The sequence below is a fragment of the Capra hircus genome, chromosome 12 (genome assembly GCF_001704415.2).
Source record: "Capra hircus breed San Clemente chromosome 12, ASM170441v1, whole genome shotgun sequence".
Lineage (NCBI taxonomy): Eukaryota > Metazoa > Chordata > Mammalia > Artiodactyla > Bovidae > Capra > Capra hircus.
Genome location: NC_030819.1, coordinates 3,923,647 through 3,988,491, shown reverse-complemented (window position 1 = coordinate 3,988,491; position 64,845 = coordinate 3,923,647). Strand labels below are relative to the sequence as shown.

Genomic DNA, 64,845 nt, shown 5'->3' with positions numbered 1-64,845 from the left:
ACGGCCCCTCGCACACCCCCTAGCCACCCCCTCTCCAGGGCTTGTCGGTGACGCTTCGCACACCTGATTTCTGCGCCAAACGCTGGCCGGGGCGCCCGATCCCAGTGCGCGGGGGCCGGGAAAGGCAGAGCGCGTCTGCCGGGGACCCGGCGGGGTGGCCGAGCCCCAAGGCGCTGGCCCCACGAAGGCAGCGCTTCTCCCCGCGCGCGCCGCCGGACCGTCTCCTTGATCGGGACACGCTCACACCTCCCCAAGGTGACCGCGAATTTCGAGGGTGACGGGGACAGAGAAGCGGAGGGGCGGCGGGAATTCTCTTCGAGTCCCGGCGGAGCGCGGGCCCCCGGAGCAGCCGGGACGCGCGGCGCCGCCGCTTCCGCGGACCCACAGTGCCCACTAGCGGCCGGTCTGTGCGCTCCGCGGCCAGAGCGGGATCCTCGAGGGGCCGGTACTCCGCGCGCGCGCCCCGCCGCGCAGAGGGGCCGCGGGCGAGATCTGAGGAGTGAGGAACAGCGGCGGGAGCGCGGCGGGGACGAGGCGCTGTGCACATGATGCACATGATTGCCAACAATTCGGTTTGAAAAATTTATGTTGTATACCTACCTACAGCATGCTTAAAAAAATTCCTTTCCACACCAGGTTTCCCTTAATGTTTTAAACGCAAAGAACCGGTCACTACTATTGCTACGAATTGTAAATTTTAAAGACGGATTATCCACTAAATTTAAAACAGAATTACTTATGTGGTAAATATATATATATATATCTCGTTTAGATAGTTTGAGCCCTTTCCCTCTTCTTTGTAATAACTTTGGAAGGGTTTTATGGTGCCTTCAGTATTCGGTTTTTGGACATTAAGAATGTACGTTTCAACTGGGAATGTTAAAACTTTATGTGAAGGCTGAAAATACCAAGGCAGGGGAGGTACCCAATACATTCATATTATTCCAAACAACTCTTTACAAGAAAAAAACAACTGTATTTTCTGCATTTGCTAGTTTTCAATGAAGACTCCAACTTGCGAAAAGTATTTTAAAGTTTCAAAGACAGTAAACCAATTGGAAGTCATCCTGACTCCCAGAGGACTGAAAAACTGGGAGCGAACAGGCAGTATATTTCACAAAAGCAAGTTTTTTTTTTAAATAAGCTTACAAACATTTAAGGGATTCATTTGAAACAATATAAAGCTAGCTTATAACCCTTTAAAAGTACTAAAATCGAGTGTCTCAGTAGCTGTTTCACATTTAGCAAACTTAGGTTGTGAAATTTAAGTTGTGACCTCTTAGCACCTACATCCTCTCTCCAAGTAAACCAGAGGAAATAAAGGAAATTTGCACTGTCTGAAAATAACCCTGGCTTCCATTTTTAGTCAATCAGATATTCTCACATCCAGAGCATTTTACCTTGGGGAAAATGTAAATGTACATGTTTAAATGGCTTCCTTTTAACATTTTAATAAATATTTTTCATTTTTTAATTTTACAATACTGTATTGGTTTTGCCATACATCAACATGAATCCACCACAGGTATACATGAGTTCCCAGTCCTGAACCCCCGTCCCACATCCCTCCCCATACCATCTCTCTGGGTCATCCCAGTGCACCAGCCCCAAGTATCCTGTATCCTGCATCGAACCTAGACTGGCGATTCGTTTCTTACATGGTATTATACGTTTCAATGCCTAAATGGCTTCCTTTTAAATTAAAAAAATAAAGTGTGTTCTTGACCAAAAAGTAAAATTACACAAAAAGATTCCTATTACGTAACTTTCGTGTGAATATGTATTAACTTACTTTCAGTACAAATAACTGTAGAAACTATGTGAAAAGTACCAGCAGTAGCAACACCACTGCTCTTTAATTACAATAATTAAAAGCGTTACCCCAAGTCACTTTATCTATTGTATATATATCTACAAGGAAAAACCACCAGTCCCATCTGCCTGTATGGGTCAGTTTAATAGCTCTTTGTATTTGGACTTCATTTTACAGTTGTGAGAGAAACTTGGTTATTTTTGAAAACCTGTAATTCTACTGGCACATATTTAGCCCTACATCTAAAAATGAGATTTCAGCAAAAATTACAACTACTTCCAGTGTTAAGAAAGAAATTTTTAAAAATCTAATCAAACTTTGAGGGATTTCAGAGACGTAACCAGGTATAAAAGTTGACGGATATAAATTGGAATAAACATAGAATGAAGTGGTCAATATAGAAGTTCAATAGTTGTAGTTTTAAAAATAAGAGGGCAATGAATTTTGTCCAAGTAAATGTGCCTTACTAGTAGTCATGTTCCTACCCCTTTGGGGTTCATACTCAAGCTTTGGTCTTTGGAACTTACTTTTCTTACATATTCCTTGTACCAGTATTCCAAGACTTACTTTGAAAGACATCTTTAACTTTCAAGAAACTAAAGAAATATCTAAGTTTAACATTACAGAAAAACTGCTGATGTTTGATTCCTGTTGATTAAATGTTGTCAAAAGCCATGAATTTTCTAACACAGCTGGAAGCCCCTACTGCACTACGTGCAGTTCATGTCATACAAGTTACTCAAGTTGTAAGAGCTCTTCCCCCGAGTGACACTTTGCTTGGTCTATTCCCAGGTTAAGACCTTTCAAAACAAAACTCTTAGATCACTTTCGCCACACATTCCTGCCCCATCAGCTTATAAAATTCACATTATTACACACTGCAGCATGCTAAGTTAGTGTCTACTCATTAATTTGGTAGGAAAAAATTACTAGTCATTACATAGGGTTCTCAGTCAAGAGAGTAATTTTTCCCTTTGGGAAGTTTCATGACAACTCATACCTTATAGACCCTAACGTATTTAAGGAACCAAATTCTATTCCTTTCTACTACAGATGGCTTCCAAGGTGACTTTCCAGTGGTAAAGAATCCACCTGCCAAAGCAGGATATGCAAGAGAAATGAGTTTGATCGCTGGGTCAGGAAGATCCCCTGGAGAAGGAAATGGCAGCCCACTCCAGTATTCTTGCCTGGGAAATTCCATGGACAGACGAGCCTGGCAGGCTACAGTCCATGAGGTCACCAAGAGTTGGACACAACTGGGCAAACACGTAGTAATCTAATAAATCTCTAGCTCAAACTATCACTGCTTTTATATTAATGCAAAAGCACTGTATGTGGAAAGAATGCAGGTATGGCTCCAACCACCTGCGGAACCTGGCCCAAGACTCCACTTTAGATCAAACCCGTCAACCCTAAAGGAAATCAATCCTGAATATTCATTGGAAGGACTGATGCTGAAGCTTCAATATTTTGGCCACCTGATCCAAAGAGCTGACTTCGCTGGTAGACTCTGATGCTGAGACCCTGAAGGCAAAAGGGGGCAGTAGAGGATGAGATGGTTAGATGGCATCACCAACTCAATGGCATGAATTTGAGCAAACTCCGGGAGATAGTGGAGGACGTAAGTGACTGGTAGGTTATGGTTCGTGGGGTTGGGAAGAGTTGGACACGACTTAGTGACTGAACATGCTGAGATTCCCACTTTGTGCACTGATAAGATACAGACATCCTGTGTAATATAATAAATTCTGCTCTCAACATGTAAGGGGTATTACTGACCAGCAGTCTCCATCAAACCATTTTTGCTCCTTTATCCCACTTTGCAGGAAGAGATTTCACAGTACCTAGAACCAACTGGAATTATATATTCCTTTGATTATATATTCCTTTAATTGTTCATGCTGTCATTAATTTAATCCATTGTGAAAGACTGGAAAATGAGGAAGGCAACAATCATTACCCATATGTATACAAAGAACCCACTTTATTCTAACCCTAATAAACCAGGCTTAGTGATCAGCAGTTAACAGCAATCTTACAAGGTTATTGACGATGCTGCACACAGACACACACACACACACACAAACCTTCGCTTGAGTGGTAGTGAAAACTACCTGAACACTGATTTTACTTTTATTCTGAAACTTACTGGCTTCAGACATGGAAAGATAAATAAAAAGTGAAAACTTTTCCAGCATCCCCTGGTCAACCACCGGAGGCTCAGGAAAGGGACAATCTTGTAAAACAACGTCCCATGAAGTTCAATCACACACACACCAACTTTTAAGTCCTATTGGGTTGTCTGTATCCCCCTTTCCATTGCTTCCTAGCTGCAAGTCACTCATTCTAGTAATTATTCTAGTAATTATACACAGTAAATGGATCAGGCAATGTGATTTAACCATCTGAAAACCAATTATGGCTACCTGATAAAAAACATACAGCATGAAACACACAGTATAAAACAGATTACTGCTCCACTGGCAACTCTGTGCCACTGGACCACCGACTATTAAAAAGAAAATAGCAACACTCGAAACACAAGGGCAAACAAGAACATTTATGAACGACAAAGGTGATGGTGAAGAATCAACGCCTCCACAAGTGGCAATCCAACCAATCAGAGTGGGCCTACTGCGCGGCGGTGGGCCTACTGCGTGGCCTCCACACCCCCCCCCCCGAGCCTGTCACCGTCGCTGGTTCTGGCCCTTTCACGAGTCAAGCCATACTTTGCTGCCTGAGCGTTCACAAGCCTCCTGGATTGAGTCTCAGAAACTGATACTCTGTTGTAGAATTTCTCAGGCCAACAGACAAAACAGATGGATGGCTCTGGGTGTATGGGAGCAGAAAGCAGGGAAAACCGATGACAGAAGCTCTGGCTTTATTAACATCTTCGGAGAAACTTTAGTTAAGAACTCTGATATAAAACAAAGCCTTGGGAACAATATATACACCTCAACTGGCCAGGATTCTAGGCTTATTCTACCTCAGACAGAAAATTTTAAAAGTAGTACTAATTATCTTTTGCAAATTTTTTTTTTTGGTAAACTAAATTATTTGCAAATTCTTAAAGTACTGGTGGCTACACAGAAAAGCTACGGACATTACTAGTAAAACTGACTCAGAAATTAACTGATAGGGAGAGCCTAATTTGCTGTCTTCACAAGAGAAACTGAAGCAGTGTATCTTTAACTACAAACCCCTTCCCCTCTTTGCAAGCATTGAAGAGTCCTCACACATAGCTAATTTAAAGGTTTAGTTTATACAACTGATTTCATTCTGCAAACTCCACAATATAAATGGCAATAACTACATATTTTAAATACTGTAATAAAAATAAACAAAGTCATCAGTTAATTCTGTAATGCAATAAGAACATATAACTTTAAAAAGCAAATTGTGAAGAAAAGCATACTTAATAAATTAAAGAACATCTGAACTGCTAATAGTTTGGGAAAGAATTTGAACTTTTATAGTATGCATACAAAAGCAGCAGAAATGAAGAAAACAAATGACTACATATTGCTGTTGCATAGAGAAGACTGGGTGTACTTTATTAACAATTCCATCCTCTTTCCTGCAGCCTGGAGCAGGAACAATTTCATTATTGGACGGGAGTCTCCAACAGCAAAGGGATACTGCAATACGTTACTAAGCAACTCACTGCGATTTCACACCATATGAGGCAGGAAGAAATTTTTTAAAAATTAAAAAAGGCACGCATAAGCTGATTTCATATATTCTAAAGTCCAGGCTACTCTCTTAGATACAATGTTTAGAACACTTGTATAGCAAAACAATTTTTAAATAAACATTTCCAAAAACTTGAATACACAACTTAGGAACAATGGATCTGCACCCCCCCCCCCAAAAAGTTACATTAAAAAAAAGTGTTAAAAATCATAAAATAATTAGAGCTAACCTAATTTAGAGATTAAAAAAGGGATTCATAAGCAACCTAAATTCTTTAGGTAAATAAAGTGAATGTTTTACTAGAGTAGAAGGTACCATGTTCACTAAAAGTCAGTTCTCACTACAGTTCATGCCTATTTAAAATTCTGTCTTTAAAGATATTTAAACCTAGTTTATTGTTCCTTATCACAATTAGACTCAGGAAGAGCTCAAACTAAAGCATGCACACACAAAATAATCTAGCATTTAGTCATCTCATTAACTTATGTCTTCACTTTTAAAAGACTGGTCAAACTGTCTCAGAAATACTGGAAGGTTTCTCTACTTGGATGACGTATCTATGCATCTCAGGCAGCTTTTTAATATCCATCTCCTTTTCCTGAATAAATGTTCTAATGCCAGTTGACTTAAACATATGTAAAGATAAACGAGGCAGATTCTAGTATATAGAAGTCATTTATAAGATACCACATGCAAAAACAAAACTTTTAAGCTGAAATGTGTTTTCCCCAAAATAAATGTGCATGTACCCTCCACTGAGGGTGATCTGACCACCTTAGCCTTTTGTAAAAGAACAGAGCTAAGTTCTTTCTGATGGCCCACTGTGAAAATAATTTAAGATACTGTAAACTTTTAGAGGCATTTTTCTAGTCTTTATTAAGTATAATTTGTGGTCATAATACTTATTATCCTAAAATAGAGGTGTAGGATTGAGAATTTAAATCTTTTTCTGGGTGCTTAATCTTTCTTAAAGGTAATACTGCTGCCATAATTTGTGTCGGCATAAATTAGGTATTTGTAAAAATAGCCATTAAATACTAATTCTCAAGTATATTTAAAGTACATATAAATCCTATGTTAAAGGTATAAGCTAGAAGAAATATATAGCATAGTCCTAGGATTTCTAGATTGTTGACATCAAAAAGTAAACCACCCTCTTTAAGACTTAACAGAACTTTAAAAAAAATTGCTTCAACATATGAATTTAAGACTTTACTTTATTCAGCAAAATCATTTATTTACACAGTGGGGAATGCTGGTTTGATTCTGTCAATGAAATAGAAACCAGGTGAACAGAGACAATACTGAATTGTGTATGTATCCTGTGCCAGAGGTGACCAACTGCTTCCTTACCTGTGTCAGGAACACCAAGAGCAACGGTATCGCGAGACACTGGCTAACAATACACCACAAAGGCCCAGTGACACCCTGGGGCTTCCAGTGCAACCACCAACTTTTTCTTTTTTTATAAATATATAAAAAAACAAAAAGTCAGCAAAACCAGCATTATGATGTAGTAAACAGAGTGTAACTCTAAAGTCAGTGGGTCAGTAAAAACCTTATCAGACCATCCATAGTTTACAAAGTGATCTGTTCTTCCTCAGACCACTAACAGAGTCCAACAGGTGAAAAATAGATCGCTTTTTAGAAGGTAACAATGATCTGATAAGGATCTGACTTAATGGAGGTTAGAGGGGGTTGGGGGGTAAGGGGGTTGAGGGGTGGGTGGGCTGGGGGAAAAAAAGGAACTGTAGAGCATAGCCCCTATTAAAACAAGCTAACTTTCCAGATTTTCCAAATTAAAAAAACAAAAATAAAACAAAACAAAAAAAACCACTTCAACATGAAGCTACCATACAAAGTTTTTCCATATTTCTTCGTAAAAAGTTCAGAGTTTGCAGTCTAATCCTGGGTTTTTAACGAGAAGGACAGTTTTGGCCTGGACTTCCCCTTGCCCAGGATAATTTTTTGTTCTTCTTTTTGTTGACGCTGTCGCTCTTGTTCTAGTTTCATCCTTTCCTCATGAATCTTTCTTTGTTCTTCAACAATTCTCAACTGTTCTTCAGCCTGTAAGTTAAAAGTAAAAAATTAGTAACAAATTTTTTTATTTGTAACTTCTGACAAATTAACCAAAAGGGTATACAAAAGTTTATGTTTAAAAAAATCTTGCCTAAGATGACATAGAAGGTATTAGGGAAAAATATTGAGGAAGTCGAAAACAACTCCTTGTAAATTATTCTAACATTTTCCAATATTGTTTTTTATGAAAAATATATGAACAAATTGTCAGGAAAGCACATGAACATTTTGAAGATGAAAAGAAGTTTCTATAATCATGCCTTGAGCTCAGTATACATTTTGTCCTATTACCTATTTTTATCTATCATTTTAGCAACCAGACTAACAAACTGTCAATTACGAATAGAGGCATGAATTCTAAAGAGTATTCTATCTACCAACTTGTTTAACTAAATTTGTAATCAGAAAGGCATACAAAAATCCTCAATGGTGCTACATTATACTGTCATATTGACAACCAAAAAATAATAAACTTTTTTCTGGAGAGAAAAATAATGAAACCTTCCTGACTTGGCTGACTATTAAAACGCTAATTTCAATCAGTTCAGTCACTCAGTCATGTCTGACTCTTTGCAACCCCATGGACTGCAGCATGCAAGGCTTCCCTGTCCTTCAACAACTTCCCAAGCTTGCTCAAACTCCTGTCCATTGAGGCGGTGATGGGCTTCCCTGGCTAATTTCAATAGACACCAATAAAATTAATTCCTGCAATGCCTTCAATTCCTTCAGTCTCAAGCAACCAACTTCCTGTGTTCTCTACAGAAGATTTCCTCTCTGCACTAAGAAAATTCAGGCCATTCTCACCAGCTCCTTCCTCTTCAAGTCGCTCTTCTCTCCAAAGATACCACATCCACTTCCTTAAACTCTCAACTAGGTCCAATTCCACTCCACTCTCCCCCAGGGGACATCAAGCAGTGTGTGGTGGTGACTTGAGTCATCATGACTGGGGTGTGGCTGCTGGCATCTCATGGGGAGAGAACAGACTGCCAAACACCCAACAAGGCCTAGGACAGCCCCCGCAACAAACAACTCATTCCAAAGTTGAACAGTGCCAAGGTTTAGACCGCCTGTGCCAACCCTTGACTTCTGAATCTCAGTTATCACTGAGTTGGCCTTTTCTCCCTATTTGACCTCGATCGTAAAATATTCACTGCATCATCTGAATGCCTTTCTATTTCCAAAGTCAAAAATTCATTGCTTTCATCTCCATTATGCTCCTGAAATTGCTTTCTAGATGGTCAGGGCATGGCACATGCAGCTGAGTCAAGGTGTAGTAAAGACTCTCAGGGTGCGTGCCTGTGCTTCGGAAACTTTCACCAATACAGACATCCCTAAAGTTCTAACTCGGCCTTAAGGAAAGCATATTAGAAAGAACCCTGGGAATTGAAGGGTTTTATATCACACACCTCAACAACCCACTTGAGAAATTTATGAAAAGCACTTTGGCACTATCTACCCCAAACTACATTTTCATAGCACTTTTATATCCAGCAATTTCATTTTCTACTAGTTTTATTCTATAAATATACTTGCATACATGCAAAATTGAACAAATTTATTGTAACATGGTTTGTAGAAGACTGGAAAAACCCTGTAAAAGAAAATACTGTGTAACTGTTAAATCCAGAATTATGTGATATTACCTAATCAAAAAAATTAAACAAGATTTAAAAAGCAACTTCCTTCATAGACAGAAAAAACTATTCCAACCGTATTGAAATTAACTTCAGATCTGAGTGAAGAAAAAGAAAAGGTTCATTTTCATTAAGTCTACAAATACGGGAGATGACAGTGTCCTTGCAGCAGGGGAGCATAATTAAGCTGGGATGACACTAACCACTGAAGTGCTACGCCCAGTGCCAGCGAAGCACAGGGCCCGCTGCCGGCACCCGACAATGGAACAATTCTCGAAACCTGAAGCACACCTTTCCTGCCTCTGTGCACACACACTCGTAGTTTGTTCTATTACGGCTTTAAACTGAGCATATTTGGGGACAAAAAAAAAAAGATGCATTTTCACTAAACTTATCATGGTAATCATTTCATAAGTCAAATGTTTAGGCTATACACTAACCTATACAGTGCTGTATGTCAATTATCTCTCAACAAAACTGTAAGAAAAAAATAAAAGAGTAACAAAACAGACATTTTCAAATAAAATGGTGCAGAAATAAGTGTCTTTGTGTAAAGAACATGTATTCCAAAATGTGGCCTGAAATAAGTTTTTTAACAATTTTAGTATATTAGGGAAGGCTCCCTATTTGTAAAACATTCCAAGATTTTGTAAAACACAGAAGAATTTGACATTCATAAAAGTTGGCTTTTAAGATTCAGTACTTCAATAATCTTGGGGAAATCTTAATTATTTTTGACCCTTATATATAAAGAATGACTCTAATAGCAATGATAATAACTATGAAGTGACTAGAGTAAGTATATCGTAGGGTAATTACAAGATGAAATAAGATAATTATGAGAGCACACTGTGAAGTACAACACTTAAAATGCTAGAAAATACCCTTTCAGCCAAACAGAAAAATGAGGCCTAAGTAGAGTGACCAAAGAAGATAAAAACCATTATTTTAGCTCTAAAATAAGAAAACTATGTTGAACTGATAAAATTACAAAGTCCTTTTCAACTGCAAGTTAATGAGTATGTTGGTAAATTGATAAACCTTGACAATAAAGTAAATTTTATATTAAAAAAGGCTAGCTGAGAAAAACCAATCTTTTCTCATTTTAACTCAGTGGCTTTCAAGAGACGGAAACCTGCCTGTGCGTCAGCGTGTGTGGTGGGGCTCCGCAGCTGCCTGGAAAGGTGTTTCGCTAAGGCCTTGCAGCCCTCTCAGCTAACTGACCTGCTCTGTCTCTCATGACCCCGTTTGCAGGCAAGTATGCATTACTCCTCTCCCCTCTTGGTTTTCCTTCTCAACTTCCTTCTCTTCCCTTTCCTCTTCTTCCTCCCTCTGCACACCCTCCTCACTCACCAAGTTCAGCTATCCTCTCTTTACTATTTCTATTTCCACCTTATCAAGTGCCCACCTTTTCATTGACCTCAGTGGCTTTCTTGTTTCTATAGCCTCTGTCCTTCACACCACACTGCACGATGTCAATACATTTAATGTTCAGTTTTTAAAAAATTGTTGCCCAGAATACATCAACATAATTAAATCAGTTTTCTACCTTATCATCTGGCAACAAGCCTCTTAATGCCTGAAAACCCTAACTTGCCCACCATTCCATCCCAAATTAAGATATTTAAATTGACCTATAAATTTGATGCATACCATGTTTTCCCATCTCTTAAATTGTATAAACATGTCATTACTAGTCAACTGACATACACTCAGCTCTATTACAAATGTTCTGTTCTCTTTCCAACTGTTAGTTTCCAGTAGCCACTGTAACATATTACCACAAACTGGATAGCTTAAAACAACAGAAGTGTATCCAGCAGGCAGTTATCACTGCAGCAGAATCAAGGTGCTGACATTCTAGGGCCACATTCCTTCCTCCAGGATCTTCCCGTCTCTGTTCTGACTCCATACCGCCGTCTCATCTGTTATGGAGTCTGAAAGCCTCTGCCACGGTGTCTTCTCTCTCAGCCCCTGTTGGCAGTGTTTCTGCTGATCTCCCAGGCACATCTGGCCATGAGCCAACAGGCTCTTCCACAGGTCCTTCTGGGATAACCTCATCTACTCCTGGCTTCTGCTAGAATGGCTGAGGTAACCTGTGAGTCACACGCCTAATCTTTTCAGCATTAGCAAGGAGATGTCCAGTCATACCCATGGCATTCTTTCTAGCACAAACATCAAGTTCTCATCTATTTTACTTCCTGGTTCTTTGCTCAATTTCTCTCTTCTTGCATTTTTCATAAATTATGAGAAGAAACAAGGCTACACTTCACTTAGAATTGAAGGTCATCACGATGTAAGCTGTACCTCTTGCTGTAGGATACAATCCAGCTAGGTTTCTCCCACTATATAATAAGGAATTCCCTGCCTCCAGTTTCCATTAATATGTTACTTGTTTTCTTCCCACCCCTAACCAGAAGTGCCCAGAGGCACTTTAGAAAGTCCATATTCCTACCTAGAGTCTGTCAAAAGCAGTCCAGGCACTTTGTCATATGCCTCTAAATTCTTCCAGCCTCTATCCACTGTCCAATTCCAAAAATAGGCCCACATGGTTAGGTTAACAAGTTAGCACAAAGTAGGTAGGCTTAAAACAACACAAAGTTCATCTGAGGGCTGGAAATCCAAAATCAGCATCGCTGGGCCCATACCAAGGTGTCGGCAGGCTCTGCTCCCTCAGGAAGGTCTAGGGGAGCCCACTGTGAGCTTCTTCCCGCTCCTGGGGGCTGCGAGGAGGACTTCTTGCATTCTGACCACATCACTCCTGTCTTCAAGGCTAGTATCTTTCAGCCTCGCTCTTCCTGCCATGTCCTGTGTGTTCTGTGGTAACACCTCTTCCAGTTCCCTCTTGAAAGGATACATGTGAAGGCGCTCAGTTCAGTTCAGTCGCTCAGTTGTGTCTGACTCTGTGACACCATGGACTGCAGCACGCCAGGCCTCCGTGTCCATCACCAACTCTCAAGAGTTTACTCAAACTCACATCCACAGAGTTGGTGATGAGTTGGTGAATGCCTGAAGGCATTCAGGGCATAGTAATAATCCAGGATAGAATTTCTACCCCAAGACCTGAACTTGTATCTGTAAAACTCTTTATCTGTCATATAAGGTAACATTCCCAAGTTTGGGGGATTAGAACATGGTATCTTTTTTTAGGGGGCTGGAGGTTATTTTTCAGTCTACTATACTAACATGAAAAAGTGCTTTTGGTTCAAGATGGCAGAGTACAAGGACATGCACTCATCTCCTGTGAGAGCAACAAAACGTTTAACTAGCTGCAGAACAGCCATTGGAACCCACCAAGAAAAGACACCCCACACCCAAAGACGCCACAGTGAGATGGTAGGAGGGGCACAATCATGATAAAATCAAACCCCATACTTGCCAGGTGGGTGATCCACAGACTGGAGAACAATGATACCAAAAAAGATCTCCCACTGTTGTGAAGGTTCTGAACACCACGTCAGGCTTCCCAGCCTGGGATCCAACAAAGGGACTGGGGATCCCCAGGGAATCTGGCTTTGAGAGCCAACAGGATCTGATCATAGGCCTCCCAGGAGACTGAGGGAAACAGGGACTCCAGTCTTGGAGAGCACAAACAAAATTTTGCACACATGAAGACCTAGAGAAGAAGAGCAGTGATCCCACAGGAGACCGAACCAAAACTACCTGCTAGTGTTGGAGGGCCTCCTGTGGAGGCGTGGGTCACCAGGGGCTCACTGCAGGGACAGAGGCACTGGAGGGTCCCCTGTAGCGTAAACCCCCTGGGAGTTTGCCACTAACCCTACCATAGAGCCTTGGAGCCCCCAGGGTTGAGTAACCTCAGACAAAACTACCACCAGGGATGGAGTGAGACAAGACCACACCCCCCCACACCAGCAGCAGATAATCAGATTAAAGCTTTCCTCAGCAAGGCCCTGCCCACCAGAGCAAGACCCATTTTTTCCCACCACCCGTTCCTCCCATCAGGAAGCTTACACAAGCCCCTTAGCTTCTCCCTTCAGAAGGCAGCAAGCAGCAGCCAAAAGAAGCAGTCTCATAGCAGCTAAACAAAAACCGTTATTACAGAAAGTTAATCATGATGACAGAGCAGAAAGTTATGTCCCAGATGAAAGGACAAGATAAAATCCCAGAAAAACAACTAATGAAGTGGTGACAGGCAACCTTTCAGAAAAAGAATTCAGAATGATGATAGTGAAGATGATCCAGGATCTCAGAAAAAGCATAGAGGCAAAGATTGAGAAGATGCAAGAAATGTTTACCAAAGACCTACAGGAACTAAAGAACAGAGATAAATAATACACTAGAAAGAATTAACAGCAGAATAACTGAGGCTGAAGAACGGATAAAGGGAGGAGAGAATGGTGGAAATCCCTGCTGCCGAACAGAATATAGAAAAAAGAATGAAAACAAATGAAGACAGACTACGAGACCTCTGCACAACCTGAGGACAATTAAACGCACCAATATTTGCATCCCAGAAAGAGACAGAAAAGAAAGGACTTGAGAAAATATTTGAAGAGATAATAGCTAAAAACTTCCTGAACATGGGAAAGGAAATAGTCAACCAAGTCCAGGAAGCACAGAGAGTCCCAGGAAAGATAAACTCAAGGAGGTGTCTCACACCGAGACACATAGTGATCAAACTGACAAAAATTAAAGACAGAGATAAAATATTATAAGCAACAAGGGAAAAACAACAAAAAACATACAAGGGAACTCCCATCAGGCTATCAGCTGATTTCTAAACAGAAACTCTATAACCAGAAGGAATGGCATGATATATTTAAAGTGATGAAAGGGAAGAACCTACAACCAAAAATACTCAACCCTGCAAGACTCTCATTCAGATTTGATGCAGAAATTGAAAGCTTTCCAGACAAGCAAAAAAAAGTTAAGAGAATTCAGCACCACCGAACCAGATTTACAACAAATGCTAAAGGAACTTCTCCAGGAAGGAAATACAAGAGAAAACCCACAGAAAATAAACCTCAAACAATTAAGAAAATGGTAATAGGATCACATATATCAATAACTACCTTAAATGTAAACAGATTAAAAGCACCAACCAAAAGACACTGACTGACGTGGGGGGGGGGGGGGATGAAGACGTGCATGCATGCACTTCCACTCACCACGTCACTCTGCCTGACACCCCCAAATTGTATGTAATTATTTTATACTGTTAAGTTAAGCATGTTCCCATTATGGCTTGTAATTATTTGGGGGCGGGGTTGCCTGGCTATTAATTGTGAAAATTGAGAAAACATTTTTACTATTGTGATTATGTAACTATTACTCAATATCATTGTTATCATGATTGGTCAACAGGAAAATAATAGAACTTTGTATCATCAAAACTAGGATCTAATAGAAAAACCTGTAAACACGTTTTAAAATCCACATGCATAATAGAATTATCTTGAAATTTTTTTTGAAAAATACAAATGCTCAGGTATTGCCTTTTTCTCCAGAGCTCCAGCTATGTCTCTAATGATCAGCCATGTTTAAACAACTGGACTATATGATGATCTTTTACTTTCATCTAGTTTGTTTCATTTTTTCTATTTCATATTTAGCATTCCTATTTAGTTTGTTCTCCAATTTCTCCATCTCTTGTGTTCTTTTTCAAGCCTTTATCAAGTATAGTCAAAAAGCTTTTGTATACATACATAGTATGCATAATATATATTTTAGAAAACTTTTTTGACTTTTTGCCTAAAATATTATGACACTGTTATTCCAATTGTCTTAGTATGAATAGAAAGCTAGATTTCTAATTAAAAATAGATATGCAACAAGCAACGAAGATTTACTGTATAACATAGGGAACTATAGTCAAAATCTTATAATAACCTGTAATGGAAAATAATTTCAAAAATAATATATGTGTGTAACTGAAGTACCTTGCTGTATATTTGAAACACTGAAAGTCAACTATACTTCAACAACATATATATACATACTTTAAAAAAAGCGCTTTCTTGCATCTTTCTAAAAACTCTTTTTTACAGTCTCTCCTAACTGCAAAGTAAGATCTAGTTTACTTTAAACTAAGAATATGGATACATTCCATATATAGTAAACAATGGTACTTTTTTTTAAATCTCTCAAACTGGTGAGATACCAACTGTCATGTAGCACAACGAATATGGGAAATCTCCCTATTCGATAAGGGAAAAAGGGGAGAACTATTCAACATTAAAGAGAGGAAATATACTATATATCTACAATTTCAGGGAACTGTCTGAGGGTCATTTTTCCTACTGACATAACCACCTAGAACACTTTATTCCATGCTAACACTGAGTAAGTAAGATTCATATACATTTCAGGACAGTATCTGGCTCTTCCCAGACACATCACTAAAAAACTGTCTTCGCACCGTTTTTAAGTATTAACACTGAAGGAAATTAAAATTCTCCATCTCATCATGCTAACAGCCTTGCAAATAGTTGATGCTACTTGTGCACTGCCAATACTAACCCAAGAACTTGACCCAATGTGCCAAAAAGCCAAGCCAAGACAATTCACATTTTGATTAAACTTCATTTGACTTTATAAATCAAGTGTGTATGTCAGCTAATACGGGGAGGGGCGGTCAGGATGGGGAACACGTGTACACCTGTGACAGATTCACATTGATGTATGGCAAAACCAATACAATACTGTAAAGTAATTAGCCTCCAATTAAAATAAATAAATTAAATAATATAAAATAAAATTATTTTCTTGTCTCCTTATGAACAGAAGCAAAAATTACTCTTGGTCTAGACCACTTAACATGATTATCACATGAGAGTCCAGTGCTTAGCTCATGTGTTCCTTATTACAGACATTACTGGGATCTATCTCTGTAGTTTCGTCAGGAGGACCTACTTAAAAGTTAGTCTAAGTGTGGCGTAAGTTTACTTTCTTTACTAGTTACTTCTAAGTGATCACAATGGTGACATGTATTACTTCTAGAAACTGGAGAAAAGTATAAAATCACTTACAAGCCTACCAATCAGAGATATCTATTCTCAGTACTTTGGCATATTTTTCTATTTAATGTGCAAATGTACATTTTAAATTAGGAAAATCATAGTATGTATGTAAGTTTTGTATTTAGCTACTTTCTCTGTATTACATAGGTTCTATCCCTAGGTCGGGAAGATCCCTGGAGAAGGGAATGGCAACCTACTCCAGTGTTCTTGCTGGAGAAGCCTATGGACAGAGGAGCCTGGTGGGATCCAGTCCATGGGGTCATAAAGAGTCGGAAAGGACTGAGCAACTGAACTGAAAATGGTCATGCCCATTTCCACTCCCAGGACACCACTCTGCACAAAGGGTCCCTGTGACCACATCCCTGCCAGCACTGGGCACTGACAGGAGGAAAAGATCTTCCAGTGTGGCATATAGCATCAGAGAAAAAGCAAAGAGAGGGCCATTTCTTTCCTTCCTTCCTAAGGAGGGGTTTTCTTTTCAGGAATCTATTACAGCTACTCTCCCATTACTTATCACACAGCTTGCTACACACAAAGTGGCTTTACTACTACAACTGCTACTGCTCTTCCTGTTATTCCAAGAGATCCCCGAACTCCTGCTGTTTCTCCAGTTCTATTTCCCTCCAGGCCTTTGCACTACATATCATTTCCTCACACTCTCGTCCTCATTCTAATTGTCCATCAGGGTCCAGATCAGGGGTCTCTCTTCCAAGAAGGTTCTCAGGGCAATTATGTCAGTTGTCTCACATAATTCATACTCCTTACCAAGCAGTTCCATGTTATTAGTTGACTTTCCTTGTAACTGTCCTTGTCTCCACAATTAATACATTAAAGTCTTTAAGAGACGTGACTCTTTATCTCCATATTACTCTTTATACATTATATCTATCATTTTAACAAGATTTTCAATATATTCCATGTAGAACTCCCTAGTAATGTCTACTCTCTGTGGCCCCATGGACTGTAGCCTGCCAGCCTCCTCTATCCTGGATTTCCCAGGCAAGACTACTGAGTGAATTGCCATTTCCTTCTCCAGGGATCCTCCTGACCCAGCGACTGAACCTGAGTCTCCTGCGTTAGCAGGTGAGTTCCTTACCACTGAGCCACCAGGGAAGCCCAGTTCTTAGTGAATATGTATAGAGATTAAAGAACTGTACTCAAAAGTCAAGAGGAAGAGGAGAGAAAACAAAAATTAAAGAAACTGCAATATATGTTTTGCAAAATATACATTTTGTCTCTTCCTACACAAAGGATACTCTATTTTCCCTGCAAGGAAATGTTCACCAAGAGAAACAAATAAAAATTAATCTTTTCCAATATGAACAGTAACTTATACTTGCACCTTTACTGAACCCAATCAAGAAGCAAATGGACTGATTATGTCCAAATTCTTACCAACTTTCAAATTCTAGCTTCTTTCCCTGCACGATCAATACCTTTCTTTTCACCCAAGTGTCACTGGCAACATGCAGTTAACAGTAGGGTCACTGCACCATCTATTAGTACTGCCCCGGAGCAGCGCTGCTCTAAGTATGGTCCAGGGACCAATGACCACGCAAACTGTCACTGACCCACAAAAGAGAAGCCAGTAAGCATTTCAGTAACTCCTACAGCACTCTGATCTCAGTTTTCTAATAATGCATCTTAACTGTGTTTTGCAAAAGTAGCGGTCTGAGGCAAACCAGGATTAGAAGACAAAAAAAGCTGCTCTGGAGTATTTTTGCTCATCTTTTCCCAGTAATGACAAACAGAAGGCTCTAAATTTACGGTTCATGTCGATAAACACTCCTAGAGGAACACCGGAGGCAGAGGTGTCCCTAGGCACCCAGCCAGCCCCGGTCAGGAGGGATCAGGACTTCAGCAGCATACACCCAGTTCAAGAGTCACTATCCAGTATTTCAGGCCATCCACAACCTAAAACCCTTTACTATCCAATCTCTTACTCCATGTTCTAAAAGGAATCCCATCTCACCTGCTGGGTGATTTGGCTTCAGTGTTTCAACCCAAACTATACTGCTCCTGTCTTCTGCAAATATCCATGCCTTACAAACCAGACTGCATGTACCATTCAAAGCTCAACTTGCAAAACTAAAATTAACAGGCACACTTCCAACTTACACTGTCTATATGTACTGAGATTTCCTTATGTGGAATTATTTTTTTAAAAAATTATCACATACTTGTTCATCAGCATACAGTGATACATCTTACTATGATTTCTCATCCACTTCACATTCATGGAGCCTTTCCTACCTAAGCAGATTTTAATGTCATTTCCTTGGTAAAGCAGAAGTGAGTCTTCCCTTGACTTGTGGCTTTCACTTTAACCGGGACAGTGATATTAAGTAAGAGTCCTTATGTCAAGCTCAAAAGTTGTTCAGAGTATTTCAAGTTTGGCTCTTATGTGGGGTACATTATCTTGTAAAAGATCATGCTCTAAAACCAACTGCTGGTGGTTTACCTTTCACATTCTTATTCATTATAAACAAGTATTCAGTCTTCCCTCATTCTCCCCACCCAGCCATAAGGATCCAGCTCTAACTGCCTTGTTCCACTCTTCGACCCCATGAACTACAGCATGCCAGGCTTCCTTGTCCTTCCCTATCTCTGAGTTTGCTCAAACTCAAATTGCTTAAACACTCCCAGATCTTTTTCTGTGCCTTTAGAAACAGTCACAGAATTTGTTTTTTTTCTAAACCACTTAAACGGAACCTACATCTTGCCACCCCCCCCCGCCCCACCCCGGTCTACAGTGTAACTTACTAGCAACTGTTTTCCCATGGCTATATTATTCACAACCATTTCTAACTACGCAAAACTTGTCTACAATCGAAAGTCCTTCTTGGGCCATGTTTTCATTCCTGGGCAGGAACCACTACTAACGCTCATTTACCGTTAAGTACATGTCCTTCCATCTTTGACTTATATTCTTAACTTTGAAGTGGAATTCCTATATGCCATTTGGAAGTTTTCCCCTATAACGTCTGACGATCCCTTTTTGTTTTTAATTTATTTATATCTATACTCCTTTAATCCTAGCTTTCTTTTTCATCATACTGAGTATGCTTCAAAATATATTCACACTTTTAAGTGGGAAAATCCTACTCCAAAAAAAACTTTATCTACTTTTAAATGCTAGTATATGCTACAAACACAAAAAACTGGAATACTAAAATATAGAATGGGAAGGAAAAACAGAAGTGATATGTATTAGCTTTTCTACTGAAAAAATTTACTTTGGCATTCTTATGTTGACTTTACTGAAATGTAAAAATTGTATCTCCTTTCATATGCCTATTTCATAATGCCATTATATAAGTCTCTGTTCCTTGTTAGATTATAAACTTTGAAAAACACAAAACACTTTCTAACCTGGTACACTTTATCAAATACTATCTACTTATTCTGTTTAGTAATTGATAACAGCAACTTATGCCAAGTGAAATATTGTATATTAGTGGGTGTAAATACCTTCAGACTTTTGGTTTTGTGTTTTAGGTAGAGAAAAAAATTAGGGACAGTTCAATTTCCCCTAGAAATTGTTCTAAACCACTGTGAATTCTGCAATTTTCTCCAGATTAACCAGAACTTCTGGCTTGTCCCAAAGAGATTCCTCTAGAGACAGTAGCCAAAATCTAGTGAACTATTCCTATTCCTGCCTCAAATTCCTTAAGAGTCCTGAGAACTCTGAACTACTTTTCACGTATGCTTCATACATACCAGTTTGGCTTGTGCTTCGGCAATTTTTCGGTTATTCTCTTCTAGTATTCGCTCTAGCTCCTCACGTTTTGCACGTTCTTCCTCCTAAAGGGGAGGACATGTTAAGATGTTAGAAAGATAAAATGTTTTTTTTTTAAATTGATAAATACTTACTAATCTTCCTCTGAACTTTTTTGATCTGACTTAACAGGGCAGCTGTATAGCTACCTTCTGTCTGACAAATGATAAACTGTGCAGCCACTAACATTTGTTTCTAGCACTAAATTTCAATCATCCCTCCCAGTCCAAACAGCAACCGACTACACCCTCCCTAATGACAGTTTCCTGGCAGTTACTACTAATACTTTAACATCACACAAATCAACAAGGACAACTACAAAACTGGATAGTATTTACCAAATTAAAAAATAATATATAAAAGATAAATAAAGTGAATATTTGTCTCACCAATTATGTATACCTACGTATTCTTTACCTATACTCCTTTAATCAGCATTAAAAGTTGAATATTTACTGTCTTGTCCAGTGTCCTGCAGAGTGTGCTCCTCGGCTGCCATACGCGCCAGCTTCCTCTTTAAAATGATTTGTACTGTTAGCTTGGCAAAACCTGCATCAGCAGCTCAACCATTTATAAAGAAACAACATACAAGGAAGGCTGAGCTGAGGAATGCAGATGTTTATGGTAAGAAGGAACAAAAAATGTAATTCATCATTCCTAAGGCAAACAATTAATAAGAAAAATACATTTACTGTTAGTGAAAAATACAAATGGTAATCCATACTTCATGGAACTAAGGGCTTCTTCCATGGGGAAAATGGACTTAACATTCAGAATTGTTGACAATTTCTAAAGGCAGCTTAACTTGTCATCTACAATCTGAACTGAAAATCAGGAATCCAGGGGGTGCATGGTCAGGAAATAAAATTCTGTAATTTATTTTTTCTTGGAGAATTTAATGAGATTTTATAATGCAAACTATATGAAGACTGCTTGATGGTTTGGGCAGTGTTGCGATCACAGCATACATATTCAAATGATTTTAATATTTGGGAAGACTGTCAGGAGGGTTGTGTCCGTGTAAAAAAAAATTTTTGTTAATATGAAACAAAAAGCAAACGAAGAGAAAAAAATCTTCCTATGATTAATAACTCGCTACAAGACAGCACCATTACTCCAAAAGCATCTTCATCATGAAAAGCACTAATCAAAATTTCATATACTCAATTGCAGAGGCTGTGACATCCACTAAATGTAGACATGTGTATCTAGTTAAAGACAGCACGAGGGAAAATGCATTTGAAAAACTACACTTACTGGAAAACAGAGATTTAATATAAGGTCAACTTGTCCACAATAATGCCAAGATTAAAAATGACAATCAATCACATTATTTTGAATAAAACATTGAAGTTCAACAAAATAGAACTACGGGTTTTCCTATGGCACACATCAATGGAATTCAGTTATTATGCAACTATGTTGAGGGACACTCAGTGCTGTAAAGTAATTTGCCTCGAGTGTTTCAGTGACTTTCAGCAAGTTTTAGGATCCTGGAGTAATCAGTGCAAACAAGCCATAAAGCTTCAGTAGCAAATTACTGTCTCACAGAAAGACATTTTCAACTTCTGCTCCAGCTGCTGATAAAACAAATCGTGTGTTTAGCTTGACTCCAGACAAGGACAACCTGTTCCTTCATAACTCTCTAGAGGAAAAAAGGAGTTGTTAGTAGATACTAAAAAAGTGGATGAATAATCTGGACATTTTTCCTAAAAAGATCCTTGAAACACATTAGGAAAATGGAGGGCCTTATGATCAGAATGCTAGAATTAGTCCATTGTGTTGAAGCAGGATTTGGGGTAGGGGGCAAGGAATAAAAGAAGGAAAAAAAGAAGAGCAAGAAAACCTATTTATCAAAAGCAGGTGCTGTCACTCACGTTAGGCCCTGCTCTTTTTAATCTGACTGAAGGCAAGAAGCCTCTCACAGTCTAGGCAGTAAGAGTGAGGAACAGAAAAGAAGAACACACACCCACAGGTGGATTATTACCCTTTCCCTTTCCCACTCCCTGTCCCCCCCACCCTCCCAAAGAAGAGTGTAAGTCCTGCAGCCATGGCAAAAGTTTCAAACACTTCTCAAATATGTAAGCCAGTTTCATTCAATCAAAAAGTATCCTTGGATAGTTTTATGGAAATAACTTTTAAGTATCAGTCAGCACATCTGAATAGGCTAAAAAATTAACTTTCACAGCAATGTTAAGTTTAGACGAGAAAGGAATGAGTCTGTATTCCATCTCTTTCTGAACTGAGCAGGAGGCACACCCGACACTGAAAGTTTTGCCATGGACTGTCTCTACTTTCCCAACGACCGAGCGTTACCTCTCTGGCTTTTTGTGCTGCAAGCTCAGCTTGTCTCTGTCGCTCGAGTTCTTCGAGCAACTGCTTTTCCATGATGCGCTTGGCTTCCTCCACCCTCCGGAGAACTTCTCGCTCAATTTCATCCTTCCTTTTCTCCAGTTCTTCCTCTACCCTTTTGGCCACCAGTTCTTCCACTCTTCGTGCTGTTTCTTCCTCGATGAGTTTTTCTTCTATTTCCTGTTGCCGACTAGCAAACAAAGTGGGAAAAGTGATTTTGATAATATAATAAACCAAGAGTTGAAAGAGACCTAGTTCTAAGTCTGTAAAACAGAGTCCAATTATATATTTCTATGATTTTACAACTCATTCTCATGTAACATACAAGGAAAAGGTAGATATCAAGAGGTTAAATGATACCAAAATTCAAATAAATATAAGATCATGGTTTTTTCTTCTGTCACTTTCTAAAGTAAATACAAAAAGACTAGTATATACAAAGAGCTTAATGCCTTAGCTTTAGGAACCGCAGAGTAAATCTGAAACAGAAAATCTACTTTCACTATCAGCTTTATAATCAAAGGACAAGCTATTAAACATATGATTTGCTCATCTGCCTATCCATTTAATCTAAGCAGTGAGTTACACAAAAGTTAGGAGAAACTTATGTAGCAAGCAATTCAGACCAACTAAATTGATTCCTCCTCCCTCACTACAAGCAAGGTCAGAATAAATACAGATTCAGAGATTCACAGTGCGAAAGCAATAGTACTTCAGCTTTTAGACAGAACACACACTTATTTAGCTTCACAACTTTTACCCTTTAATGAACCTGTTCTTTCTTTTGTTAATTGACTGTCAATTCAACGCTCTACCAAATATGGAAAGTGCTAGTTACTCAGTTGTGTCTCTTTGCGACCACATGGACTGTAGCCCACCAGGCTCCTCTGTTCACAGAATTCTCCAGGTAAGAATACTGGAGTGGGTTGCCATTTCCATCTCCAGATATGGGGAAGTGGATGAAATGCATTTTTATCATCACTTCTACTAAAAAGTTCAATGAAGCATGATATTGCTTAATTATTCTAATCCCACTTAGATGTTACATATGAACTTATTTACTCAAGGCGAAATTCGGTGCTGAAGATACTGACATTTATAAAGGCACCATAGTGGAAACCTCATACATTTTATACGCGTGATCTCCAATGACAGCCACTAGTCACATGCATCCAGTGTGAACTGATAGTAAAAAGAAAAAAATAAAGATACAGGCTATATTAAAATTAATTTCACTAGTTTTTTTTTAATCTGGCTCACATTACATTTCTATTCAACAGCATTATTTGAGACAATCTGTGCTGAAATGAATGCAAAAGACTCTGAAATCCTAAGAGGTCAATCTATTAATGCTTCAACTTTCTCACAACCACAAAATTAGACAAAATCTGTAACCTTTCTATCTTTTGATGACTCATATGTATGTATGAAGTCATTCAATTTATCTGTTAAGACTATAGTTTCTAGTGAGTGAAGTCGCTCAGTCGTGTCCGACTCTTCGGGACCCCATGGACTGTAGCCCACCAGGCTCCTCCATCCATGGGATTCTCCAGGCAAGAATACTGGAGTGGGTTGCCATTTCCTTCTCCATTATAGATTCTAAGTGACCTTTAAATATCCTAATCCACTTCAAGTCAACTATTTTGGGGGGTGATTCAATTTCCACTAAGGTGCTTTCATTCTTAACTCCTGTTATTTATTCAGTGATACCACACTAACACCAGCATATCTAACATTCCGATTCATATCTGTTTCTGCATTTATAATCTCTACGTATTTCTGCCAGGGAGATAGGAGCTTCTTGAGAAAGCATAAATTCTATTAGGTTCCAGATATCTGAAATAACCATTCTGAAGAGTCTGTTGCTTGTCTCTTAACTATCTCTTCCCAACATTACATTGTTAGTGATTATAATTGGGGGGGAAAACATGAAAGCCTAACATGTACTCTAACTGTGAGCTTTTCCCTTAAGTTTCCAATAAAATATCATATTAAGGCAGTTCCAATAAGCCTTCATCTACAGCAGCTCAGTAAAACAGAACAGATATCTACTTCAACACTAAAAATGAGTGACCAGAATATCTAAAGGAAATCAGGCAGTGATTTCAATACAAATTAAAACTATATTTCAAATATAACCACGTTGTTTCTCTAATTCATCCAAAGAGAAAAGACAAACATGAAAAGAAACAAGCGAGGCTAACAACTGCTGAACCTGTATGAAGTATGAGGATTATAGTACTCCGTTTTGGTAAACTGGAACGCTTTCATAACACGATGTTTTAGAAGTATACACATAACCTGCACACGTTCTTTTGTTAGTTGGTTCTTATAAAATTAATAAATGTGTAAGTCTAGAAGAAATTTCATTTTAAAATTTCAAAAATGGTACAACTCAACCCTTAAAAGGACACTATAAACCAAGTTCCAATTAAAAACTTTCCACACAAAGTAGTAAAGAGGGAGAAGTATGGGATAAGGCTTTGAGTTAGGTTTTCAGTAGAAAAGCTGCCTAATTAACCAAGGAGTTTGGTAAAGGTGGAAGAGATCTGACATTTATTTAGTGTTTCTGACAAGCAAACCGTCCCTAAATGACAGCAATACAGCACAATGGCTGATGGGGCCACATTTCCACAGATTTGGTCAGTAAGTACAAAATGAGCCTAAATAAATTCAGTGTTATTACTTACAGCAAAAGCCACACCAGCATGGTATCAGCTCCCTGGGTCTCTGCTCCCACTGATGAACACCAAACCAGAGGGGCCAGGTAACAGGCCACACATGGTGACAAGCAGTGTAGGCAAGAGGCAGATTCTGCTAAGGAGTCAACTCTATAACTACAGCTCAGCAGTTTCACAGTCTCGAGGGGAGGGCAAGCGGAAACTGCCAAGCTTAACTGAAACCAGGAGATGGGAAATGGCCCAGTGGACTTTCTCACAAGGCTGCTTATCTCTCTCTGTTCCTGAAGGAACAGGCAACCCCACCCCAGACTGTAATTAGGCCTTGCTGCTGTGCCCTGCCAGGAGACAGGCAAGGTCACAGCGCCAGTGCAGAGCTGCCCCCTACAAGGATTATCAACGATATAATCGCTGTTATTCTTGGTAAGGTTAGAACTGGTATTTCAGCAATCAGAAAAAACGAATCAATGTCTAGATCCAGCTCTGAAAAAGTTAAAAGCCCAATACTGTTTTAATTCCCCTCCCTCCACACACGTGAATCCAGAAACTCAATGACACAAGCACAGGGGAATTAAGCACCTGAGAGACAGGACAAGCCTCTACTGAACCACCCACTGTGTACCAGATGCTGTGCTAGAAACCATAGCCTGGACTCCTGACTGTGACTCTGTATCCCTTTACTCCACCTTTCTGTGTCTGGATCCCTTTCTTTGTCTGTCTTCCCACTAAAGCAAAGATATATGGTATACAACTGAATAAAACCTAGTACAACATAACGTTTCTGTACCACTCAGCTGAAGGAGGGTGGGATGGGTGGATACTACTTAAAAAAAAATTGAGTTCATTTTTACTGATGACAAATTTATTATCATAATCACTGATAAGGCAACTATTAGGCTGACTTTCAAAAGAGGCACTGAAACTTTCTCAGGAAAAGAAAAGAAACAACCCAATTTCATCATTAGTATCTTATGAAACGTATCACTACAATCACTGCATAGTCATTCATTAAACTTTGGTCATAGGAGTGTCATTCTTGATATTCTTTTCTCTAATTTTTTCCTCAAAGTCCTCTGCTAAATTCATCCCCTTGTAAGAACCTGACACTGATGAAAGGGGTGAATCAAAACCAAGTTTTCTCCATTGCCTCAGGTCCTCCATTGCCTCAGGTCTTTTAAAAACACCGATCACAATCAACGGTAAAACGGCAACTACTAGAACAAACAGCAAAGGCCCAGCAACACAGCACCATTAATTTGAATGGGACTTTGCACAGAGAATCGAGCAATATTATTTTTAAGTCCTTAAAATGTACAAACTCAGTCCAAGGAGCTTAATTCTAGAAGGGCTTCATAATATTAGCAAACAGTATTTACTCAGTACTGACCACTCTGCCCAAAGCTTTATACACCACAGAATCATGCACATCTGATGGGCTCTGAGGCAAAGCAGGCGGCTGAGGGGTGGCCCTCAGCCTGGCTGCTCCCCCAGCAATGACCTACTCTGCACTGTTTCTCCAGACGCAAGTGGAAGGCACACGTATGCACAAAAACTTAGCTACAAAATACTTTAAAAACTGATAAAATTCTTTTCAACATCAGCCTGATCTTTCTCTCTAAAGTTCTTCTCAAAGCCCTACCCTCCCTGAAACGCAGTTCCAACACACTGAACTTGCTCTCACCATAAGCTCCCAAGTATTCTCAGAATCACTATAGATCGCAGTTCACTTCAGATATTCTCATTTAGAAGGCGCTCAAGATGTCATGCGGTTGAACACTGAAGTTACTATGCCACTATTATCCTGATTTGTTGCAAGTCATTTTCAGTCACTCTTTCCCCAACAGTTATTACAACAGGCATAAAGCATCTCAAAATAAAACATGAAAATAAGGGTGCAGAAGCAGAGAGTGCAACACTGAATGACTGGGACGTTAGGAGGAGATCTTTCGAACTGAATTATCAACCTCAAAATTGAGAAAAACAATTTTTTAAGGTCTGTCTTTTATTGTATTAAGATTATGACTTACAAGATCACTTCTTAAATTCACCAGGTTCAATCTGGTTGCATGTATATAAATTAACAAACAACATTACTGAGTCTCACTGGTACATAACAAATATCACCTAGGTACCCCAAATGCACTATTTCTAACCTTCACAATAAACAAGACAGCTATCTCCATTTTACAGATAAGAAATCAAGCTCAAAGGTAGGTAGTTTATTCAAGGTCTCAGAAGTGTAAATGGCGAAACAGCCTGGTTTCCAATTGTACCGAGCCTTTCTAATTGCTCAAGCCCGATCAATTTTAATTTTGCTGCCTCTCTCCACCTCACACTGGACCTCTCACAAGAAGGTCCACTCGACAGTGTCTTCTGCTCCTTCTTCACTCACTGCCTGACCACGCACTTTCCTTCTGTCCAATGGTAAACACAGACATCCCTGTGACCTCCGCTCTTCCCCACTCTCTCCCGGGGTCATTCTACCTAGGATCAAAGGTTCTCAGGTTTCAGTCCCCCACTATCAAGCTTGGATAAACTCACTATCTTCAAAATCTAGCGCCTACACTGGAAGTGCCAAGTGGAAACTCCCTTTACTTTTCCCCCTCCACCATGCACCAGGCTTCTGACATTTCACCTGAGTCTGACCCACAGTGTCGTGACTTAAACTTCTGGTAGCTGAGGTGCAATGGCCACAATAGAGCCAAAAATAATGTTTTACTTCCCTTATGTTTCACATCAAATTTTATTTGCTCTAAATGTTTCTTAAATCTGCCCCTTTTGTCCATTTCAACACCTGCTCCTTCACTACTCCTATATGTATTTACTGTAATTTATCCTACACAGCAGTTGATCTGTTTAAAACAAACAAATCAACAACCCCACACCATTTGCCTGCTTTAAACCCTTCTGGTTTCTATGATGAAATCCAAGCTCCGTAATTCAGCCTACAAGACCCTTCCCACGATTCCCAGCCTGAATCTACCTTTCCAGTCACTCCATGACTTCCGTACTGATGGCATTTCAAGTCCACAGTCATCTCTTTACTCCACATTAAGCCCATCTACACCTCTCCCTTTATGCTGGCAGTGCTGGGGGGACTCCCTCCCTGGGAGCCCATGTATCCTATGGGGAGCCTGACAGTCTCCCATCTTTATCTGCCACTCATTCCTCAAGAGAACGAAGATGTTGAGCTGTCCAGGATGCCTCCTTTTCACAGTCACATCACTATCAAGGAATTTACCACACTGTATTATAACCTACCTACCCACCTACCCGGCTTCAAGCTAGACTGAGATCCTGGAGGGTCAGTCATCTTTCAGAATAACAGCTCTTGGCATAGTGCTTGGCATTTCTCAAATGTTCCATAAGTATTAGCTGAATGAGCTAACTAACACAATCTGTAGATAGACAACGACTTCTGCCCATTCCCACGGCTGTGAAACCTAGACCTTTCAACTGTCTCCTCTGCATGATCAGACCATATTAAGCAGTGCCTACTACAAGAGACACAGGTTCAATCCCTCGGTCAGGCAGATCCCCTGGAAAAGGGAATGGCTACTCATCCAGTATTCTTGCCTGGAGAATTTCATGGACAAAAGAGCCAGTGGGCTAGTGTCCATGGGTCACAAAGAGTCGGACATGACTGAATGACTAACAGCAGGACACACAGGAATTCAGTGTAAGGTGGATGCTAGTTCTGCCCCCTCCTCCCTTCATACATGCTAATGGAAGTGTGCCTTCTCTATCAGCTTGGAACTACATAGTGAGTGAGTGAGTGAAGTCGCTCAGTCGTGTCCGACTCTCTGCGACCCCATGGACTGCAGCCTACCAGGCTCCTCTGTCCATGGGATTCTCCAGGCAATAGTACTGGAGTGGATTGCCATTCCCTTCTCCAGGGGATCTTCCCGACCCAGGGATCGAACCTGGGTCTTCCCCACTGTAGACAGGCGCTTTACCCTCTGAGCCACCAGGGAAGTTTCTCATTTCATCTCTGGATTTCTTCTCTGCTATTCGTGTGAAGTTTGCTAAATCCTTCTAACTATTCCTCCCATACATACTCTTGAGCTTTCTAATGAATGGAAAACCATTACTCTTTGGAGATATCCTTTGATTTCACATGTAAATATTATCTCAGAGATGTCTTTTTTATTAAATACTCATATGTTGATAGTTACTTGAGAGCTACATCTTTACAAAACTAGATTCTATGTAATTGAAATTTCCTCCGAAATTATGGGTACTTGGTGTTCATACAATCACTGACACTTCTAAGGAAAAATGAAAGCACTGCCATGTTTTAAAGGAACGCAGTGAAGGGACTCTTAGTTTTCTATTCCCAGACCTCTTAATGATTTGCTTTTAGAAACAAGCCACACTGCAGAGAAAGTTAAAATCCCTGCACAATCAGTACACAAGAAAAACTTGGCTCGGGAAAATTCAACATTCAGTAACTGTCCTGCCTCAGGGGCGCGTTGGGAACATGCACTCAAGAGCTACGGAAGACGGCCGGTTAAACAGGTAGAGTCAGCAAGTCGAACTCTGGGGGGGAAAGAACACCCAAAGCATCAGAGCACCCTAGTCTTGAACCGAAACAGAACCCAACACTTTAAAACCCAAAATTCATGATTAGACCATACTATCCCACGCCATTTCATTACCTTGGGACTATGTGCACCTAGTCTTAGATCAAAAGATAACTCGAGAGGTGCCTCTTCTACATGGGATCAATGCAAAAGTAAAAGCAAATCTGTCTTCTCAACAGCAAGTACACCACAAGGGGAAACAACAGGCTTGCACCAAAGCCTGCTACAGAGAACTGCACAGCAAACTGAAAGAACAGCGCAATGCCCTGGGGGCTTAGACGGTAAAGAATCCGCCTGCACTGTGGGAGAGCCGGGTTCGACCCCTGGGTCGGGAAGATCCCCTGGAGGAGGGCATGGCAGCCCACTCCAGTATTCCTGCCTGGAGAACCCCCATGGACAGAGGAGCCGGGCGGGCTACAGTCCACGGGGTCTCAGAATCGGACACGACTGAGCGACTAAGCACCGCACAGCAAAAGGAGGGAGTCAGCTTTGCTCGGGATGGTGGTTACACAAGTGAATGCACGCGTCAAGACCCATCTTACTGTACACTTAAGCTTCGCGCGTTTTGCTTTTCACACCTCAAAAAAAAAAAAAAAAAAAAGAGGCGGCTCAAGAAGGGAAAAGCGACCACGACATCGCTCAACAGGAGGAACACACGGAAGTTCAACGCCTGCTTTTGGAGTGTTTTTCTTTACCCCGAGAATTCGAGTCCTACGTCTCCGACGCGATAGAGGCCCGCATCCCTCGTCAGCCTCGGGGGCCGACGCGGCTCGCCGCCCGCTCGGAACTGCACCCCCCACTTCCGGGACTGGCCGCCACCGCCGCCTCTCGCGCCAAAACGCGACCTCCCCTCCAAGCCCTCCCAGGCCGGTCCCCGCTGTCTTCCTCCCCAACCAACTCGCGGGTAGGCCCCGACCCCCCGCTTTTCCAGGCGCCGAGGCTGCAAGCCCGCGGGGCCCGGTTCCGGCGACCCTTCTAACCTCCTCCACCTCCCCCCACCCCGACCCAGCCGTCGCCTGTCTCCTCGCCGCCCCTCACTCCCGCGTCACCCGCCGCTGCCCCTCACTGACCCCCTTCCCCCCCGCCACTCCTCACTGCCCCCGTCGCCCCCTCCTTCCCTGCCACCCCCCACTCGCCCGTCAGCCCGTCTCCCGTCACCCCCTCCCTCTCCCCCGTCACCCCCTCTCCTCAGCACCACCCTCTCGCCGTCTCCCTTCACCAACCCCCCCGTCACCCTCACTCCCCTCACCCCCACCATTCCCCGCGCGGAAGCTCACATTTTCCGCTGCCGCTCGAACTCTGCCTTCTTCTCCTCCTCCTCTCGCTTCTGCTTCTCGTCCAGGCTGCTGCGCTTGCTCACCGTGCGCCCGAAGATGTCGATGCGGTCGGGCGGGGACGAGGCGCGCTCCCGGTCCCGCTCGCGCCGGGACACGGCCGTGTTGGTGGAGCGCGAGCGGGACCGCGACTCCCGCCGCCGGTTCCGTTTACTTTCCCGGGACTTGGAGCGCTTCCGCACGCGCTCCTTGTCCCGAGAGCGCGACCGGGACCGGCTCCGCTTCTTGTTGTGCTTGCTGCTCTTGGTGTGCTTGGAGCGGGACGAGCTCCGGCTCCGAGACCGGCCCATCCTTCCGGGCGACGCTCTGACTAACCGCTGGCTTCGGGCCCTGCACGTGCCGGGCTACCCGCGCCTCCGCTTCCGGACGCGAGCCGGTAGGCCTGTCGAGGCCGAGGGAAAGAAAGCTGGTCAGCGAGCTGACTCTCTCGTCTCTCCCTGAGGTCGAGGGCCGCCGCGAAGGCCGCCTCCAACGACAAGGCCGCAACGCCAGGAGTTGCTAAGATGGCAGCCGCGGCCGCACCGGCCGCCCCTCCCACAATGCCCCGCGCTCAACGCGCCGTCGCGCGAGCCCCGCCCCCGACGCTCCCTGCGGAAGGCGTGGCCGGAGCTTCCGAGCGCGCTCGGCTCTTTCCGCCGGCCTGCCGCGCGGGAGGCCGACTCCTTGGCCTCTGCTCCAGAGCACTTTTGCTTCCTGGTAAGATGCTAAGGTCGTGATCTTGGGCTCGTCCGGTTTTGGCGCAGGTGAAAGGTGCCTCAGTACGAACTGACTGACGGCGTTATTTCTTAGGAGCTGGTTTCGTCAAGCAGGCCAGAATAGTGTCAGTGACCCTGGCTACAGACCACTTTCCTCTGAGCTGCGCTCACTGGTGCTGTGCCCTGGAGACACCGCACTTTATGACGCGGTTGTGCAGCTCACTGGCTGGCAAGGAGGCTGGGATACAGGAAAGCCAGGGGTTAATGCAAGCGCTTCAAAGGCCAAGTGCAAAAATTCAGATATCTCCATCAAAACTGAGTTTAGTAAGAGGCTTAAAACTCGAGAGAGATAAGCAGAGGGAAAATTAGCAGTTTTCCTTTTGAACAAGTAATAACCTATTAAAAAGGAAATTATTTTATCTGCAGTGGCATCAAAAACTGTAAAGTAACTAGGAATAAAGGAATTAAAGTTTAAGGAGTTACAAGATCCTGGTGATGAAATAAATCCATTACTCTTGGTGAAAACAAGACTTGAGTAAATGAAAAAAATGTGCCAAATCTTTGGATGAGAAGTCAGGACCAAAAATACGCCAATTCTTCCCAAGTCAAATTTGAAAATTAGCACAATTGACATCAAAATCCCAAATTCTCTCGAGGGTGACTTAAAAATAAATAATTTAAAATTTTGTGTAGAGGATCACACAGTTGTAAATGATCAAGAAAACCCTAAAAAAAAGAGTAATAATAAAAAAAAAATTAAACACCAAGCTGTTAGCACAGAAATAGGAATAACCATCAGCAAACTAATAGTACAAATCCAGTTTTTAATTTTTTTTAAGATAGATTCAAGTAAAATAATATTTAATAATATAGTGTACAGAATTACCTTGTACTGGAAATATTTCTCTCAATCTGTTACATGTATAATATGTGTATACATATTATGGGCTTGCCTGATGGCTCAGACAGTAAAGAATCTGCCTGCAGTGCAGGAGACTGGGGTTCAATCCCCAGGTTAGGAAGATCTCCTTGAGTAGGAAATGGCAACCCACTCCAGTATTCTTGCCTGGGAAATCCCATGGACAGGGGAGCCTGGCAGGCTACAGTCCATAGGGTCACAAAGAGTTGGACACGACTGAGTGACTAACACTTTCACACTATACTTCATGCTTACATATAATTCTCCAAGCAAGAGTTCAATGGTACATGAACCAAGAACATCCAGATGTTCAAGCTGGATTTAGAAAAGACAGAGGAACCAGAGATCAAATTGCCAACATCCATTGGATCATAGAAAAAGCAAGAGTGTTCCAAAAAAACATTTACTTCTGCTTTATTGACTATGCAAAAGCCTTTGACTGTGTGGATCACAACAAACTGAAAAATTCTTAAACAGATGGGAATACCAAACCATTTTACCTGCCTCCTAAGAAATCTGTATGCAGATCAAGAAGCAACAATTAGAACTGGGCATGGAAAAATGGATTGGTTTCAAATTGGGAAAGGAGTACGTCAAGGCTGTGTATTGTCACCCTGCTTATTTAACTTATATGCAGAGTACATCATGCTAAATGCCGCATTACTTTGCTGATAAAGGTCCATCTAGTGAAAGCCATGGTTTTTCCAGTAGTCATGTATGGATGTGAGAGTTGGACCATAAAGATAGTTGAGTGCCAAAGAACTGATGCTTTGAACTGTGGTGTTGGAGAAGACTCTTGAGAGCCCCTTGGACTACAAGAGGATCAAACCAGTCAATCCTAAAGGAAAGTCAGCTCTGAATATTCATTGGAAGGACTGATGCTGAAGCTCCAATACTTTGGCCACCTGATGCGAAGAACTGACTTACTGGAAAAGACCCTGATGCTGGAAATGATTGAAGGCGGGAGGAGAAGGGGACAACACAGCATGAGATGGATGGCATCACCAACTCGATGGACATGAGTTTGAGTAAGCTCTGGGAGTTGGTGAAGGACAGGGAAGCCTGGTATGCTGCAGCCCATGGGGTCACAAAGAGTCATATGCAACTGAGTGACTGAACTAAATATATCTGCAATGAGGGCCATTTGATGTTAAAGTCAGTTTTTTCTTGGTAGTTGATATGTTGGTTTCCTAGAGCACCACAGTCAGACTGGTGGCATAAAGCAACAGAAACTTAATCGCTTGCGGCTCTGGGGTCCAGCTGTCCAAACTCAAGATGTTGGCAAGGTTGGTTCTTTCGGAGGCTCGGAGGAAGACTGTATTCCGTGCCTCTATCTTAGTTTCTGGTAGTTGCATTCTTTCCTTGGCTCTTCAGTCTCAGTCTCTGTCCTCACATGGCATTCACTGTGCATCTGCTTTCTTCTTCATGTGTGCTCAGTTGTGTCCAACTGTTCGTTACTCCGTGGACTGTAACGTGGACGAGGCTCCTCTGTCCATGGGATTTCCTAGGCGAGAATACTGGGGTGGGTTGCCATTTTCTTCTCCAGGGGATCTTGCTGACCCAGGAACTGAACCCGGGTCTCTTGTGTCTCCTGCATTGGCAGGCGGATTCTTAACCACTGTACCACCTAGGAAGCCCAGGTTCCCTTCTTATGTTCAGTTCAGTTCAGTCGCTCAGTCGTGTCCAACTCTTTGCAACCCCATGAATTGCACCATGCCAGGCCTCCCTGTCCATCACCAACTCCCGGAGTTCACTCAACCTCACGTCCATCGAGTCGGTGATGCCCTCCAGCCATCTCATCCTTTGTTGTCCCCTTTTCCTCCTGCACTGAATCCCTCCCAGCATCAGAGTCTTTTCCAATGACTCAACTCTTCACATGAGGTGGCCAAAGTACTGGAGTTTCAGCTTTAGCATCATTCCTTCTAAAGAACACCCAGGACTGATCTTTAGAATGGACTGGTTGGATCTCCTTGCAGTCCAAGGGACTCTCAAGAGTCTTCTCCAACACCACAGTTCAAAAGCATCAATTCTTCAGCACTCAGCTTTCTTCACAATCAAACTCTAACACCCATACATGACCACTGGAAAAACTATAGCCTTGACTAGACGGACCTTTGTTGGCAAAGTAATGTCTCTGCTTTTCAGTAGACTGTCTAGGTTGTTCATAACTTTCCTTCCAAGGAGTAAGTGTCTTTTAATTTCATGGCTGTAATCACCATCTGCAGTGATTTTGGAGCCCCAAAAAACAAAGTCTGACACTTTCCCCGTCTATTTGCCATGAAGTGATGGGACCAGATGCCATGATCTTCGTTTTCTGAATGTTGAGCTTTAAGCCAACATTTTCACTCTCCTCTTTCACTTTCGTGAAGAGGCTTTTTAGTTCCTCTTCACTTTCTGCCATAAGGGTGGTGTCATCTGCATATCAGGTTATTGATATTTCTCCTGGCAATCTTGATTCCAGCTTGTGTTTCTTCCAGCCCAGCGTTTCTCATGATGTACTCTGCATGTACATTAAATAAGCAGGGTGACAATATACAGCCTTGACGTACTCCTTTTCCTATTTGGAACCAGTCTGTTGTTCCATGTCCAGTTCTAACTGTTGCTTCCTGACCTGCATACAGATTGCTCAAGAGGCAGGTTAGGTGGTCTGGTATTCCCATCTCTTTCAGAATTTTCCACAGTTGACTGTGAGCCACATAGTCAAAGGCTTTGGCATAGTCAATAAAGCAGAAATAGATGTTTTTCTGGAACTCTTGCTTTTTCCATGATCCAGGGGATGTTGGCAATTTGATCTCTGATTCCTCTGCCTTTTCTAAAGCCAGCTTGAACATCTGGAAGTTCATGGTTCACATATTGCTGAAGCCTGGCTTGGAGAATTTTGAGCATTACTTTACTAGCGTGTGAGATGAGTGCAGTTGTGCAGTAGTTTGAGCATTCTTTGGCATTGCCTTTCTTTGGGATTGGAATGAAAACTGACCTTTTCCAGTCCTGTGGCCACTGCTGAGTTTTCCAAATTTGCTGGCATATTGACTACAACACTTTCACAGCATCATCTTTCAGGATTTAAAATACCTCAGTGGAATTCCATCACCTCCACTAGCTTTGTTTCTAGTGATGCTTTCTAAGGCCCACTTGACTCCACATTCCAGGATGTCTGGCTCTAGGTGAGCGATCACACCATCGTGATTATCCCGGTCGTGAAGATCTTTTTTGTACAGTTCTTCCATGTATTCTTGCCACCTCTTCTATCTTCTGCCTCTCTTAGGTCCATACCTTTTCTGTCCTTTATCGAGCCCATCTTTGCATGAAATGTTCCCTTGGTATCTCTGATTTTCTTGAAGAGATCTCTAGTCTTTCTCATTCTGTTGTTTTCCTCTATTTCTTTACATTGATCGCTGAGGAAGGCTTTCTTATCTCTTCTTGCTATTCTTTGGAACTCTGCATTCAGATGCTTATATCTTTCCTTTTCTCCTTTGCTTTTTGCTTCTCTTCTTTTCACAGCTATTTGTAAGGCTTCTCCAGACAGCCATTTTGCTTTTTTGCATTTCTTTTCCATGGGGCTGGTCTTGATCCCTGTCTCCTGTACAATGTCACGAACCTCATTCCATAGTTCATCAGGCACTCTATCTATCAGATCTAGTCCCTTAAATCTATTTCTCACTTCCACTGTATAATCATAAGGGATTTGATTTAGGTCATAACCATGAATGGTCTAGTAGTTTTCCCTACTTTCTTCAATTTCAGTCTGAATTTGGCAATAAGGAGTTCATGATCTGAGCCACAGTCAGCTCCCAGTCTTGTTTTTGCTAACTGTATAGAGCTTCTCCATCTTTGGCTGCCAAGAATATAATCAATCTGATTTCAGTGTTGACCATCTGGTGATGTCCATGTGTAGAGTCTTCTTTTGTGTTGTTGAAAGAGGGTGTTTACTATGACCAGTGTGTTCTCTTGACAAAACTCTATTAGCCTTTGCCTTGCTTCATTCTGTATTCCAAGGCCAAATTTGTTATGTTAGTACTAATTTTTTTAATTAGGACCCACCATAATCCTGTAAGATCTCATCTTAATGTAATTAAATCTGCAAAGATCCCATTTCCAAATAAGTTCACAAATGCAGGGTGACATGAATTTTGGAGGGATACTGTTCAGTCTAAGACAGCAGGGTTTTTTAAACAACCTTATTTTTCTGCATGTCATGAATTCTTTATGATTAGTACATGATATTTTACAAAAAGAATAAAGGGATGTGTCTTTTTAAAAAACTGTGAGAAACTCCACAATCTATCATAAGGGTGATGCTTTAATTTAGTGGGAAAAGATGGATTATTAATAAATGCTACTGGCATAATTAAAGTAAAAACATTAAAAATAGTTAATTTAATTTAGATTTTTGCATCATGTGCTGTGCTTAGTCACTCTGTCATGTCTTACTGTTTGTGACCCCATGGATTGTAGCCCGCCAGGCTCCTCTGTCCATGGGGATTCTCCAGGCAAGAAGACTGGAGTGGGTTACCATGCCCTCCTCCAGGGGATCTTCCCAACCCAGGGATTGAACCTAGGTCTCCCACACGGCAGGCGGATTTTTTACCATCTGAACTACCAAGGAATCCCTTTGCATCATAACAGAAAGCAAATTTAAGATGGATTGAAATCTAAATACATAGGAAAGCATAAGATATCACTCTTAAATAATTATATGAGACATAAAATATGTAACTATGAAGCAATGGTTTTACCACCTAGAGATTTGTTTTTAATATAAAATCCTGTGTCCTTTGGCCAGAGATTCTCAGAGTGCTTGGACCCAAGAGTCTGCATTTTTAGTGAGCACCCTACATGCTTCTCTTAGAGGCACTCCATCAAGAATAGTTTAAGGAAAAAAAAAAAAAAAAAACTGGAAAAGATAAGTGGATCAAAGCCATTCAAATTCCTGGGAACTTGTCTTTGAGGATGCACTGAAACCATGAGGGACACACACACTTCAGTTGTCCACTTTATCAAAGTTTTGGCATAGCACACTCCATGAACTTACATGCAGAGACACAAAGGTCAGCATCATATCAGACTTCTTACCGGAAACCATGCCTAGTAAAGGACAGTGGGGTGACATATTTGGAGTTTTGAAAGAAAGAAAAAAAAAAGCAATGACCTAGAATTTTGTATCCAGCACAATTATCCTTCAAAAGTAAAAGAGAAATACAGATCTTCTCAAAGAAGCAAAAGTAGACCTGCCTTGCAAGAAACAGTTTGAAAAGTTCCTCAGAGAGAAGGAGGAGAAGGGTCAGAAACTCAGATCTCTGTAAAGAAAAGAAGAGTCAGAGAAGAAATAGTGAAGAGTCTTAGATCATTCTTGGAAACCCTTACTGTTAATGGTGCTGACTGTTATCTGAACCCCATACTCCTGGAAAACAGTGACAATTAAGAGATTTCTCATACTTTGTGTTTGGAGAAAAAGCTCACTGCAAGGAACCCGCTCCCCTCCCCCACCAACCCCCTGTAAGACTAAATGAGACTTAACAGGAGTACCTTGATTATTTATGAAAAGGTCAGACACAGACCCTCCAAATTTCCGTGCTTTGTCTCTTAAATGAGCTGAACTATTTTGTCCCCACTGATCAATGGGAGCAAATGTGTGTTAGTCAAACTTTGGTTAAACTTCTGTCATGACATATTTTGAAATGGCTCCTACCTCTCACCCCCACCCCCAGCTAAACAAGGGGATTTTTCTCCCATCTTCCCCATGAAAACCTGATGGGGCTGCTGAAATCCATGGAAATGTGGGGAACCCTTGCGTGGTCTGTTAGCCCGTCGTCAGTGTCGCGCACTGTGCTGTGGGGACCACGAAAGCCCTGCTCCTGGTCCCGGAGCTTCTGCTGTGTTGTCGGTCCTCACCTGTCTGTAGTTTTCAGGCTGTTGGTTTATCCCAGGACTTCAGTTCTCTGATGGAGCTAAGAAAATTCATTGACTTTCAGTTTGTACAGGACTTCACTGGTAGCTCAGACGGTAAAGAATCTGCTTACAATACAGGAAACCTAGGTTTGATTCCTGGGTTGGGAAGATCCCCTGGAGAAGGAAATGGCAACCCACTCCAGTCCTCTTGCCTGGAGAATCCCATGGACAGAGGAGCCTGGTGGGCTACAGTCTACAGGGTTGCACAGAGTCGGATACGACTGAGAGACTAACACTTTCAGTTTATGCAGCTCTTTTCTTGTTCTGAGAGATGGAGACATGACTTCCAAGCTTTTTGTTTTACACTTAATTGTTTTAACTCCCACAAGAATCATATACCAGTAACCTACAAATTCACTTATTTCTTTCAGATAATACACCCTTAAAAAAATGTGAGTGAGCTGTGACTCATATCTGGATTTCTTTTCCCCACATACCATGAACAATCTTTTCTTAAAAAAAAAAAAAAAAAAGTTGACATATACCAAAGAGTCCCAGAAATTAGCGTTTCAGTACCAGCCTGTTCCTAGTTAGCCTTTTTTTTTTTTTTTTAGAATGAGACATTTTAAGAATGGCCTGCTCTCCTCCTTTCTTTCCTTTTAGTCTTCCGTTTTTAAATGTAAACTCAGCCATTTTATGTAAGTGCCTTTGTGGGGTTTATAGGCAGGGGGGATTCGCGTTTATTGGCAAATCATCGTGCCCCAGGAACTGTGCTCAGTGCTTCTCAGGCTTGAAGGTGCACTGGAAGCAGTTTAAATGCTCACGCTGGCTCAGTGGGTCCAGGCTGGGGCCTGAGTGTCAGCATTCCTCACTGGGGGATGCCTGGTGGCTGGTCTGTGACTGCGATTGCCTTGGCTAATCCCTGCTCACAGATGAGTATTGGGAGACCGGATAGGTGAAAGGGCTTTTGCACAGCTTCACAGTTGCCCCTGAAGCACGCAGGCTTCAGGAGTTGCAGCCCGTGGGCTTCAGTAGCTGTAGCTCCCAGGCTCTAGAGGACAGGCTTCCTAGTTGTGTATAGTCGTAGTGACTCCACTCCACGTGGGATCTGCCCACATCAGGGACAGAACCCGTGTCCCCTGCATTGGCAGGCAGACTCTTTGCCACTGAGCCACCAGGGAAGTCCAGTTCTGTTGTTTTCAAGCGCAGAGTTTGAGGTAATTGGTGACAGCAGCCACAGGGAACTAATAACACTTAATACAGTATCTTGGTTTTCCAGGTCTCTGAATGTGTCTGTACCGGCTAGGCCTTTCAGGGGCTGCCGAGAACACTTCACACCAACACAAGCCCTCATCCTGCTTTGTTTACTTGGCTTAATTAGGAAAAAAGAAAAAAAGATGTTTACTTTATGAAAGTAAATCAGCCGAATTGTACTTAAGAGCAGAGAAGCCTCTGGTTTGCTTTTGCTTTCAAATACTTTTAAGGTACAGCTCTATTCTTCAACAACAACAAAAAATTTCTCCCTGGGGGAAAAAAAAAATCTTGAATATATGTGATTAATTGCCAGGATATTTGCTTGAGTACTGTGCTGCTAAGCAAGTGTTTATCATCTGAAAATCTTGTGACATTTAGAAAAGAAAAACTTCTTGGGCTAGCCTTATAATTTGTTTCTCTGTGCTGCAGAAAGTTAAAATTCAGAACCAAGTTTTATTTCATTTCTCTTCTCAAATCAAGTACAGCCTTTTGGCTTTACTTGGATTTGAAGATAAAATAGACTAGGAATAAATTTTTCCTCTTTGCTCTCCATTTAAAAAGCCATAGTAGTGGAGGAAAAATAGTATTCATTTTCATGCTGCTGCAACAAGCCACCCCAAAACTTTGGCCTAAAAGAACCATTTTATCATGCACAGAGATTCTGTGTACAGTGGGAGAGGACGAGATGGGTTGGATGGCATCACTGACACTGAGTTTGAGCACACTCTGGGAGGTGGTAAAGGACAAGGAAGCCTGGTGTGCTACAGCCCATGGGTTGGTTAAGACTCAGACATGACTGCGTGAACGACAACAGCAGCGGAAATGGCTTGTCTCTGCTCCAGGTTGTCTGGGGGCTCGGTTGGGAAGGTTCAGTGGCAGAAAGCAGAAGGGGGACCACGACTCGATGGCCAGGGGCATCATCTGGAAACTCAGCTACATCACCTACCTGTGGCCTGGGCACACCGTGGGGCCTCGTGCCAGCTCGGTGCTCCCAATGTCAGTGACCCAAGAGAACAAGGGAGGCAGAAACTACCCAAGCCTTTTCTCAACGTGACTTCCAAAGCCATCGCATCACTTCTACTGTATTCTGTTTGTAACCATTGAGTCACCAGGGTTGGTGCTGATTTCAGGGGAAGAGGCCTGTTCCTGGGGGCTCACAGAATGTGCAGGTGTGTTTAAAAATCATCACAATACCCTTTACGAATAAATGTTTCAAAGAACATGTAATGAAAGTAGTGAGGCATTCTAGGTGTAAGATACTCTCAGGCTTCTGTCTGATTTTGAGTAAGATTTTGCAGCTCTCTAGCCCTCGCTGTCCTCAACTGCAGAATGAAGGGCTGTAAAGAGCCTCGCTGTCCTCAGCTGCAGAATGAAGGGCTGTAAAGAGCCCTCGCTGTCCTCAGGATGAAGGGCTGCACTAGGTAGGTCCCCAGCTCCTCTGCAGAGCTGTGGTTCTATAGGTCTTCCTGTAACTGTACCAACTGAAATGTTACAGTTTCCAGTTTGAATTTTACAGCTGATGTTTATTATTTTCTGTTGTCTTTCCAGTTTTAGAATATTTTTTTAAAGTCTTTCACTTACAGTATCTGCTTGCTTTGCTTTGTGTAGAGTCTTTATTTGCATCCTTCTTTGGGGGTTTCCCTGGTGGCTCAGTGGTAAAGAAACCCCCATCAATGCAGGAGACACGGGATCGATCCATAGGTTGGGGAAGATCCCCTGGAGAAGGAAATGGAAACCTACTCTGGTATTCTTGCCTGAGAAATCCCACGGACAGAGCTTGGTGGGCTACTGTCCATGGGGTTGCAAAGACATGACTTAGTAACTAAGCAACAAAAGTAAGTGTAATATTTACAAAAGTAGCCAATAAAACAAGAACTGTTGTTGTTTATCACTAAGTCATGTCGACTCTGTAAACGGCCAGGTTCCTCTGTCCATGGGATTTCCCAGCAAGAATGCTGGAGTAGGTAGTCAGTCCCTTCTCCAGGGGATCTTCCTGACCCCGGGATCGAACTCAGGCCTCCTGTATTGCAAGCAGATTCTTTACTGTCTGAGCCACCAGAAAAAGCCCCTTATTTCCTCTTGTTCCTGCCTTTATCCCCCTCACCTGCATGGTTAATTTCTTCTTTCTCCTGGGTTACTTCGTCAGTGTGCAAAGATACTGAATTAACTTCCATGGGGAAAAACAAAAATGCGAGTGCCTGCTTATGCACACTTTTCAAACAGCCTCTATTTCTTGTAGAAATAGCTTCACCCTTACTCCTTCCGCCCTGAACTCTCTTCAGCTGGAAGCCTCTACTGCAAGAGCGCTTGTCCATGTCACTGATGACCCCGAGCTCACAGAACCCAACCGTCCATTTGCAGTCTTGACCTTAGTCACCACTCACATCCTGCCGTTCTCCTGAAAACACCGAACCGGCTCAGGGCACCGCACCCTCTCTCCCACTGGCCATTCCTTTGCATTCTCCGTCTCTTCCCCCAGGCCCTCTAATTATCTTGTCTCCCTTGGAGATCCCACAGGCTCTGCACACCAGCTGCCTGCGCCTGAGCCTCCCAAACTTGTATTTCCAGCCTGACCTTTTCCCCCGAGGTTCAGACTTACATATCCAGCCACCTGCTTCATATCTGCACTTGGAGAGGTCCTAAGAATTTCAACCAGAACCTGTTCAGAACCAGACTCCTGATTCCTGATGTTCCTTACAGAACCTTCATGCATCTCCAGTTCTTCCCACCTCCGCCGTTCCAGCCATACCTCCTCCTCTCCTGTGTGTCCAGTCAAACACCAAGTCCTGTGAGCTCCAGCTCAGCTTCACAGCTTGAATCTAGTCCTGTGCTGGCTCACGTGGTCAGTTTTCCACACAGCTACAAAGGTGCTCATTTAAGTGATGTGAATCAGAGCACACTTGCTACATATAGAACCTTCATCAACAGCTGCTTCCCTAGTAGCTCAGTTGGTAAAGAATCTGCCTGCAACGCAGGAGACCCCGGTTCGATTCCTGGGTCAGGAAGATCCGCTGGAGAAGGGATAGACTACCCACCCCAGTATTCTTGGGCTTCCCTTGTGGCTCAGCTGGTAAAGAATCTGCCTGCAATGTGGGAGAGCTGGGTTCCATCTCTGGGTTGGGAAGCTCCTTTGGAGAAGGGAAAGGCACCCACTCCAGTATTCTGGCCTGGAGAACCACACGGGCTGTATAGTCCATGGGGTCGCAAAGAGTCGGACGGGACCAAGCGACTTTCACTTTCACTTTGATCCACCGCTGCAGAGAGCCCCCTGCCACTCTAAGCCTCTGACCTTGTGCTGGTTCATCTCTGTCCAGCTGCCTTGGCCTCCCCGCCCCGACCCGGTCCTGCCCCGGGGCCTTTGCACTGGCTGCTTCTCTACCCCCGACTTTCACAGGTTTACGTCCTCACGACCTCTGGGGCGCTGGGCATCTCATGTTCCCTCAGCTCCTTTCAGGCGTGCTGAGACCTCAGTCCTCTGATCGTGCTTGGTGAGATTCCTCTCCTGCCCCTCTTGCCTGCTGTCGCTCCGTCTTCTGCCTGTGTTCCTCCTGCTGATCACAGTTCCTTCATTGTGCCCGTGGCTTCAACAGAAGCTTCCAAAGGCAAGGCTCCCGTGCATCGCATTTATGCCGTGTTCTTTGTGCCTCAACGGTGCCCAGAACGTACTATTTGCTCAGTCAAGATTGGTTGAATGAACAAAGGAATGAATGAATTGAAATGCAGAAACAAGCCCGTGTTTATTTATAATTTTATTCTATTGATATAATGAAGATGGTGTTATACAACAGCAAATAAATGATATTTATTGGTACTGGGATGATTAGCTAACTAACCACTTGGGAGAAAATAAATTTTATATCCTACCTGATTGTATATAAATAAATCAATAAATATAAGGTGAATTAAAGTCTTAAATTTAGTGTTTTTATGTCTTATGCACACACATATTTTCTTTTTTATTCATATTTTAAATATTTTAAAGGTAAAAAATGAAACTGTATTAGTGCCTTAAGGATTTTTATTTTCTTACATGTATATTTTGGGTGACCGTCAAAATGTGACTCTGAGGGAAAAGTAGTAAGAGAAAATATTTCTAAATTTTAATAAATAAGAATTTAAAGAGTCTTATGATGAAAGTTTTATAAGAATGTTTAAAATTAAATGATCTGGTAAAAAGATTTCAACACATGTTGTAAAGACCAAATAGCCTTAAAATATAAAAAGAGCTTATAAGTCAATAACAAAAGTGAACATCCCAGTAAGGAAAGGGCATAAATTTCACTAAAGAATGAAAGACAAATATTAACATTGTCACTAATAATTAAAGACTCATACATTTAAACATTAAATGATTCTATTTTTTTACCATATAATGAAGATTTTTTTTAAATGCTGACGTCAACAGTTATTTTACTGGTAGGGGAAAATGTAATCCTGCTCACTGCAAGTTTAAAATATGCAACTTTTCTGGACAATAATTTGCACTACTAAAGTTTTTTTAAAAATGCAAGCCAGTCAAGCTCAAATGTATACTTCTTGGAATTGTTTGTAATAGTTAAAAATAAAAACAAGAATACAGCATAAATATTCAAAAAGAAGGAGGTTATAAGATAATGATATATATCTATATAATATATATCCAATGAAATAGAATGAAGTCACCATGAATACTGATATAGATTTATAATATTCATGTGGAAATACGTCATATATAGTAAAGAAATGGTTGAAAAACATTGATAGTATTGTTCAATTTTTGTGTTTATGTTTATTATATGATAATCATAGCAAAATAAGTATGCTATTATAATGAAAATAGTATTACCAGTAGGAAAAATAGGAATTACCAAAGATTAATTTACAATTTTTAAATTAAAAAATGAAATGTAGATAGGACATTTAAAAGGTAAGTAAAATATGAAAATTTATCATAAGTGCACAAGAGAAGAATACCAGTTGGTAACTGGAACATTTGCTTTATCTTTTTTCTACACACGTAATATAAAAATATGCTCTTGTTGAAAATATTCAAATGGTAAAGCACTCGCCTGGCACCGCAAGAGATGTAAGAGCTGTGGGTTCGACCCCTGGGTTGAGAAGATCCCCTGGAGGAGGGCATGGCAACCCACTCCAGTGTTCTTGCCTGGAGAACCCCATGGACAGAGGAGCCTGAGAAGCCCCAGTCCATAGGGCTGCAAAGAGGCGGACACGACTGAAGCGGCTTAGCACGCAGCACACGTGGATCAGACAGTCTCCCTCAGTATTTTTTTCCCACAGATAATATCTATTCTATTTGTTGCATATACCTCCAGATGTTTTCCTGTATTTATCAAATATATTATTTGTTTACTTTTTAAAATGACTTAACCTCATGTCTTAGGAGTTTTGGGGCTGTCAATAAAGTAGAGATTTAACATGTTTTTTAAACACTACATAATATTCCAGAGCATGTGAACAGGATTGTTACTGAACAATTTTCCTTTAATAATTCTGTTTATTTACCTGGGCTTCCCTCATAGCTCAGTTGATAAAGAATCTGCCTGCAATGCCGGAGTTCCTGGTTCAATTCCTGGGTTGGGAGGATCCCCTGGAGAAGGGACAGGGTACCCACTCCAGTATTCTTGAGCTTCCCTTGTGGCTCAGCTGGTAAAAATCCCAACAAAAAGTGTATGTGCCAACGGTGCAGCAAATCCTAGAGACCGATGACAGAAGGATAAAACAGTAGCCATTCTACTTGGTTAGTTCCACTTTGGGGCTAAACTTGGAGGATACAAGTTCTTCAAGTTCATTGTCTTTTACCAAAAAAAATTAAGGATTCTCTTTTCTCCAACCTCCTGGGAATGACCTCTGCAAGATTCCTTCTCATACTAACCCTGCCTTGTTTAAACAGTATTCACCTCTCTGATCAGCAACACCACCAAAACAAATGCTGTTGGCTCATCAACACTTTCTTTCTGGTTTTGCTGAATGGAGTGTGTGTTTCCGCAGGGAGACAGGGAGAAAGGCAGGAAGGATCTGAATAAGACTGGCAGCTTTAGTGGCCTTTGAAAGCCTGGCATTTGGCAGGCAACACCGCTTTAAAGATTCACCTGCATGATATCTGAAGGTTAGAACAAAGAGAGGCCATTCAGAACTTTAAGTCTATGATTCTCTTATTTGCTTGGATAAGTATGGACTCCAGCTCATTTTTAAATAACTGACATTTCTTGCTAGGGCTTAAGATGGTCTCATCGAGGTTGGTTCCACTCAATAGTGATAGGATTAAAATGCAAAGTCATGCATGGGTAGAGTCAATTTATATCTGTGGGGAAAGTCATTATTATTTTTGCTTAAACAAGCTGTATATCACACTGGGCACCACCACTGAGTCATTTTATTTTAAACGTGGGCCTCTGTGGTTGGTCGCCAAAGCTCTGCAGGCATGGGGGAGGGTGTGTGGGTGGGTTGCCCATGTGTGCCTTCACGAGCATTTATTTAGAAAACTTAGAGGTTGGAATAAAAGCAAAACTTTATCCCAGTTGAGAGGGAATAAGGTTGCTTCATTACTACTGCCCAGTCTGCGTTCTCATTTCCGGTTGGAACTCACTATAGGGACTTTCCTTTAAGCACAGTTGGTTACTTGCTAAGTCGTGTTTGACTCTTTGCCACCCCAGTGAACATGTAAATAGCACTCTCCATACCCTTCCCAAGGGGCTACTCTGGTGGCTTAGTGGTAAAGAACCTGCCTGCCAATATAGGAGACCTGGGTTTAATCCCTGGGCTGGGGAGATCCCCTAGAGTGAGAAATGGCAATCCTCTCCAATCTGCTTGCCTGAGAAATCCCATGGACAGAGGAGCCTGGAGGGCTGCAGTCCATGGGGTCACAAAGAGTTGGACACAACTGAAGTGACTTAGCACAGCACACCCTTCCCAAACCCCAACAGAATGACAGAAAACTCATTTTAGGGACTTATCTGGTGGCCCAGCAGTTGCCTTCACCTTCCCGTGGAAGGGGTGCCGGCTCAATCCCTGGTTGGGGAGCTGAGATCCCACATGCCTTGTGGCCAAAAAGCCAAAACATACAACAGAAGCAATATGTAACAAATTCAGTGAAGACTTTAAAAATGGTCCACATTAAAAAAAAATATATATATATATATATATACATATATGTATATTTTTAAAGGAATAGAACAGAAATAAAGCACATGCTGTTATATGGAAAGAACAGAAGTCATGATTTCAGGCAATCTGAAGTCATCAACCAAAAATGACTTGAATCAGTAAAGTTGCTTAAAAGAAAAGTGAAAGTGAAAGTCCCTCAGTCATGTCCGACTCTGCAGTCCATGGAATTCTCCAGGCCAGAACACTGGATTGGGTAGCCTATGCCTTCTCCAGGGGATCTTCCCACCCCAGGGATTGAACCCAGGTCTCCTGCATTGCAGGCAGATTCTTTACCAGCCGAGCCACCAGGGAAGTCTGTCCTCGTCCCATGTACTTTCTCGCTCGCCTCGAACCTCCAACACCTTTTCTGTCCTCAGTCTCCTGTCCTCCTTTAGTTCAGGGGACACTAGAAACAATCAGAAGAGAACCTCCAGAGGCTCCCATCGGCATGCCTGTCCTCCTGTTCACGTGAATATACTACCTTATGTATAGTCTGTGTCTTCCTCTGTCCACAGAGCTGAACTGGGGCTTCCCTGGAGGCTCAGTGGTAAAGGACCCGCCCGCCCGTGCCCTCCAAACCATTCTTCCTCTTGGCATCATCATGCTTCTACTCTCCCAGATCGTCCCCATTAGCGGAAAAAAAAAAAAAAAAATTCCATTTAAAAAAGACCTTGGGACTTCCCTGGACGTCCAGTGACCAGGGCCAGAGCTCCATTCCTGGTCAGGGAACTAGATCCCACAAGCCACAACTGGGGGGGAAAAAAAAAAAAAAAAGATCCCAGAAAAAGATACCCAGTGCTGCAACAAAGACCTGGGGCAGCCAAATAAATTTGTGTTTTAAGAAAAGACCCCTTGATTCTGTGCATTCATTTGGCTGCAAGTCCATATTTCTGCCCATTTGCAGCAGAGCTTCCCAGAGTAGCTGTCTACACCCACTGGGTGCCGTTCCTCCCTTCTCATTCTCTCTCGAATACACTGGTAGGTCTGTGCTCCTGCCTGACAACCCAGCCTGCCATCGTTGTCGTTCAGTTGCTCAGTCATGTCCGACTCTTCGCGACCCCATGGACTGCAGCACGCCAGGCTTCCCTGTCCTTCACCATTTCCCAGAGTTTACTCAAACTCATGTCCATTGAGTCGGTGATACCATCCAACCATCTCATCCTCTGTCGTCCCCTTCTCCTCCTACCGTCAATCTTCCCCAGCATCAAGGTCTTTTCCAGGGAGTCAGCTCTTCACATCAGGTGGCCAAAGTACTGGAGTTTCAGCTTTAGCATCAGTCCTTCCAATAAACACTCAGGGCCACTTTCCTTTAGGACTGACTGGTTGATGCTATCATTAAGCTCTGAGTGCGATTCATGTTGCTAAACCCACGTGGACGGTGGCCCCTGCCCTAGTGACATGGGCATAGATAGCCTCAAGGTAGGACAGACCGCGCGTATCTCTACCCCGAGCCTCCCTGGGGGCTCATCTCAAGGGAGTCACGCATTCTCGCTTAGCTTTTCCTCCTGCTCTGTCCCACTTCTGGTACTAACCCTGACCCTTCTCCCAAGGTCACTCTCTGAATATGCCTCCTGAGCAGAATATGCCTCTCTCAGGCTCAGCTCCTAGCAACCCAAGCCAAGAGAGCTCCTCTGTGCTCATCGCTGGGTGTTGAGAGGAAAACGGTTCACATCTGTGTCAAATAGGAGACTTCCCTGTCCCTGTTAACCTTTGCCGAGATTCCACTCTGTCATGCGTCTGATACTTTCAGAGCTAAATGTTCTGCTTAATTCCTCTGTCTCCCTGACCTAGTTTCACTCAGATAATAGCTTGCTATGAGAATTGTAACTAGCCTCTAGCACAGTGTCCAATAATTAACACAGATCTGGCAACAGAAGACGTCCAATACATATTTCTGAATGAAGCAGAAATTTGGCCCTTTGATGGAACGTTGTCCATTTGCCTCATATTGTCATCATTCTAGCAGGTATCTTCTGCCCTGTAAGGGCTGGATCTTTGAGTAAATGCTGACTTCTGCTTCCATAGAGAGTGTGAAAGTTGTGTGCGACTCTGCACAACCCCTATGGACTGTAGCCCACCAGGCTCCTCTCTCCATGGAATTCTCCAGGCAGGAATACTGGAGTGGGCTGCCATTCCCTTCTCCAGGGGATATTCCCGACCCCAGGGATCGAGCCCAGGTTTCTTGCATTGGAAGCAGATTCTTTACCGTCTGAGCTACCAGGGAAGCCCACAGAAGCAGGACATAAACTGAAAAGACAAAATTCTCTTCTAAAGGATAAGCTCCTTGAGAATGCACAAAGAATCTAGCACAGATGTCTTCACAAAAGCAGTCTGTTAGCAAATGACACTTCAGAATCTCTAAGAACCTTGTGGTTGGAGCTGCTTATTTATTTTATATTTATTTATCTGACTGCCTGGGGCCTTAGTTGGGTGCACAGGACTTCTCTAATTGTGCCCCGGGGAATGTGGACTCGTGGTTCCCTGACCAGGGACTAAGCTCTCGCCCCCTGCTTTGGAAGCGCAGAGTCTTAACCACTGGACCGTCAGGCAATCCCCCAGTAGATATCTCGATTGCAGGCTTATCAGAGACCTTGAGGCAGAAGAACAAACTGAGCTCTACCTGGACTCCTGACCCAGAAAAAATTAAGACAATAAATGCTGTTCTAAGCCACCACATTTCAGGGTAATGAGTTACTCATCAGTAGGAACTAACACTCCATAAAGTTGTCAGATGCATCTGCTTCTAGGGAATCATTTGGATGTAAGGGAAATATGATCAGAAGTCATTCTGAGCAGAAAGTTATGGGAAAGAGCAGAGATGTGAGTGGACATTGATTAAAAACCAATGTCAGTTTATAAACTCTCTGTGTGTGTGTGTGTGTGTCTGTGTGCTAAGTCATGTCTGACTCTGTAACCGTATGGACCGCAGCCCTCCAGACTCCTCTGTCCATGGGATTCTCCAGGCAAGAATCCTGGAGTGGGTTGCCATTGCCTTCTCCAGGGGTCTTCCCCACCCAGGGATCGAACTTCCATCTCCTGCATTGCAGGTAGATTTTTTACCACTGAGCCACCGGGGAAGCCCTAGCTTACAAACGAGTTTGTAAGAAAACCAGAAGTACTCCAGTGTTGACAAAAATTATCCCTTTTTAGTAGCCAAGTAATCATACCATTTACTTAATGAACAAGGAGATTCTTGAGGTTTTACTTGCCTGGACAAGCGCAGTGGTTTGTTCATAGAACCTAATAGTTTTCCTGCACAAATGCTGTAAACTTTTAAAAACTGCATATTATCAATATTCTTTGAATTTTTTTTCTTCCCCTTAAATATGTGCTAACCTTTGACTGTAGCTGCACTTTTTCCTTCTCTGCTGGCAATCAGGATGTCCTGGCTTCCATATTTGATTGTATGCGGCCCCTTCTTCCCTGAGGACCAGAGGGAGAATCTCAGAGGAGCTTCATAGTCTGAGGTCTTTTTCTTACAGGGCTACAAAATAAGAGGATGAGGGAAATATCCTTTATTGAACTGAGTTGATAACATGTCAAGACAAGTTACAGACTGAGACTGTTCAAGTGAAAAAATGAGCAAGTATGATAATCTTATCAGTGAGCTCAGCTTTGTTTATTATTTGTAAGTGTAGGGACAGAATAATTTTCTTTGTTGCGATGTGGGTCAGGGTGGTGATCGTCTTATGGAAAACAAATCTCCTCTTTTGCAAGCCAGCTTGCTGTAGAGTACTTAGGCATGCTTTTCTTTTCATTTTTAAATTTTTTATTTAAATGTTTTAAATTTTATTTTAATTAAAAATTTTTTTTATTTTTTAAAATTGAAGTTTTTTTTTTACTTTTGACTGCACTGGGTCTTCTTCACTGCCGTGTGAAGGCTTTCCTAGTTTCAAGAAATGGTGCTCCAGCTTCTCACGGCAGAGACTTCTCTCGTGGAGCACAGTCTAGGTGTGCCGGCTTCAGTACTGGGGCATAGTAGCTGTGATGTTCCGCCTCTAAAGCTCAGGCTCAGTAGTTGGAGCACAAGGACTTAGTAGCTCTGGGGCATGTGGGATCTTACCCGACCAGGGACTGAACCCATGTCCCCTGCATCAGCAGGCAGATTCTTATCTACTACGCCAGCAGGGAAGCCCCAGGCACGGTTTTTAATGAGATTCATGGAAATTATGCAAGATTCAGAGCTAGCTTCTTATGCAAACTACGCTGTGCAGGGCAGGAGATCTGACATCCCAGGCTTCCAGCCTCCTCAGTGCCAGCAGCTCCCCTTTCATAACTGTGACAATTGGAAATACTCCCACAAATCTTTAAAACTCCCTGCTGAGTGGTGGCATCCCTATTGAAAAATCACTGCTCCATTGTCCTGTCAGCTCAGCTGTCAATACAAACTCTGCCGTGTGTAGCATGGACTTGAGCAGGACTCCACCCTCAGCTGGGGAAGGGAGCATAGGCCTTAGCCCATGTTCATCTGATGACAACTGTTGGTTCAGGATACACGGCCCAATCAGAGCTGAAGACACAGATGGAGCTTTTGCTCAATATCTGCAGAAAGAGGCTGCCGGCTTCCCCGTCTACTTGAATGACAGGGGCTGTGGGTGTGGAGCGGCTGCAAGCACTTTGCATCTTGTAGACTCAACCCAGTGGAATGCATATTTGGCTCTGGTTCCCTGTAGACGCTTGTTCTTAGAAGGAAAGCTATGACAAACCTAGACAGCGTGTTAAAAAACTTTGCTGACGAAGGTCCACATAGTCAAAGATATGTTTTTTTTCAGTAGTCATGTACGGATGTGAGAGTTGGACCATGAAGAACGCCGAGTGCAGAAGAATTGATGCATTTGAGTTGCGGTGCTAGAGAAGATTCTTAAGAGTCACTTGGACTCCAAAGAGATCAAACCAGTCAGTCCTAAAGGAAATCAACTCAGTATTCATTAGAAGGATCGATGCTGAAGCTGAAGCTCCAATACTTTGGCTACCTGATGCAAAGAGCCAAATCACTGGAAAAGACCCTGATGCTGGGAAGCAAAATGAAAAGGGGGCGGCAGAGGATGTGATGGTTAGATAGCATTACCCACTCAACGGAAATGAATTAAAGCAAATTCCAGGAGATGGTGGAGGACAGAGGAGCCTGGTGTGCTGCGGTCTGTGGGGTCGCAAAGTGTCAAACACAACTTAGTGACTGGACAACAATAAAGTGCTGCTGGATTTGAGGAGAAGGGAGCTATATTTCTGCTTTATGTGTTTATGTTTATGTACATAACAGTGTGGCCAAGGAGGAACTCGTGTGTGTAATCTGTGAGCCTAGTACTCTCATAGAATACTTCCCCTGAACCAGTTATGTTGTGTTCAAAGCTATAACCTGAGCACTTAGGGGAAGGGAGAAAAAGCAGGGTCAACACAAAGGTGGAGATGCAGGCACTGACGGGAAAGAAACGAATGGATGCCTGAGTGAATGGGTGAGTCAGCAGTGGACAGCAGTCAACGCTGTGCCAAGAACTGGAATAAAGCGAGAGGGTGACGGCCGGGCTGGCAAAGGTCTGTCGTCTCGTGGGCTCGGTGTTGACTTGAATGTGGACCAGAAGGCTCCGTGGAGACAAGTTCTGTGCCCCCCGACACCCCACCAACAAGGAGAACTGACCGTGTTCTTCCTGCCGTGGACTTGGTCGTCCGGGTGGACCTTGCCTAGACCGCCAGCAGTGGCCTGGGGTCCTCCTTCCCTGTCTCCCCTTATCCCCCCCGGACCCCCCTGTGCTGGGACAATGTCCCCTGTGAGCCCTGTGACAAAAGTCCCGCTGGCTTCAGCGGGCTTGTTCTTATCAGTGACGGAACCCAGAAAATGAACAACCTCCTCCAATGACAACTCTTGCCACGAGGCTTGGGAAACGCTGGCCAGGACGGGACTGTGGCTTTTTTGTGGCTTTTTTTAACCGCAGGGGCGGCGCTCATTCCTGCTGAGCCGCCGGGGCCTGTGTGCAGCGACACGCGGGCTGTCCCCTCCCAGCACCGCGCCCCCAGCGCCCCCTCACTGAGGTTATGGAGGGAGCCTGTATTAAATAGGAAAACTAAACAACAGCAAAAGGAAATCAAGCCCGACAGGAGCCGGCCCCTCGTGGCTGACAATTCCTGCCAAGTCCCGGTTCTCATCTGGAGCCCAGGACTTCATCTCCCTGCACCCCTTGCTGGGGGGCACGGGAAGAGAGGAGCAGAGATCCCCCTCGACCCAGAAACTGGACCCCCCACAACCTTACCTTGCAGGCCCCCACCTTTGCTTGTTGACTGGGGCGCCTGATCATTAACCCAAAGACAAGGATGACCGATTCCCTAAAAGCCCCTGATGGCCCCACCGGGGCTCCTCCACATCCTGGCGCCGCCTCTCCTTCCCAGACTTCGGCTCAGCCGCTATCACCGCCCCTCCCCCCTCCCCCCTGCTCCCCCTTCCCCCATTCCTCCCCCCTCCCCCTACTCACACCCTCCTCCTGCTCACCCTTTGCCCCCTGCTCACCCCTCGCCCACTCCTCACCCCTCCCTCACCCCTCACCCCTCACCCCTGCTCACAACCCTCCCCCCTGCGCACCCTCCCCCACTCCTCACCCCCTCCCCCCTGCGCACCCTCCCCCACTCCTCACCCCCTCCCCCCTGCTCACCCCTCCCCCACTCCTCACTCTCTCCCCCTGCTCACCCCTCCCCCTGCTCACTCCTCCCCCCTGCTCACCCTCCTCCGCACTCCTCACCCCCTCACCCCCTCCTCCACTCCTGCGCCCCTCCCCCACTGCCCACCCAGCTCCTCCGCAGGCCCGGTCACTGCCTTCCCTTCTGCTCCCCCTAACGGCAGGCTCCGTAAATCACCCGAGGGAGCCTCGGTGACGGCAGCTCAGGCTGCCCCACTCCAATGCAGAGAGAAGACATGCTGAAAGGAGACAAAGTACAGCCTTTACCACTCAGAGGAGGCCCAGCTTCTGATTTAAGCACAACAGACAGTCTGGTCCGAAATTGTGAGATATTTGTTCTTTTTTGTTTGATTACAGACACAAAAAATTAAACACCAAAAATTACATCTATGTAAATCAGACTTTGTCATAGAATCAAGACTTCTAGCTATTTTTCTGTTATACGTGACAATACAATTGATGGAAAATAAACTTAAGCTGATCATATTTATCTAAATTGCAATCTGAATGAAGTTGGTTCTGTAAAGCTGATATTGGTCACATTGCCCTTTTGAGTGGAATCAACTTGTTTACTGAAAGAGAACTCTAGGGTTAGAATGCTAGGGTTATGCCTGTATTCCCAAGGCTGACCACAGTCCTAAGAAGTGGAGTCAGAAATAGAGACACAAGGTTAGCAACCAAACATGTGGTCACCAGAGGGGAATTGAAGAGGGGCATGGGATAAGCTGCAATTGACATATACACACTATTATATATCAAATAGATGTGACCCATAGACTGTAGTCTGCCAGGATCCTCTGTCCATAGAAAGAATCCTCCTGCAATGTGGGAGACCCAGGGTTCCATCCCTGGGTTGGGAAGATCCCCTGGAGAAGGGAAAGGCAACCCACTCTACTTTTCTGGCCTGGGAAATTCCTTGGACTATACCGTCCATGGGGTCAAAAAGAGTTGGACAGGACTGAGCGACTCTCACTTTCATATATATATATATATATGTATATGTATGTATGTATATAATAGATAACTAATAAGAGCCTACTGTATTGCAAAGGTAACTCTACTCAGTACACTGTAATGACCTATATGGGAAAAGAATCTAAAAAAGTGTGGATTCTTGTATAACTGATGCACTTTGCCGTACAGCAAAAACTAACAAACTCTGTATATCAACTATAGTCCTAAAATATAACTGGGAAAAAAAAGAGGTGAGGTGAGCTGCATAATTGAAGAAGACTAGGAAGAGCCTTCTGCAGTTAAAAATGTTACCGAGTGTCACGTGGTCTGAAATGATGAATTTAACCTTGAGCTAAAGTCAAAGGCTCCTATCAAGAGGCAGATGTCATTAGAATCAATTAGTCTTCGGCTCTTTTTCCCTTCCATTGTTAAATCTCTCAAAGCCTCACTCTGAGCCACTGGGAAGAGGTGGGGAATGGCTCTGTAAGGAGCAGGGTCTATTTTCTTGCCGCTGGGAAACTAAAGAACAGGATGAGATGCTTGGACAGAGGGCGGGCGAGCAGCCTAGGAGGGGCAGGGGGAGGCTTGGAGCTTTCCCTCCAGCTGTCCTCAGGCACCTCTTTCAGATGTTTCTATTTCCTGAGTCTTTATAAAAAGAATTCTCTCTTCTGTATGTCAGCTGTGTAGGTCAAGGGCTGAGAGAAAGACCTTTTTTCTTTCCTTTACTTGAGTGTTAGTGCAGCTTCCCTGGTGGCTCAGATGGTAAAGAATCTGCCCTGCAATTCGAGAGACCCTGGTTCGATCCCTGGGTGGAGAAGATCTCCTGGAGAAAGGAATGGCTACCCACTCTAGTATTCTTGCTTGGAGCATTCTTGATCCTGGCAGGCTACAGTCCATGGGGTGGCATAGAGTCGGACACAAATGAAGCAACCTGACACGCACACATGTTAATGCATCAAATCTTACCAATAGCATGATGAGGAAGGTACTGTTAGAAAATCCACTGCACAGGTGAACGGAGGCAGAGGAAGGTAAAGCCACTTGCCTAGAGTAAGAGGTAGACCGGCACCTTAGCGCTTGTGCCGGAGGTGGCCCTCCAGTGGAGAAGGGCAGCGGACCTGAGCTTTTGAAGCATCAGCTGATCTGATCTTTGCGGTAGATCGCCCATGACCTTTTAGGGCATGTTGATTGATTATCAGTCCACCTGATGCTGGGTAAGATTGAAGGTAGGAGGAGAAGGGGGCAACAGAGGATGAGATGGTTGGACGGTATCACCAACTCGATGGACGTGAGTTTGAGCAAGCTCCGGGAGATGGTGATGGACAGGGAAGCCAGGCGTGCTGCAGTCCATGGGGTCGCAGAGAATCAGACATAACTTAGCGACTGAACGTCAGTTCTTCCTAAAAAGATAGTGTTTCACTGAGGCTTGATTGAGCACACCGAATTCTATCTTGTTCTTCAGGATTCTAGGCTGAGTTAGTTGGAATTGGGTAGCCTCACTTTCTACCAGATTGCATGATAGAGATGAGATTGCTCCTTACTCCCCAGTGGGCGCCAGTTTTATCAATTACTGTTTGTAGAGCAAAGACAAGATTTCTCTAAGAACGTTTTTCTTGGTGTTTTAAGTGTTTTAAAAACAACCACTGTAAAATTTTCACAGCAGCAGGAGTCAGGGTACTTTGTGACCTTGGCCATGCTTTCCACCGCCCAGAATATTGTTCTGGTGGGGCGGAAGAAAGATGGAGGAAAAACCCACTCCGTGGCTGAAACCCACACTCATGTTGGACTGGGCTAGCCAAAAAGTTTGTTTGGCTTTTTCCAGGAGATGACATGGAAAAACACAGACAAGCTTTTCAGCCAACCCAGTACATACAGACAATCCATTGAATTAAAAGAGCAATTAAAGAGAGATCAAACTCTTGTAGTAACTTTTTATGCCTTTTTTTTTGCCAACTATGATTTTCTCTAGCATGTGAGCATAAACCTGTGTGGTTAGAACTGTGACCGAAGGAAGGGGATTGAACTGCAGATCCACCAGTGAAAGCTGTCGTTTTAACTGCCAGCATCTGCAACACCTAAATAAGACCCCGTCGCCTCCACTGCATTTCTGGAAATGTGCTCAATTGTCACATAGTAAAAAGCAAGTATTGGGCCAGTTCCCAGGGGTGGCGGTACTCTGAAAAAACTGATTCCAATCCTTATGTCCTTTAAAAACAACTCAAGTAAACATATGAACTTAGATTCCATTCCTCTCACCTCTGATGACTGGTCCATCTCAAATTCCATCCATTGGGAATAGACGAGGAGATGGACAATATCCTTGGAAAGATTATATGTCTAGACCAAGGGACACATCAGTTTTTTACTTTTATATAGGGGAAAAAAAAAAAAAAAACCTTTTTGCTCAGAGAGCCAGATGGTAGACAGAATTGCTCTATTTAATTCTGGAAGCTGTTCATGAAAGACAGTGTGCTGGATACGCTGACAGAGATGAATGCTTTGGGAAAGATTGCCCCCCAAACCAGAAACTTGATTTGCAATCGAGGAGAGTTTGTCTGTTTCCTAAGCGACCGATCTTCCAGAATGACTTTCAAAAAGGTGCGAATTGAAAATTAAATCTGAAATCATGAGATAACTAACATCTTCCTGTTATAGTTACACGTTTGGGCGTATGATTAATCCCTGGTCATTTGGCAGGACTGTTACAACAAATCACAATCTGAAATAAACTTCTTATATTCAATTTGTATGCTAAAATGTATTGGCTTGGCACACAAGGATTCGACTTTTGCCAGAGTTTTGCAACAGGGAATAAGGATTTGTGTTGCCAAGAGAAAATTAAGGGACTGAGGACAGCATTCTTCTGAGCAATCCAGAATACTATTGTGCTTAAAAATTAGGCAATGTAGGATTTGCACTTTAGTATTTTACTATTATGTGTTCACACACAGAATTTCACCTATATAGCATTTCTCTTTCCAGAAGTAATTAGGGGATTCAGTTAAAACCAATTATTTGTGATGTAAAAGAGGTCCTGTGCTGAACCCCACACCGGGGCATGGTAAATCAATGGTTCCTTCCAGGGTACGTTCTGTCTGATTATACTTATATTTCATAATATTTTACCCTTTTCATTTTGTGCTCATAGTTGCAGTGGTTTATGAAGTAACAGTCTCTAGATTTCATTCCAAGTGGAAAATTGGCATGAAAAGTCTCAATCCAATTATTTCTGTACGCGTTTTGAAACAAATCATTTTGGCCCTTTTGAGAATCTTACAGGAGGTGATAAAAATAGGAAATTTCAGGTTTCAGATATTTTATTGCGCTCTTCTAGCATAATAACAGCTTCATTAAAGAGGTTCACAATACAATATGAACTTTGTGAGATGTCTAGAACACACTCGCTGGCCTTCTTTTGAAAGTTTTGTGTGCAAGAAAGTTGTTCTGTCTCACATGTTATATTTCATTTCGTTTTGGTGGGGGTTTTGTGAAATATTGAATTGCTTCGCCCAAATGCATGATTCTAGGACTCTGGAAGGTGGGAGCAGTGTTCTCGAGGGTAAGGGCTCAGGACACTTCCCAGCTAAGATCACACATGAGACAGTGGGATGGGTTTCAGGGCTTGTTGAAATCTTGTGAACTGAGAGCACTTCAGTTTATGGGGTGCGCTGGAAGCAGATGTCGGGGAGTTCTTCTCCGGAGCCCTGGCACGTCAGAGCTTCCGCTCAGTCACTGTGCAAGAACATGACGGGGAATGCGAAGATGCCCCCTTCTCCTCTGAACTGGGGAGTCGATCGTTTCACAGGCTGGACACATTTTAAAACTGCTCTGACAAACCTAGATGGTGTATTAAAAAGCAGAGACGTCTCTTTGCCAGCAAAGGTCCCTCCGGTCAAAGCTATGGTTTTTCTGGTAGTCATGTACAGAAGTGAGAATTGGACCATAAAGTAGGCTGAGTGCCGAATAATTGATGCTTTTGAACTGTGGTGTTGGAGAAGACCCTTGAGAGTCCCTTGGACAGCAAGGAGATCCAACCAGTCCATCCTAAAGGAAATCAGTCCTGAATATTCATTGGAAGGACTGATGCTGAAGCTGAAGTTCCAATACTTTGGCCACCTGATGCGAAGAACTGACTTGTTGGAAAAGACCGGAGAGGACCTATAAAAGTCATCTAATGCAAGGGGGCTTAGTGGTGGTCCAGTGATTAGGACTCCAGGCTTCCAGTGTAGGGGTTTGATTCCCAGTCAGGAGACTAAGATCCCATGTGTTCTGTGGTGCAACCAAAAGAAGAAGAAGAAAAAAAAAAAACCCCAAAGTCATCTAACTCGGAGGTGCTTCTGCTGCCCCATTTCCCTGACCAGAATCCCTGCCCCCTGCTCCCAAACAATGCGTGAGTTTCTCCAGTCATGCGAAACTGTGAGTCTCCAAAGGGTTCCAGAGTGCTTCCTGCTATCGGACTGAAATCTGCCTTCCTGTAATTTCCACCCATTGTTCCCAGTTACATGTCTCCGACCCGAAAAGAAACAGGCCCTGCTTTCCATTGTGACGGCACTCTGCTCTCGGCGGGGAGGTGGGGAGGAGAGCGGGAAGGGTTTGTGGGCAGACAGGGTCGTGTCCTCTCTGACCCTCAGTCTCTTCTCCTGTGAAATGCTGCTTATCAGACCTGACCTACAGAGTGGTTGGGAAGATTTGAGAAAACGTGTATAGGACATACAGCAGGGGCTCAGTAACAGATTAGCATTGTTGTTACTACTGAAGGTGCCTAAGGAACTTCTGTACAGGTCTAGTGGTTAAGACTTCACCTTCCAGCTCCAGGGATGTGGGTTTGATCCTTGGTGGGGAAGCGAAGATCCCACATGCCTCACTGCCAAAAAAAAACCAAAAAACACACCAAAACGTGAAACAGAAACAATATAGTAACAAATTCGTTAAATGCTTTAATAGTGATCCACATTAAAAAAATGATCTTAAAAAAAGGGAGAGAGAAAAAGGAGGTGCCTAGTAATCTCCTTTAGAGTTTCTTTTTCTTTAGGCTAATGGGCCTCTGTGTTTCATTGGTTTTACAAATTTTGTGGTTCTGGACCTCTCCATGTTCCCAGTTGTTCCCATCCTGCCCAGTGCCTTTCCATCCTTTTCCAGACTCATGCTTGCAGGAGAGCAGTGGGGCCACGTCACTGGCCACTGAAACTGCATCGATGTCCACAGAGGGTGCTCTGTTCTAGTCCTTTCCTCCAGAGACCAAATGTCCAGCAGATTCCCATTGAGGAAATGATAGGCATTCCATGGAATAAGAACAGAAATAATCACAAGACAAAAATCCACTCTCTCTAATATCGTACTGATCATGGTATGCCCCTTACCTGAGGGTCCTTGTGCCAGACGCCTGCACATGTCTTCTCTCGGTTACTCTTCGCAGCAGCCCAGTGATGTCACCGTCTCTGTTTCCCTACCGAGGACATAGAAGTTTGGGGGATTTAAGTGAGGGCAGCATTCTAGAGTTGAACGTAGGTCCTCTTACTTCGAATGAGGCCGTTTCTCTAGGTCCATCTGGTGGGATGGGCATCATGGATCTCTTTCCATCCTCCCATCCTCATATTTCTACCCACCTCTTGCCAACTCCCCTACCTTCTCTGAAGGGTTGGCAAGGGACCACGGTGGGATGAGGGATGCTTCTTCTGCTCCATGCAGGGTCAGGTGGGATCGGGAGGTTTGAGGGTCCCTATCAGTGATGGAGGTGAAGCCAGTCTCTCGGAAACTAAGGAGGCAAAGACAGTGTGAGTGACGCGCGTGTCTGCTATGTGTGTGCTAAGTCGCTTCAACTGTATCCGACTCTTTGCGACCCCATGGACTGCAGCCCACCAGGCTCCTCTGTCCATGGGATTCTCCAGGCAAGAATACTGAAGTGGGGGGCCTCTAGGGGATCTTCCCGACCCAGGGATCGAACTCACGTCTCTTACATCTCCTGCATTGGAGGCCAGTTTCTTGACTGTAATTAGCACCACCTGGGAAGCAACTTCCAAGGTCAAATTGATGATCCAACCCAGTCAATCAGCACAAAAAACAGTGGGGTAGGGACTTCCCTGGTGGTCCAGTAGGGAAGACTCTGCTCTCTCAAGGCCAGGGGCCTGGGTTCGATCCTTGGTCCGGGAACTGGATCCCACATGCTGCAACAAAGACCCGGTGCAGCCAGATGAATAAATAAATTAAGTAAAAAAACCCACAATGGGGTAGACGTGGATTCCGGGCAGGGGGAATCCAAGGCGCTGGGTGCTCTGGACATTTGCCTGCATACACTTTCCCAGGAGAACAGAAAACCCCAATGCAGGGAAACAGAAGGCTCCTTCCTCCCAGCAGTCTCCACCGCCAGCTTGTCCTTCCCACCCAGAGACAGGGGAAGAGGCACACAGCAGGCCATGTGCTGCCCGAGGGCACGGTGATCCCACCTGCCTGACTCCCAGTCTGCTTCTATATCGCCAGACCCACGGGTAGCCTAGAGCGCCCCCCACCCGCCCCAAACTTCTGCTCGGCATCACCCCACTGTTCCCATCTGATCCCCTGGACTGTCTCCCCAGCAGAGCAGGCAGCTCCTCAACCCCAGAACGGTATTTCATGAGACCGACAATTCCCATTCCTCGGCTAAGAGCATACCATCATGATAACATGTGAGGGCTCTTTTAACACGGCTCCAAAGTGACATTTCCAAATCATTTGAGAAATATTAAAATTTAGAAATGCAATGGAACCTCCGTCTAGGGGCACGTCTTTAATAATATCTAAAAAGCAAGCGGTTAGAAAAGGCAAGAAATATGCCTGCAAGCCAATGTTCCCTATAAAACAGGGAAGCCTAAAGCCAGTCCTGAACCGCAGCCTCAGAAGGTCGGGATGGAGGTTGTCCAGCTCATAAGCACATTCCTCTCCTCCTGATGTTTCTTTTCCAGGTCATAGGGAAACAAGCATAATAATGTATCTTGCCTATAGGTGCCAAGACTCGTGCTGGTCCCTTCCAGACTCTTTTCTTTATTGTGTTCGGGAACAAAAGCCTGGTGGCAGCAGGAGGAAGAGAGCGTTGGGAGGAGACAGAGAAAGAGAACCGGGGGCCGGGGCGCTACCCTGCGGGCACTGGACGCAAGCTGTGCTTTCAGGAGCTACCAGCAGCCTCTTCTTTTGCTCAGATACATCCAGCTCTTTCAGGTGTCAGCTCTATTCCGGGAAAACCCTTGAGTCTGTCGGCGTCCCCCCAGGAGATGGCTAGCAGCTCCAGCTGGGGTGAAGGAGGGTGGAATGAAGGGACCTTTCCCAAAGGTTAGACGCACTGTTTGGGAGCCCCAAAGGCAGTGCAGTAAGCTCTGCTGACGAAACAGAGCTGTCCGCACCCCAGACCCAGAGGGACAAGGGCGAGAGTCGTCATGGGGACCTGGGAGCACCACAGGGCTTCCCTAGTGGCTCAGACGGTAAAGAGCCCGCCTGCAATGCGGGTGACCTGCGTTCGATCCCTGGGTCGGGAAGATGCCCTGGAGGAGGGCATGGCAGCCCACTCCAGTAATCTTGCCTGGAAAATCTCATGGACAGAGGAGCCCGGCAGGGTACAGTCCATGGGGTCTCAGAGTCGGACACGACTGAGCGTCATGCTGAGAGGATGGCTTTTGGAGGATAAAGGGCATGGGCAGTTCGGGGGACCCCACAGGGAGGGAGCTGCAGGGATGAAGATCCAGCCTTTCTTCCCAGACTCCCTCTGGACTCCTCACTGGCCAAGCCCAGCTGGAGTTCCATGACCTATGTACACCAAGCAGGTCAGGGGGTCGGAGAGCACAGATGGTGGGGAGCGGAGTGGGTGTGGAAGGGCAGGTGGGCCGTTTCTGGATGCCCAGCATCACGTGAGGGCAGGTGGGCCATTTCTGGATAGCCTAGCATCACGTGAGGGCAGGTGGGCCATTTCTGGATGCCCAGCATCACGTGAGGGCAGGTGGGCCATTTCTGGATAGCCCTGAATGCCCAGCATCACGTGAGGGCCCGTGTGTCGTGCTGGGGGGAATCGCAGTTCACCCAGTATGAAAATTGCAGGCTTTACCAAGGCTGCGTTGTTGCAGAATGGTATACAGTGTTCTTCCTCCCCTTTGCGTGGTGGCTCCAATGCTCTGTGTCTGCAAATCCTTGCTAGTTCCTGGTGTGTATGTGTGTGTGTGTGTGTATGTGTGTGTGTGTATGTGTGTGTGTGAGTGAGTTCCTCTCCAAGCACTTACATGGTAAGTAGGGAACCTGGACCCTGGTGTGAGCCCAGCAGGCCTGGTGTTTTTCGCTTGTGTGTGGGATGCAGACAATGGAATTGGACTCAGCATAGTTTCTGGGATCCAGCTGGTGGGGCCCACACATGGTGTTACTTAGAACTGAATCCGTCAGACTTCGGGTATTGCTCTGTGAATGACTGTCCTTGTTTGGTCCAGGCCTTCTGAATTTGACAGTAGAGGGTGGGCCCCAGGGTCCACCCTGGAGCACATAGCTGTGGCTGCTCTCTTCAGGGTAAGCGTGGGGCAAGATTGGGGAGCTCTCTCTGGGACGTGTAGTTCGGAGCCACTGAGATATTCGCTGATGGAGACAGAGGTGGCTGCCCCCAGCTGGGTGTCCCGGGCTGGGCAGGGATGCTGAGGCCTGGTGGGACCTGGGTGTCTGAGTGCCCGGTTCCAGGAATGACTGTGACCCAGGAGGCCACCTCTCTGCTGACCTTGAACCTCCCCTACATTCTTGTTAAAGTCCACCTTTGTGTCATCTGTGCTGGGGAGCTGAAAGAGGTGGGATTCTTTCTATAAGAAAAAGTGGAGTAACAGAGGGCTTTGTCTTTGGGAGATGCTGTGTCCTGAAAAGGAGAGACAACAGCATGGATGCCCGAAGTTGGGATGGATGTGGGCAGGAAGGCCCCAGGGTCTTTACCACAGGTACTCAGGCCTTAAAAAGAAGTGTGACCTCATTTCACAGTCACAGCCTAGTGAAGCCAGCGACCCCAGCAAAGAATAGCTGCTTCTCCTTCAGCCTGAGGACCTGTCACTCCTGCCAGTTACCTCCTCTGCTTACAGAATGCTTCCCCTGGTGGGTGACTCAGCCCAGCAGAGAAAACCCATAAGTAGATGGACTCTCTTTTAGCTGGGGAATGGTGGGATGTGCCGGGCTGTTCTTATCCACTCCTAGAAATCGGGGAAGGTGTATGGAGCTGGGTGTCCATGTGGCATGGACACGTCGACCTGGGGGCGTAGAGTGTGGTTGGCCATGTGAACTGGGCCTGTTACCTGGAAGAGCACTGGCTTCAGGGCCTGGCCAGCAAGGAGATCAGCCTCACTCCTAAAAGTGGCCTCAGGACTTCCCTGGAGGTCCAGTGGTTGAGGATCGGTATGCCAGTGCAGGGGACTTAGGTTCGATCCCTGGTCTGGGAAAATCCCACATGCTGTGGGGCAACTAAAGTCCATGCCCATGACTACTGAGCCCCAGCACCCTGGAATCTGTGCTCCCCAACAAGAGTACCCCCACTTGCTGCAGCTAGAGAAAGCCCCAGTGCAGCAACAGAGACCCGGCAGGGCCAAATCAATAAATGTGTTTTAAAAAGTGACCATCAGGCTCCATGGCCCTGCATGAGGTAGTCCCTTTTCTGTCTAGCTTCTTCATCCCAAAGTAGACACAGCAGTAGTGGCCACCTTATAAAGTGGTCGTCAGGTTGAAAGGAGTTGCTCCATGTCAAGTATTTAGGAAAGTGTCTGGAACTTATACTAAGCTTTCAAGTCATTTACCCAGTCACTCGTTCAGCATTCAAGAAGTATTTATTGAGTTATGTGCCAGGAACTGTTTTAAGCTATGGATAACCCAGGTGAAAATATTTGCCTGCATGGAGCTTATTATTAGGGGCACGGAGCCGTAAAGATGTTTACGGTTTCATCCTTTTCTTCACATCGCACAACCCTCATATGCTGAAAAGATGTGGAGGTTACGGCCGCACAGGCCTTGCTAGCTTTGCTGACGTTAGGCGTTTCCAATTCCTAGCAGAGGCTGGAGGAAGAAATGCGTTCCTATTGAAATGGTTCATTCTTTCTGAATTGCTAATGCTTCCTTGTGCGTTTATGGGTTCCATAATGTTGAATCAAGGGTGGGGAGTTTAAGAGAATGGTTGACCTATGTAACCGCCATTATAGATAGAAAAGCCCAGCTTAGGACAGAACTGAATTTGGGCAGTTAAACTCGAGAAACTGCCAACTTTTGAACTTTGCAGTAGGAAGGGGTGAAAGTTGAGAGTTGGTTCGAACATGGGAGTTTTCTAGTGATTTAAAAACAGTTTTTATTTGTGGTAGGGAGGGACCTCCAACGCTCAATTCAATTAAAACCCACAAAGAAACTCTCTGTAGCCCACGCCACATGGCTGCAG

The 64,845-nt window shown here is 43.6% G+C and overlaps 1 protein-coding gene across 1 annotated transcript; it reads right to left on the bottom strand.

Moving 5' to 3' along the window:
- Positions 6,706–31,482, bottom strand: ARGLU1 (arginine and glutamate rich 1). The gene is made up of 4 exons (XM_018056371.1): positions 30,868–31,482; positions 22,294–22,519; positions 19,920–20,003; positions 6,706–7,573 (listed from the first exon to the last, which is right to left on the bottom strand). The coding sequence occupies exons 1-4, from the start codon at positions 31,212–31,214 to the stop codon at positions 7,409–7,411; spliced, it is 822 nt and encodes a 273-aa protein (XP_017911860.1). The 5' UTR covers positions 31,215–31,482; the 3' UTR covers positions 6,706–7,408.

Coding starts and splice junctions, on each gene's coding strand:
- ARGLU1 (XM_018056371.1), bottom strand. CDS start 31,214: ATGGGCCGGTCTCGGAGCCGGAGCTCGTCCCGCTCCAAGCACACCAAG. Junction 22,520..30,867: donor TTCGAGCGGCAGCGGAAAAT/GTGAGCTTCCGC, acceptor TTTGTTTGCTAG/TCGGCAACAGGAAATAGAAG. Junction 7,574..19,919: donor CCGAAGCACAAGCCAAACTG/GTATGTATGAAG, acceptor TTTAACTTACAG/GCTGAAGAACAGTTGAGAAT.